The sequence below is a fragment of the Excalfactoria chinensis genome, chromosome Z (assembly GCF_039878825.1).
Source record: "Excalfactoria chinensis isolate bCotChi1 chromosome Z, bCotChi1.hap2, whole genome shotgun sequence".
Lineage (NCBI taxonomy): Eukaryota > Metazoa > Chordata > Aves > Galliformes > Phasianidae > Excalfactoria > Excalfactoria chinensis.
This window is the reverse complement of record NC_092857.1, coordinates 1476039-1548127: the sequence shown is the minus strand read 5'-3', so window position 1 is coordinate 1548127 and position 72089 is coordinate 1476039. Positions and strand designations below refer to the sequence as shown.

At 43.2% G+C, this 72089-nt stretch overlaps 1 protein-coding gene across 3 annotated transcripts; it reads right to left on the bottom strand.

Annotated features, from left to right (window-relative positions):
* Nucleotides 1–30041: 30041 nt before the first annotated feature.
* On the bottom strand, nt 30042–71119 carry SMAD2 (SMAD family member 2). 3 transcript variants are annotated; one of them, XM_072359244.1, is made up of 11 exons: nt 71047–71119; nt 62158–62446; nt 44252–44341; nt 42941–43134; nt 42182–42316; nt 38143–38217; nt 37632–37685; nt 36814–37026; nt 35558–35695; nt 35245–35389; nt 30042–31989 (listed from the first exon to the last, which is right to left on the bottom strand). In XM_072359244.1, the coding sequence occupies exons 2-11, from the start codon at nt 62391–62393 to the stop codon at nt 31866–31868; spliced, it is 1404 nt and encodes a 467-aa protein (XP_072215345.1). In that variant the 5' UTR covers nt 62394–62446; nt 71047–71119; the 3' UTR covers nt 30042–31865. The 3 variants fall into 3 exon arrangements, with proteins under 3 accessions (XP_072215345.1, XP_072215346.1, XP_072215347.1); XM_072359245.1 differs by lacking the exon at nt 44252–44341; XM_072359246.1 differs by lacking the exons at nt 42941–43134; nt 44252–44341; nt 71047–71119.
* Between the last annotated feature and the right edge of the window lie 970 nt (nt 71120–72089).

Here is a 72089-nt window from a genome sequence, read left to right as displayed (position 1 = left end):
GTCTACAGTGCTTCTGTTTTTATTTATTTATTTACATCTTCAAAGCTGTCCTCTGCGAGACCGTCTCCAATGGGACCTCACCTGAAATAAAACCTGGCATTGTGATCATTCCTACCTGGGCAAAACAGCAGTGGGTCAAGGAGCAGAGGGATCCAGGCTCTTCTCAGAGGTGCAGAGAGGCAACAGGCAGAGGTCACAGGAAGGGAAGCTGCAAGTGGACATCAGGAGAGAAAATTCTGCAGCCCAGGCATTACTCAACACTTGACTGCACAAGGATCTGATCCACTGTACCATGCTTTGTATCCAGCCCTTCTTTGAGCAGGGAATTGCACAAGAGACCTCCAGAGGTCCCTTCTAAACAAAATTACTTCATAATTGTAAGGCAGGTTGTAGGAGAGAGACTGAAAGAGCAATTACCAATGCCAAGAATAAGGCAAAGAGTGAAAGACCTCCACAAGCATTCCGAAGCCTTTCTTGTGGTTTGCAATGCTCTCCCTCATTTGGAAACATTTAATTTCATGTCAGTTATCGACCACCAGATTTCTAGTGGGCATCTAACGGGTCTTTGTGAAGAACACCAAGTTCTGCTCCAATAACTTGCTTTTTCCACACACACAAAAAAACACCCCAAACCAAACAGTCATAACAGGTGCATCTTGAAGACCTGTTTCTACAAAGCAGAGTTGTACCCATCCCTTGGTACTTAGCATCAGCTTCTGCTGCTGAGTACAGTCATTCTGGGACCAGCATGGAGGGAGGTCACGTTCAACCCATGTCACTCCCCATACCAAATACACAGAAATACTGAAGATACTGCACACTGTATGCTGGCACTCAACAGAGAGCAATGCGAACTTCTGGAAAATAGAAGAGCCTCAGGGCAGGCTAATAACAGCACTACTTAAGAACGAAAGACAATTATTACCTCCAACTGTGAAGGAGTCTGAGTAATTAAAAAGGCTTCTTTATTTTGATTAAAAAAGATTCCTTTCAGTCTGTCTGAATCTTTAGTAAAAGCCCTGAACGATATTTTTAGATGCCTGAAAAGGAGCTCTGCAATTGATGCAAGATGCATAACAAACTCGTTTGAAACGTTTTCGTATTGTTATTATAATTACGTTGTCCAAAATCAATTAATTTCTCATTCTTTCACCCACATCACTTCCTGGAGACAATGCAAGTCTAACCCAAAGCTTCCGAAACTTCTTTGGATTAACAGAAATCCAAAATTAATTGGGTTTAATTACTATAAATTTCCTTCCTAATAAAATCTCAAGAATTTCCAATCACGCTGATTTATTTGAGTAATTAGAAAGCCATTCACAGATGTCACACTGTTAGGTAGTGGGGATAACACAGGGTTTGCTTAACTGGATCCTGAGACCAGGATGCCTCTGTGAAGAATGGCTGAAAAACACTTCGATACAAAGTGGGAGATGATGGGACACCAAGTGGCACAACCTCAGCACCTTCCCATGGGAAACCTGAACCTGCTCTGTGATGATGGAGAGGGGCTTTGCTGGTGCTGCTCCAAAGTGCCCTCAATTGCTCTTTCCTTTTGAACTGGTAGGTGTTGAGAGGCCATTCAACCATCCCCATCTTGCAGAGGTGGAATCTGAGGATCCTACAGAGGTGGCATCTATCCCATGGTCTCCTCATAGAATGGGGCCAGGGTCTAAATAAAGAAAGAATCACAAATCCCACTGGTGTTGGAACCAATACACTGAAGTTAGCAGAAGTGAAGTGGAATCAAACAGGTCTTGCTTCTCCACTGGGGAGGTGGGACAAACCTTCTGTGTCCACGGGCTCGTTATTTTTTGAAGGCCTGTAGAACAAGTGGGATTTTGTGTTCCCATCAAAGCATTTTGCAAAGCAACAAAAATCTACATGCCTGCTGAGATGGAAGGCATCCTACCGACTTTCAGATAATGGTAGGACCAACCAGTGGAGAAAAACAACTTCATAGGGCTCACTATTCTCACCTCAGGTCTGGGGGTTCCAAGAACTAAAAAATGAGAGGAAAATAATAAACATTTCAGGCACCTCAGAGGCAGATACGGTGCACCCACACACAAATGGAACACACTTGATTGAACCGGAAAGGTCATTTGCTGTTTAGTAAATAAAAATGAAGTATGTTGAGGTCACCAGCCTGTGGAGAAGTCTTTAATTTGACACAGTAAGCATAAATAGCAGTTTATAAGAGGGGAAGAGTGTATTTGTAAAGAGTCAGCCGTGAACTGAATTTAACAGCTAAAATCAAAGCCTTTGCAGTAAACCATCCCTCCTCATCCCCTCAAAAAAAAAAAAAAAAAAAAAAAAGAGGGAAAAAAGAAATTATCTTGGGTTTATACATGCCTGTATTTGACTAATAACATAATATTTAAATACCACAGTAATCTTAGCATCATAATCCCAACACTCACAAGTTATCATAAATAAGGGTCAGCTGAAGAACATGGCATTGTCCAACCCCCTGGGATGGCAGACACCCTCAGCCATAAGAAAATCATCTTTTCTTTTGGCCTGAGCCTTTAATGGCTCTGAAAGCTGCTGCTTTTGTCTAAATACATCCAGCGTGCACAGCGTAGGAAATAGGTGAAGAGGCTTTAATGGAGAGATTAGTGCTAGACGTTTTTGAGGCTGCAACTAGGTCGTACGAGATTTCAGAGGTCAGGAAATTTCACAGGGCTTAAGTGTTTGGTAATGTAGTTGAGTTGCCTCATACATTTGCTCCTGGTCCGGGACATAATGGATGCTTCAAAAGTTGATTGGCATTGATTAAAAATAACCAGACTGCTACTCCGGGCTCAGTCACTTGGCAAACTCCAGTGAGTACTGGCAACAGCCTTTATTTCTGCAATCATTTTAATGAGTTGGGGTCAAGTGGGGCAGGAGAGGCATTTCTGGCCAAATAAAGGCACCAAAGTCAATGAATCGGAAAAATCAGAGTTAACAAAACCAATGGCTTGTTACCCCTCCTGCACAGCTGCAGCCTTCCCAACTTTGATCAGATGGATTAAGAAGCATCTCATTAAGAAATTATAAACTAACCAGTTAAATAAGGCATTGGTGAGGGAAGAAGGGATTTAAGTACAGAATGAGTCTTCCATGCAAAATCAATGCTGTTAAACTCCATTACAACTGCTCATCTCTGTGTCTCAGTGACGGTTTTCCAACAGCAGCCAGGGCCCAAAGACTGCCCCAGCCAGCACCAGTAATAGGTAGAACATGAAGCTGTCTCTCACATGAAGCATTCATTAGGATTATTGAAAGCAGAACAGCCCAAAGACACATGGTCTTTGTGTCCTCCTCTTGTAGAACGTCTGCAACCTTTTTGTACCTTTTACCCACCCACATTCATTCAGTAGAAACCCGAGGGATATCAACAGAGATGCACCAATACAGGTCAGCATGAATTCAGTGAGCAGGGAGAAGCCTCCGTCACACTGCTGATGCTCACAGCTATGTGTATCCACAGTTACATGGCTGAAATAACAGCTGGGTAGGAATTTATTTGGGTGCAAATAACAGACCACCAATACATTTCTGGTGATTGCCTGAGAAAAAGATATATTTTTTTATACTCAAAAAGCCACCTCCATCACCTCTGAGGAATGCTTCATAAACCAATGAATGGCTGATTTTGAAATACTGAGAATATTCCCTCAACAGACAAGGTACAGAAATGGACTGAGATTCCAAAAAAGTGACATGAACAATTTGTGGCTGGAGGAAACTTGTGTCAGAGAGCAGGAACTCCATGCATTTGGCATATCCAAGGAGAGGACACGATTTCCCTCCACCAGAAGAACAAGAAGCTGTGCTTTCCATGTGAAAAGCACAGGGTTCAAGACCAGATCTGCAAATCTGCCATGAAAAGCACAGAAGAAAACCAGAGCTGGAAATGAAAAACCAGGGAAACGATAGCATGGCATTAGAAATAATTGGTAATTCTAAAATTAATTAACCATGCATCAAGTAATAACGATGCACCAAGGGAGACAGTGGATTCCCCATTGATCGATATCTTACAGCCAAAAGCATGGTTCCTTCCCTGGAAGATATACCTGGGGCAGACAGAAGTTCTTGACGCAATCAGAGAGGTCACAGGACCAAGATACAGAGTGAGCCAGGTTTGGCCACACCAGCCCTCATAAATCCCTGAAGTCCTACCACAGAGACTTGCCCTGGGATGCAAAAGATACATAGACCAAGGTCGAAGTGTTGGGTCAGGCACGTACATCTTCACCTGAGTCTTCTCTCAGGGCTGATAATAGCAGGACTAGGGGAAATGGTTTTAAGTTAAAAGAGGGAAGATTTAGGTTGGATGTTAGGGGGAAGTTCTTTACTAGGAGAGTGGTTAGGTCCTGGAACAGGCTGCCCAGGGAGGTTGTGGATGCCCCGTCCTTGGAGGTGTTCAAGACCAGGTTGGACAGGGCTCTGGGCAACCTGATCTAGTAAAGGCGTGTGTTTGGTGGCCCTGCTAGGCAGGGGGGTTGGAACTACATGATCCTTGAGGTCCCTTCCAACCCGGGTCATTCTGTGATTCTGTGATTCTGTGATTCTCTCCCTCCTTTTAGCTGAGCAAAAAAACCCACAAGTTTGGTAAAAACTGCCCTCGGCTCAGTGGTCTCGTCTTCCATTTTTTCTGATTGTGCACTTCCAGCTCCTTCTTTGGAAGGCCGTGTGGTTTCTCAATGTGTGAGGGCAAAAAAAAGATGTGTGGCCCAGCGCACTTTTGACAAAAGCGTACATTCACTGAAGCTTACCATTAATATTTAATCCCAACAAGTCTTCAGTGATGCTGTGCGGATGTAAATAAGTAGAGATAACGTGATATTTACCCCACCATAAAACATTCATGAGAGCTAAGCTATTTACAAAAGCTAAATACGACACTGTATTTACTGTAGGTCACCTCCTAGGGTTAGAGATGAAAAGTTTTTGGTCTAATGGAAAGTAACACAATACACCATAATAACACAACCACTGTCTCGTCTGCAAAGAAATATCTCCTGGCTCCTTCTTTCTATTGCAATTACAGGTGGGTAAAGCCACTACAGGGGAAAAGATAATAATAAAAAAACAAAAGGAAACGGTGCCTTAAGGAGACTCGATACCTTGGGCTTGTTTTACTGTGTGTTCTTCTTGCTCATTGTTGAACTTTGTCATGTTCATATGGGACCTCGGGTCAGGAGACAGAGATGTGAGACGACTTCACTTTAACTGAAGCTACACTGTGCCAGGGTTGCAAATTAAATATCACAGCGTGTTAAATGAATCTTGGGCTTTCCTTCCATTCCATTGTGAGCCATGTTAAAATGGGTCAATGACACTTACTCCAGTTCACCCTTCACTCACCCACATGTTTTCCAGTTGGTGACTTATAGATTCTTCAGCCCTTTGAAATGTCTCCAGGGAATTAAAACTTGGACTGGCTGCAAGTGCTGTTTGTTTACCATGAAATTTACAAGTATGAAAGCAATGGGATAAATTTAAGTTGAGATTGGAAAGGTCTTTCATGTTACAGATGGTTTTGTAAAAGCATTCTTCAAAAATGGGAACTGTGGCAAAGATCTCCCTACTTCTCACCTTCAGGGAACCTTGGAGTGATATGGGATCCACATCACATGTTTGTCCATTCCTTTCCAAACAAATCCTTTCCATGTAGCTTCTCCAAGGCGCACTGAAAGAGAAGTGCATCATGGCCCTAATGTGACACAAGCAAACGTGGCTCTAAGGGGACACACCTTCAAAAACCTGACAATCTGCCATCCACATCAAGTTTCAGAAGTGCTCCTTCAAGGTCTAGGAGCAAGCAGCTTACCCAAGGTGACTCCAACTACTCAGCAGCAAAACCCAAGAGTTCTCTGCTTCTCCAGTCATTATGCTCTGCTCCCCACACAACCGTCTATAGATCAAACTGACACAGGACCCTGTGACAAGTTAATGAATAGAGACAGTGGTCTTTAACTAAGGCCTGAGATCAATCTCCGGGGGCTGCTCTTAGGAGGGAATCTTACTATGGATATGCTCGGTGTGCGTACTTCAGAATAGGTGATATATCAATGCCGTGCAAGCCCTTTGTGATAACTACTGATTGTATTCCCACAAAGACAGAATAAGTTTCAGAGTGATTTATGAAAAGGAACCAGTAAAAATGGTCCAGCCTGTACAGTTTCAGAATTTAAGAAAAGATAGCTCACCCTAATCCCAGTACTTTCCCACCAAGATTGGAAGGTCATCATTCATATTGAGCACCTGTTGCTTCTCAGATCGTAGGCAGATGAAGATGTCCTACTGAGACAAGAGCAGAGCTCCTGCTATGAATCTTCCTCACAGCCCAAGCACAGTACAATTTTGGACACAAGGTTTGGTGACACTTAGGTGATGTAGGAACTGAGAGTAGCCCGAACACTGGACATCTCATCCAACTTACAATGACACAGGCCAGCTGGATGGAGTCTCAGTAGCCCACAGAGCATCATGCTGGCTATGATTTCTCATGTGCCAAGTTTCTTGGGACTATCCAAATATGCTCTAAAGGCATGACAGATTGAAGAGATGGAACAAGTTTTAGAGCAGTGAAATGCCTAATTCCAGTTCTTTTCTGAACATTTCTTATTTTGCTTTAAGACATCTTTTATTCCCATATATTCAATAGTAAATATATTTATATATGTATTTTTCCTCAATTAAACAGTTGTCAGGATGGATTTATCACTAAATTTAATTTTAAACAGGCATCAAAATAATTGATTTTTATCTGAATTTGATAAAATATGAATCTTGAATCCTTTAAATATTCTATAAGATTAAAAAATAATAATAATAAATCTGTTTTTCCAACCTGCTTTAGACACAAAAAAGTAGGTGCGGTAAAGGGAGGGTGGTTGGACTAGATGATCTTACAGGTACTTTCCAAACTCGTGATTCTGTGATTCTATGATTCTATGATTCTATGATTCAAATCAGCCCCCCAGGACTGAGACACTCAAAAGCAATGTCATGAGAAACTCATCCCAAGGTTCTGTTTTTGAATCCGGTACAACATGGTTTATTCTTTTTCACTCAAAAACTGCTCTGAAACACAGTTTCTTTTGCATCATTTTCCTCTACATTTCTGGCTGTGATTCAGGAGGATTCAACCTCAGACAAATGCTGATGCTCTCATCACGTACCCGCTTTACTTTGGAATATTCTATGTGTACTGTTCGCAGAGACAGAGAAATGGCCCCACATAGAATGTAGGACGTCTCTGGCCACTGGTATTTTCAAAGATGCCTTAAACTTCAGGTCCAACCCCATCAGTCTTATCTTCCCATCCTCCTTGGCTTTGTATAAAGGTGAGAAGGGAAGCCATCGCCTTTAAGAGGCTGAGGATTGGAGCTCTGCCATTATGAAATTGATAATGCAAAAAATATTTAAATATCCTCCCCACAGAGCAGTGCTGAGCAAGGCAGGTAATCACTAAGGGGTGCACAACCATTTTATGGGTCATCAAGTGATAAAGATAATATGCTGCTTATACACCCCGGGTGCGAGGGCTCATTTGGTTACGCCAGGCCATTACACAACACTGTAAAAAACACAATTGTTTGATTTGCCTAAATACAGGTGAGACGTAATAAAACCCATGTTTGCCACCCCTTGCTGCGTTATGACAATCTTAATGTGGAGAGTGACCTTTTTATTTGCCTAGGAAGCACTGTTCTTACCAATAGCACTGTGGAAATAAAGCTTAAGTATGTGTGTGCATACGTGTCATCTCTTAGCAGCATGGCAGGTGAATAATAAAAGCTGATTTCCTCGAGTTCACAACAACAACCTGGGGCTTGTGGGCAGTGTGGCCCTTGTTGGTAGAGAACGGATCTGAGCATTCCGAACGTCGGAGCTAAAAGGTCAAAGAGTGAGAAATAAAAGCATTCACCGGTGCGGTGGGGGAGAAAGAGAAAAAAGAGAAGGACCCCGAGAGCGTTACATCTTGATCAAGGAATGACGGATAATATTCCAGCACACCATCTTTCAGGCCCCTCGTTTGATGACAAAGCGCGGCCAGCATCCCACATCCATTATCCTCTTCCCTCCCCGAGGCGAGTGCATCAATAACGCTCCCTCTGCCTCCTGGTGCCGCGTCCCCCGTTGGCTGCTGGGCATTTCCATGGAGCCCGCGCATCATTACAGCCCACCAATCTTTCACCGCTTGCCTTGGATCCCGCTGCTCCATGGGAGCTGTGCTGTTAACCAGTTCCTCTCCTTCGGGGATGCTCCATCCATCCCAGGAGGTTGGTTTTTGTCATAAGAAAGATGGGAAAGCCTTTCAACTACAGGTGGTGAAAACCTTTCAGCATTTCTGCACCAGCACCTTTCCTTTTTTTGTTGGTTTTGTTGTGTTTTATTCCTTCCTCCTCCCCAGAATTAATTAACGAATGCCCTCATCCCATCCAGCTCATCCAAGAGGGCAAGAAAGTCAAATGTGAACATGAGCTTATTCCAGCATCTGTTGCTGCTGTTTGGTGGGACTGATGATCTTCTTTCCTTGACTGTCTGACAGGAGCAGATTGGGTTCCTGATGTGCATGGCCCTGCACCAATTTTGACACTGGGTCAACCTTACCTGTGCTTTGACTTCCTCCTTCCTCCTAAAATGCTGCAGCTATTCCCAACAACTCTTCTGCACTCGGAAGTCAGGGGACGCTCTGAACTCACCAACAAGCTCCAGGTGAAGACAGAATGGTTTGGCTTGGGAGAGAAACAAGGCACACACATCACAAGGAGCATAGTGTGGTCCTGCTTGTAAGTGTTATGGAGTACTGCTTGAGCCTGCAAACACCAGAAATGGGAATGATTTCAAATAATTCACCATGAGCCTTCCCCACAGGGGACAGCTGCAGCTGGGCATCATCTTGTGCCCAGGAGGAGCATCAGTGCAATGGAGATGAGCAAAACATGGACTGAGGAGAGCAAACAGTGAAGATGTCTTGGTCAAGGCTATGACTACCACTAGGCTAAAAACAAATCCTTCAAACAGAGCCTGCTCTCCTCTCAGCTCCTTATCAGTCTTGATGACCACTTTTGCATCCACAGGTGGCATTTATTCAGGCCAAGAAGTGTAGCTCCATTTGTGGAAAAAGCAGCCACAGCACAGAGAAACTTGGCTGGAGCCACAGTCCAAAACCAATCCAAAACCAGTCCAAAACCAGTTTGCTCTACAAAGCAAAGCCAGCAGAGAGCTCCTCTTCCAATTGCTGGTTCCAGTCCCACTAGGAGCAGCAGTGGGTTTGAAACTAAATCAGCTGAGTTTCTGCTGCAGGAGAAGACAATAGTTCAAGTGACATGGCTTCCATCCTGTCACCTACTTCAGGATGGGACAGCAGGGAAAGGTCAGCACTAACAAAGCAGCCAGCAAAGTAAGACAGTTAATAGAAAACCTGTTTCTAATTGCTTGCTGCATTACAGCTGCACCTCCAACCACCTGAGACCACCAGGAACCCATTCAAAGCCTTGCTTCCAAGCTTACACATAAGCCTTTCATGTTTTATTATAACCACGCTGATTTTTTTTTTTGCTTTCATTTGTGTCCTTTCAACTTTTTTCCTGCATATACATCTCCCAGAAACCTCCAGTAGCTTCTCTCTGGATTGCTGCAGCCTGAAGCTCAGTGCACAGCACCCTGGCAAAGGGCATTTTGTCCTTTCCTGCACCACAGTTACGTGGGTGACAAAACCACACAGGTGTTCCTCACATCTTGGTTGTGCTATTTTTACGCATGGATTATTAGTCATCAGTCCTAGTGACTGCAGTGGCTCTGTTGAAGAACCATGGGGATGTGGCACTTGGGAAGCTGGTCAGTGGGCATGATGGGCATCTATTTGTGTTGGATTTGGGGATCTCAGAGGTTTTTTCCCAATCTTTATGATTCTATGACTCCAAGCCATAGGGGAGGCCCTCCAAGATGACCCCTGAGGCCTCTTGCAGCAGCAGCCTCTCATTCATGCCCAAATCCACCTGCTCTCTCATGATGCTGCATGCATCTTCCCATTAAACTCACACCAGGCTCAGCCAGCTCCTCTGTGACCTCAGGCAACCGGTAGGCCAGCGAAGGGCTGGAATACAAAGCCCAGGAAGCAACCAGAGCCAATCCCAGTGTTCCTCTCCCTGCTCAGCCCCAAGGCATTGCAGCTCTTACCGATTGCTCTGTGGCTTTGGGGATCATGGAAGCACCATGAGTGGGCCATGATCCACAACCCCAGTATCCCATCATCTGCAGTGCCAAACACCCCATGCTCCATTAGTGGGATGGCAAATCCTGCTTGGACACTGAGCATCTCTCCCCTGCATACTTTGCATTCCTCTTGACAAACCTCACCTAAATTTATTGGTGTCTACCCAGCACGGCAGGATATTACCTTTTTTTTCTTACATGGCACAGTGTTACGGCCCAGGGTTCCTAATGGTGCCAGCAGGAACATGCCATGTTACAACCAAACCCAGCCACCCTCCATGTGCAACCCTGGATCCACTCAGCCCTCATCTCTGTTTCTTTTCTGGGTGTTTTTGGGATTTTTTGTTGGTGGTTTTTTGTTGTTTTTTTTTTTTTTTTTTCTTTCTCCCTGTTATTTAAATGATTTTGAGCAAGAAAGTAGGCCATGAAAAAGGGGGTAGCATTGTTTTAATAATTAGCAATTATGATCGCTGCAATATTAATTGCATATTTCCATAGCAAACCCTCCCCTGGAGGGGAAAAGTGAGCGGTGGTTAGAGACCGTCGAAGCCTAAAACTGGAATTCCTGGGAACAGGGAGGGGAAAAAAGGGGAAAGAGAGAATAAACTTCTTACATTCAAGTAAATTACTACAGGGATTCCTTAGAAACCTTTAATTAGCCCTGCTCTGCTGTCGCATTGATTGGTCTGAAACTCATCAATTATTCAATGACAGCAGCTCTTTCTCTCTATTTTTTTCCCCCTTCTTTTCATCCTTTAGGTGGAAGAGCCTGCTATGAACCTGCTGGGGCGTTTCGGTTTCCATGCCATCGAGCCACGGGCTGGGAAACTTGGCTCCATTTCCGACCTCCAGCCCAAACCCAGCTGGGATCAGTCTGATTTCCACGTTGTTGGATGGGACTCCAATTCCCTTGCCTGGCTGGCTTGGTGGGGAGAAGTGCCTAAGGTGTGCCAAAGCCACGATGGTTTTTAGGGATCCTGCTCCAGCTCTGGCTGCTTTCCAGCCTCTGAAAGAGGGGTTTTGCAGGGGACGAGGTGCTCCTCACATCCAGCATCCCTGGTGGGATGACTGACATTTTTGCATGAGGAAAGCTATTCGAGGGAAAGCAAATGCAAAATGGAAATGGAAATGCAAATGGAAAATCAGCCATTCCACTCAGTAGAGGCCACTTTCTCCATAAAGCCGTTTCCCCCCTGTGCATTTCCCAAACACGACCTAGCTCTGGTTGTCAGCACTGCCCCATCTCACCCCATGTACCTCCTGCTCAGCCCCACGGCTGAAATGAAACCATCAAAATTCATCCCCGGCCTCTCCGCGCTATTTACACCGTTAGAAGAGCTTTGCTCACCACGTGTGTACATACATCAGGCTGTATATTTGCAATCCCATTTATTCCAAGGAATTTGCTCTAAAGCTGCCTTCTGGAGACCCCTCTGTGCAAGGCAGCTTTGGGCTGCACAGTTCCACATAGAACAAGGTTGGACAGCAGTGCTTACAAAAAGGATGAACTGCTGGGAATTTGGAGCACTGACCTGTGCCAGACGATGGCATTTCAGGCTTTGGTCTAAATCACAAGCCCTTCCTTGAACTTGTAATTAAGGAAAACTTTGTTTGGAGAGCACTGTCTGCCCAGCCGCTGTGCAACCAAATACTTCAGGAGTGCAAGGGAGAAAAAAAGGAAAAAAAAACAGTCTTACTCCAGTTTGATTGCAATTCATTTTGCTTTTTCAGTGCAAGACATTTTATTCTATTTTAAAATGCAGCCAAATGCGCTCACTGGATAACCAGCTTTACACAGAGAGGAACACATAACTTTTGACCATTTACCCCCAAGTTTTTCACCAATCCAAAACAAAACTCCAAAAAATAAAAATAAAAAATAAAAAAAAGTTTTGTTGTAGACACCAAAAACCACCATTCAAATAATGCTCAGTCAAGGCAGAAAACGAGCAGCTAGGTTTTCCACATTCAGAGATGATATTTGTCAATGAAAATCCTTTCTTCCATTAAACCCTAGGCAGCTCCCATGTCCATCTGTTCTGCTCAGGTCTCCGGTTGTTTCATGATCCTAAGGCAGAAACCATTGCATGAATCCCCTCAGAGGATGCTACACCCAGAAAAGACCTCCCCCTTCCCCCTTATTTCCTCTTCCCTGCAAAATTTTGGAGAAAAATATGGTTTATCTAACCCATGCGTGATTTATTCTTTCCCTTAAAACTGAACATATCTGATTTAGATTAAAAGAGTGCTTAATGTGACTCGAAGTCTTCTACATAAATTCATCACATAGGACTCATTCAAATTCGTGGCACTGAGGGTCACTGTGGGTATGTGGGGATGGGCTGGTGTTAAACTGAGTGGTCTCAGTGTTTTATTCCCAACCTTAGTGATTCTTAGATTGGATTATTCGATTCCTGTTCAAGACAGCAATGGGGGAATGTGCTGACTACTTTCAACCTAACTCTGGACAGACCCAATGTACTGCCCTGAAGTGAAAACATCTCACTTGCATTAACTAACAATGATGTCCCAACTCGTCATTCATGGGGTGCCATTTTTAATCAGACTGGATGCCATTTTTTACTGATTTTGTTCACCCCAGTGTCCATCTTTGGACATGAGAACTGTTCGTCTTTCTCCTCCCGCTTTCATTATAGCAATAGTTCCTATTACTCTTGGAAAACAGAGAGGAGCAATTAATAAACCTCAGCAAAAGAAACAAAAACGTGGCACTGATAACATTTATCTACAGATGGGGACTTTGGGTGCCTGGGATGTGCTGGAGACCCTGGATGGCCCCCTTGGGTCCCCCACTGCTTCTCCTACACCCAGAGGTAGCCTCAGAGAAGTCATTGCTGCTTATAGGCAACAAAATAAGAAATAAAATTCCAAACCGAAGAAAACCTGAACCCCTTGCCCCAAGAGGGGGATAAGGAATGATCTATTGACTATGAATTTCATTTATCTTCCCACCTTTCTCGGTCTGAGCAGTTGCAGCAGCGTCGCTCGCGGTGTGCGCGCACATATTCGCCGGTGTATTTCCCATCCTACTTATCCCTGGGAATTTATTCTAAAGCTCGCTTTTGGAAACCCATAAGTATGACATAATTCAGAGGATTTGGTGTTCTGGTCAATGTTTTGTGATGTAGTTATTGTGCAAGCTTTGCTATTGTGGAGGAAGATGTGCTAAAAAACAAAACACGGCAAATTAGAATTGTAGTTTTCCACGAGGGATAATAATTTATATCCCATTCCTGGGGAGATGGTGCATGGGAATTCCTTCATGTCCTGTGGCAAAAGAAAAACACACCACCAACAACCAAATGTGACATTAAAGAGTGCTCAGAACTGCTTTTACTATCAGGAAAACTGGGTCGTTTTCTCCAGCTTTGAGGTTAAGAGGGGGAACACGGAGATGTCCCGTCACCCATCTGCCCTCTGAGAGTGAGGGGAGGGGAGGAAGAACTGGAAACAGCACTAACCTTCCTCTTTGAAAATTTCTTCACCTTTCTGATTACAAGCACAAGTAGGAAGGATTCGCATTTTTGTAGGGAAAAAGAGAAGAGTGGTTGATTTCTATGAAAGGGTGTTCATCAACAAGAGCTGACCACTGAGAACTGATCAAAAAATGAACCAAAAATGCACCTTTTCCACAGCAAAACCAAACAGTGACTGTAAAAACACTCTGAGGTGTGTGAAGGAGTCATATTTTCATGGTAATTCTTACCTAGATTACAACATTTTGGAACACCTTTTCTTCTTATTGTTGGAAGTTATATCTCCTGGCTTCGATACTGAAAATAATACATATATGTACATATTTATATGAACAGATACATGAATTGTAAATACATACATATGAATTTCACGTTTTCTCTCCTTTTACCCTCAACATAAAGTATAATTTTTAGAAACTTATACTTTCAGTATCGACTTCCTTTGCTATTGCTCCATGAACCCTATTCTGGTTGTTCTCAGAGAGAAGCTGGGGAAGAGGAGGACCACAAGGGACTCCAATGAGGTACATCAATGAATGATAGAATCATGAAGGTTGGAAAAGACCTCCAAGATCCATAAACCATCCCACCATGCCCACTGACCATGTCCCCAAGTGCCACATCCCCACAGTTCTTGAATAGCTCCAGGGATAGGGTATTATGTGCCACTGCATCATCGTTCTTTTGGAGAATGAATGTATTTTTCTCTATTATATATATATATATTTTGTCCCCTCCTGAAGGAACAACCAACACTCCCGTGCCTGTGTGTAAGGGCTTACTTTGCCCCTCTCCTCCCCCCCAAATTTCAAGGAGAACGTACGGCTCATGAAAATTTCATGCCATATGTAACAAAGCAAAATGAATATTTAATTGGGGCTTTTATGTGAAACCAGATAACAAAACCAGTTATGCACAGGGAAGAAAAAAAAAATAAAAAAATAATAATAAAAAGAAAAATTAAGCCCTTCTAATGTTTGATAAAAACTGGTGCTGAAGCAGTTAAGCTATTGGCAACAAGCGGCTCCTGATAAACACTCCGCTAATTCTGTAGGAAAAGCACTAATTAGAAAAGCAATAATAATCGGTGTAATTGCTCTAAATTACCCTCCTCACCGAGAAGTGCGTTTGGATGCTGCAACGCAGCTGCTCCTGCTCCATCCGCTCGCAGCCGGGGCTGCTGCGCTTTTCTCTGCTGCCCTCTCCAGGTCCTGCAAGGGGAAGAGCTGCTCTCCACGGCCCATCCGGCACGGTGGGACGGAGCAGCTTTGGTGCTGGTTGAAGTGTCGTGGCCATCCGTGCCTTGAGAGACTGACGGGTGTGATGGGGATGGGCTGGTCTTGGAGGTCTTTCCCAGCCTTCGAATGGGGACGGTGGTGGCAATGAGTTGGTGGTTGGACTTGATGGCCCAAGTGGTCTTTCCATTGCCAGCCTTAATGATCCCATGATTCTATGTTGCAAGATGGCCCTGGGCTCGGAGCAAGATCTGAGCAGCAAGGGGACCTGCAGTCTTGCATAGCAGTTGTGTTGACCAGCAAATTGGGTCAAGTAAACTTGTGTAGTAACAACTAGAACCAAAAGCTTTCATTGACTGGCCATTGAGGCTGCACTGAAGTTGATAACTAGCATTTTTGGAGCAGTACATTCCTCCATTCTTGGAAAGGTGGTTTGCTCTAGATGTCATCTTCCAGCAATTGGAAGAAAAGAAGGTTTTCAGGAGCAGTTAATGTGGATTCACCAAGTTACCTCTGTGTTCTGTAAAAGGGATGAAAGCATGAGATCAGAGTGACTGGAGAAGGCTTTAACACAACTGCACTGGGTTCTCCCAGCTGTAACAATGACTTTTTCCTTCTCCAAATTAAACAAAACCACTTATAGGCAGAGAAGCCCTGCAATTCACTACCAAATCTCCTGGTGGCTTTGCCATTCCCAGTGCCAGGCAGCGACCGTAAGCTCAGAACACCTCTTCCCCATGGAGCTTCCAGGTAGGGTTTGTCCAAACCAGCCCAACCCATGTTGAATCCTCACTGATCCTTTATGGGGGACTCAAAAGGACAACCAACCCCAAAGCACTTGGCAAAACTGGCCCCAAATGTTGTGATCCCCTCATTCACTCCCAGTATCTCCCACAGCCATCAGAGCAACATAAGTCTTTCCAATTTGATTCCACTCATCTTGGTGGAACCATCACAGAGGAAATGATTTCAGGAAGGGGGGAAAAAAAAAGCAAAGTCAAACAGCCTAGGAAAGTCAAACCTCTCCTGAGCTTGGCTTTATCCCATTGCATAGCACAGACACAGAAAGCGGACAGTCACGCTGCTCGTTTCCCTGTGTAATTATGCTGACATCCTTGTTACTTCCATGCGTGCTTCAGCATTATTTATATTGGTTTAATGATCCATTAAACAAATACTGTACTTCGAGAAGTGCTACTTTGCTTAGGGATGATTACAGTTTCTCTGGCATTTAGTGGTGCTAACCACAAGCAGGGCCGCAGTGCACAGCTGGATCGGAGCAGAGCTTGGGGGCTTTGGGAGTGCAGGGGCAGATTTTAGCTGTGATGGTTTAACCTGAGGAAATGCTTTCTGTTTTTTGTTTGTTTGCTTGTTTGTTTTGTGGTTAAAAAAGCATTTTGAGGGCATTCAGAAAATTGTGGGCTTTTTTGTTGTTGTTGTTGCTGTTTTCTTCTTGTTTGTTTGTTTGTTTTCCTATGGGAACCCAGATTAATTGCAACCTGATTATCCTTCTAGGGGACTTCCCAGTTAGTAGAATCTACTGAAATGGAGCCCATTACGTAAATACTTCCAAAGTTCAGCTGCTCTGAATTACACCCCATGAGCCAATCCCACCTTTCCTCATCACAAACACTGTGCATTCAGACATGCTTGTTGGGATGCATCTCACAATGACAGTGAGTACGGCCAAGAAAGGGACAGATGACCCTGTGTTTATGGCAAACAGACCCATTCTAATCTGTACTGGGATGTCCCAAGGTGGGAAGGATCCCAAAATATTCCCCCCAGCAAAACAGGGCTACAACAGGACATTGGGAATGGGGAACAAGAGGCCTACCCAATGGAGAACAAGAGGTCTACCCAGTGGGGAACAAGAGATCCACACAACAGGGAACAAGAGGCCTACCCAAAGAGGTTCTTTATAGACAGAGAGAGCAAGGACAGAAGCTCCAAAAACAGGGAAGAGGTGGGATTTTGCTTTCTACACTTCCAAGGAAGATTTCTGCTAAATCAACAACGGGATGGAATGCACGTGGTGACATCCTGCAAGCCCATCACTTTCAGCCTGATTTAACTCAGTTTTAATTTTATACATTAATTTTAATCAGTTTTCAGTTGCTCAGCTGTATTTCTATTCTTCCAGCTTTCCCACGCATTTTAGGTGAGCTCCCACGCAAAGGAGCCCACAGCAAGGAGGTGGATGGGGGGGACTCAGGAGGATGAGGACATCAGGGGGATCACAGGGTCAGCACGGCTTTGTGTTCCACCTCATTAACTCATCTGGGTCTGCCGGATGCATGCGCTGGGTCTTCCGCGTGCCCATTCACCCTTCACTCCTTTCCAGCGCTGCCTCTTGTGTCTTAAGACCTGTCTTATTGTGTGCTCGCTCTGGCAGAGTGGAAAATTTAATTTTCAACTAATTAGTTTCTAAGTTGCTGAATATCCTCAAATTACCGGGCATCACCTTTCCTGAAGGGGGAGAAGGACACAACTCACCTGTATCCAACACTTGACACTGCTGGAGTCAAGAGCATGGAAACAAAGGAACCTCAACTGCTTATTGTCTTGGCTCAAAGGTCAAGAGTCATTTATGGCAAAGCTCTAATTAATAGTTTATGACCTGTAACTGACCGGTTTCTTTTGTTGGCATTTAGTATTATTAGCTAAATGTTTGCTTTGAATGCAGGATGAGGTTATCATTGAAATCCACTTGTTCTCCTTCCCTTGGTCTTCAAAAAACGCTGCCCTCTGGCTCGTGCTGCATTCCCTGAGTGCAGACCTATTTCTGGCAACAGCTTTCCATCTGAAACCGAGTTACTGATGAGCTCTTGTTCTGATTACTTGGTCACCAGAAGGTCACATTGGTATACACACTATTTTCCAATTATTCTTGACAAACGATCTGGTAATCACACAAAGTCCAGCCAGCTATTAAAGCAAACAGCAAAAGAGGTGAGCATCCAAATTCGGTTTTCCCAGTTCATATAACACCTGGTTTATTCTTACCTGCGTGCTGAAGTTTCTTTACCTGGACCTAAAGGAGCCTCAGATCTGAAGGAATCACAGCTCCAGACTCATCTGAGGGATACAACTCCAACAGTGCTGTGGTCTCACCCACCCTGCATCACCTTTGAGATCTCCACAGTTTTTCTACACCAAACCACATCTAGACTTGCCCCATCATTCCCCACCGTCAGGATGCTGGGCTTCCTCTCTGCTCTCCCCACCACTCTTGTTCCTTTTTCCCCAGCACTTGGCTCCAAAGCAGAGAGTTTGGGTGCAGATCCATGGACAGCAGGTCCATCACTCTGCAGGCTTTTGGTTCCAGCTGTGCCATAGGACTGCATGGCTTTGGGGTTATTGGTGATGTCCTGTAAAGTCAGATCCAACCATGGCCCCACTACCAGCAAGGTGAAAACTGGAGAAAACTGCCACATCCCTATGGTTCATGGAGGTACCCATTTAAATCCCCCCTTTCACCCATCCACAGCCCATTCCCACCGTCCTCCCAGCACCTCCAGTATTGCTGCCCACAGCTGGAGGGACCACAGCTTCATGCAGCACCACTGGTGGGGTCAACTGCAGCCACCCACCCTGCTCCTGTGCCCCTCATTGCCTGCTTCTGGGTGATGCTGCAACTTGGAAACCACCTTTCACGTGTGCTGGGCACTTCATGCTGCTCGTGTCTCAACAACCGCCCCAAACCCTACACGGCCTTTTCTCTCCAGAAGGAGATCCAGCTGCTGTCCTTGAGGACAGAAGAATCGGGCTTGGTGCTAGAGATACACCGCCAGTCTCCATCCGTATCAGCCGGGTTTCCCCATTCCCCATCCTCTGCTGCCATCAAGTGGAAGTTTGCTTTCCTACAGCTCAGGGCTTTAAAACACGCAGCATCTCTCTGGTTTTAATCGGTGTGAAGTGAATTTCAAAGCCTTTGGCCGCGCAGGGAAAGCCACTGCAGTTCAGAGAAGTAGAAATGCCCCGCTGGTGCTCCCCATGACAGCACGGAGCTGATGTGGGGCACGAAAGAGGGCTGGGAGCACCCAGCAGGGCTGCAAAATGCCTCTACACAATGATCTGGATTCAACAAGTGCCACATCTCCATGGTTCTTAAACAGCTCCAGGGACAGGGACTCCATCATCTCCCTGGGCAGCAGTGTTTGTTTATCACCACTCTTTATGAGATGTTTTTCCCAATATTCAGCCTGAATCCCGTGCACGCAAAGAAAAGCTTAGAGAGTCCATAGAGAGAGTCAACCAACCTGACACTGTTCAGACCCAGGGCACTGCTAAGAGGTTTGATGCTGACGCAGTATGATGCAATGCACCTTCTGGTTCAATATTAAGACAAGTTTGTTCTCCAGATGAGTGGTTATTTATCGGCACAGGGAACATGTGGAGTCCTGGAGGCATTCCAGAACCATGGAGATGTGGCATATGGGGACACGGCCAGTGGGCATGGTGGGATGGGTTGGGATTGGGCCTTCTCCAACCTCACTGACTCTGTGATTCTATATGCTGAGCCAACACAAAGTTTTGTACAGCACTTAAAGAGCAAACAGAAGAGAAGCAGGATAGCGGTATGGGTCTTTCTTCTATTTGAAAGATGCCACAAATCTGAGCATCCTCTGTTAACTGCAACCCAAACAGGTGAGGAGACCCGAGGGGCTGCAAGAGGAAAGAGGCACAGGATGGTGTGGGCACACTTGTGTGCTTGCAAAAGGGGGCAACTGCAAAAATGTCATATCCAGAAGGCAGCAGACGAGCTGCCCAGTGCCCAAATGCAGTCCCTGTGCTCCTCCTCTGAACCAAGGGTGAATTGGACGCTCAGGTGTTGACAAAAAATCTACCAGCACAAAGCAAGGTTAAAAAAGCAATAACTCAGCCAGCTAACTGCCAGCTTTGTTCCTCCCTATCTCCGTGCTCTTGATAAACAAATTCATAACAAGATGTTACTGCGCCGTTCCCCGGAGCGGTCCATTACTCTGTCGCTCAACACGCACTCCCAGTTGAAGCCAAGCTCCCACAATACAATATCCTTGATATGATCTCCTTTGCATTCGCTATGATGTAATTATGCTAATTACCCAGCCTGCTTTGATATCCTCGCATTCCCCAGTTTTATGATCAAAGCTGTTCCTTTCATTTACTCTCGCTGCCATCGGAGCTGGGGTGGCTTTATGTGCTGTGCCACACGCACACCTCTGCGGGCTGCTTTGGTTTCTCAAGGCCACGGGGCACTTTGGGCATCACTTTGTCCTCAGCAACAAGAATTGTAAATACCACTTCTCCTAATGAGCACCGAGCCACATCAGATTGTTCCCATCATGGTTTTATGACTTTTGGTTACTGGTATTCCACACCATAACATCACGTAGTGCATAGGGAGTTTAAGTGCTAATGCTCCAGTTCTGGGTACCTGTCCAGAAGAGAAGAACTACATTCCCCAGGGGAATTTCTTGTTGCTGTTTTAATTTTGCTTAATACCAACAAAAGACTGTCTAAGCTTTCCAACCTCTGGTACAGACTGGAGAGCACTCGCTGCCAAATGCTTAACTTGCTGTAACCCCTCAGCAGCAATTAACACCTGTAGAGCTGGGGTGGAGAAATGTCCCTTCCCCATCAAGGCATTCACATCTAGAGCCCAAAGTGGAAACCTCTGAGGCTGCAATGAGCTTTTTGTTGCCCGACTCTGTGTCAACCCCCTGCATTTCGATCCCCTGCATTTCGATTCCCACATGGTGTCATGCAGGACACTATGGGACAAAGCCTCCCACCGCTGTTCTTGTCCCAAGGCCATAATAACAAGGAAAGCCCTCAGCATATCCATGCCCTTCAGCTTTCCTGGTCTCCCACCATCCCACCACCTCTACTGGATACGTCCCACAATTTTACTGTGACATTTTTTGGTTCCAGGGGAATTCTGTTCCCCATGGTATACAATAGTTTACCTCTGTCCAGCGAAGGGCAATTGGCTGCGGATGGTAACACTTCTGTCTTGTGCTTCCTTCAGCAAGATCGGGACTCATCCAGCCTGTTTCTCCATAGGGCTTCTTTCAGCCTATCTTTTTGCCAGAGCTTCTTTCACTCTCTGCCTGTGAAATTCCTCTGCCCCACTGGTCACAGAGCTGGGCCAAACCAGCCCCAAAAACCATTGACATTCCTGGTGGAGAATGTGGGCAAAAGCTGCTTTTTGGCTTTCTAGAACAAATCCCTCTCTCTCTGCTCCCAAGAGAGCTTCGTTGGGAGTTTATCTCTTTCGCAGGTGCTCACTGAAGACTTCACCTTGAAAGTCCAGCTGGACTGCCAATATTCTGGGGTCTCTGTAGACTTTAAGCACTGCTATCTCACTTATGTAGAGAGAAAATGTACATATAATTCCACTTTCTCTGTTACAGCTGTTTGCAGAGGGAGCTGCTAATTTTACAGAACTCGGGACTTTTAAGCAGGCTTCCAGTCTCTCCTTTGAATCCTTTATGCATTTCTTGAATGCTCACCTGATCGTGTTCTTAATCTCCCTGAATGCACTGCTCGTCTTCTCACTCAGTATTTGGATTCATCTTTTTTTGAGGAAGCTTTCCCCAAAACCAAGAGAACACTGAGTGGCAGAGAGTGTGGAAAGGCTTGGGAAAGACTTTAGAGAGATGGACATCTGAAAGACCCCAAGATCCTAAACAGATATTTGAGATAGGGGTGCCATGGCGGATCTTGTTAGCCATGAAAGAAAGACAGAATCGAAAGCAAACAAGAAGATATAATAGATGAACTGTTTAACGTGTGTTATGCTGATGGATCCATAGTGGTACCAAATACCTGATCTGATAGGAACCAGGATTCCCAAGACTGCTGAACTGTGGAAAGACATTTACCTTTCCTCCTTGTCAGATTAACATTCCTTTGTGCAAAAAAAAACAACCCAAAAAAAACCCCAAACACTCAAAAATACCCAACGCCAAAATGTAGGATTTTTGGAGACTGAATCCTCACAGCTCATATAAAACCTATGCAACGCAGCTGGCCTTGAGGTATCTGGAAGGAATGGCTTTAAGTAATACATCTGAAAGAATACCACTTGACATAAAAATCTCATTACTTTCCTGACAGCTTGAAATGCGCACAGTTCAAATCACACCAAAGTGTGATAGAAAGCCTTTCCCCTTCAACGAGTATTAGCTTACTTTGGAATATTTCCTTTCCTGTTTATGAAGTTTCAGTGCAAAATGTTCTGCAGAATATGTGGGTCTCGTGAGCTTTCTCATCTCAAGTTTTGCCATGTGCTTTCTCTTTCAAAATAATAATAATAACAATTCTGCATTTTCATGGCTCGGGGCTATCATGAAACTTTCTCCCCAGTAAATGTGATTTAAATACAAAAGAGCTGTTAGCCACGATCCTCATAAAATAACCAACCATGACCCAGATCCCTTTTATAGAGGGCTTTTTTTGCTTTTGGTGTGCATCATTTCCATCAATTCCTTGTGTGCTCCGTGGCCTTCAGTGCTGCACATTTTGAATGTGTTTCCATGAGCTATTTCCTGTTTTTTTCTTTCCCCTGTTAGCACTGGGTGGAATTGCCTCGTGTTGCTAAGTGAGTAAATGTGCTTTGCAATGTGTTATAGATCTGCACACTGTGCTCTGCTGGAGCATTTCCTGCATGGCTCAGAATCGTGTTGTGAGCTCTGCATATCCTTTGCAAGAGGCACAGTGGAGATACAAGAAAGGCTCAGTGCAGGCATAAGAAATAGAGACTTCTGCAGCCCCTGGGCCAGCACTGAGTCTGCCCACATACCCTCAGCTCAGAGCACAGATGGATGAAGGCAGCACCCAAAGCTTCCATTTTCCTCTCCTGTACAGAAATGTGACTCCAGCACCTGACTCCCACACTGGGTGCAGGTTTGGGCACAATGCTATCAGAGAGTGTCCAATGGATGGCTATGGGGATGGGGAAGGGACTGAGGGCAAGGTGTGCGAGTAGTGGCTGAGGTCCCATAGTATATTAGCCCACAGGAGAGGAAGCTGAAGGGAGACTTCCTGGCCCTACAGCCACTCATGGCTCTACAGCTCCTCATGACCCTACGGTTCTCTCATGGCAGCCTACAGTTTCTTCTTGGTGTCAGGGGAGCATCAAGTGGGTGTTAGGAAAAGGTTCTGCAACAGACGATGGTGAGCACAGCATAGGCTCCCCAGGACAGTGAGCACAGCCCCTGCTGCTGGGGCTCAAGGGACATTTGGACACCTTAAGGACACCCTTTTCCACTACCTCTGAGAGTACATTTTAGTACATTGGGAGAGGAGTTAGTGGGCAAGGAGACCTCCCCAGACAACCCAACTATGATCAGCAGCAAGGTGAATCCTTTGGTCTGTCTAGGGAGCTCAAGGAATAACCCAGAGGGATTCGTGGGACTTTAGTAGCGTGATGTGAATAACACCTTCAACTTGCTTCAGTTGGAATCATCAGAGTCCCATCACCGCAGTCTTCTTTAGTGCTTTGCAGAGAAATAGCAGCACCCCCAGATGGCAGCTCCAAGAGTTGAGCCATGCAGACTGAAAAACCTGAGCAGGACCTTGCCTACACACCTACAAACAAGCTGAAGCATCAGTATTTCTTTTGATGACTTAGGGTTGGACATGATGTTCCTAAGAGGTCCTTTCCAACCTTAATGGTTCTATGATTCCATGATTCTTGATCGTGGAAATAGAAACAGACTAGGTTAATTCCTACACCTCCTACCTAGAGGGGAAAAAGTAAAACTGCACTCAATGCGTCTCCTGGAGCATCCAAGGATGAGCAGAAGGAGAGATGCTTAGGCAGGCAAATCCTGCTGCCTTCCCACCAAACCCATGGGGCGATCGGGGCTGTCTGACAGAGCGAAAGGTGATGTTTTTGATATAGCAACAGTGGCTGACAGGCCAGAACGTTTTGCATGAATGCCTTTAAAAAAGCAGCCCTGTGCTTTAGGGCATGAATGTGAAAACTCTTCATCTACCAAGGCTACAGCAAGACTAGCGACGTTGTCTACATGAGCTGCTCCAACCTGAAGAGACGGTGTTTTCTCCTTCCCAACCGCTGAACAAGTCTTGCTACAGCACATACGGTGACCAAGCTGCTGTGGGAAAGTCTGACAAGAGAGTAAAGAGCGCAGCTCCATGTGGGAACACCTGAAGCAAAGCTTTCATATAAAGCTTCTGTGAAGAACAAAGACTGTGTGCCCAAGAGGGATAGACACCGTTTGACCATGGTGTTGTCTGGGACATCAACTGCAGAATCAAGTTCAGCACAGCATACAGTTTTGCCCATAAGAAGTCAAGGTCACCTGGTCGGGAGTCACAAGATGCTCCAACAAACTCTGTGCTCACAACAGCACATAATTCAAGCTTGAAACCTACCTTGGACCACAAAGTCTTACCTGCACCCAGTGCTGGATGTCTTTGAGATTTGTTCTTCAGGACTATTTCCAGTTTCTGGCTGTTTTGTACTTTGTTAGATGCAGGGTTTTATTCATAACATCTCGGGAATGTGATAGCAGGGGAGGTGACCCCTCCCAATGCCCTACATCAAGAGGTTGCCTCCCCACGTTGCAAGATAACGAGGCTGGAGTTAAGTGGTGGCATAACACAGACAATAGTTGGAAGACGAGGCAATCCTGTTGCTGGGTGATAGAGAAAGGACTTAAAACCACAGAGGTTTCTGAAGTGCCCTGAATTCATACAACAGCTTCAGGAAACCAAAACACATCCATGCAACTTACTGCGCTGTCTATGGCAACAGCAGGAGTAACGTGGGAACTCAACGCCTACCCTATGTGGAGGGATTCAGGCCATTCCCGTGTTTTGTGCAAACCAGCTGTATCCCCTTAAAGACGAGGAAGAGCTCATCCTAATGTCACATCTGCTAATTCCACAGCCAGTAACAGCAAGAAAAATAGTCTGTCAGCTGATCCACTGCTACTGCCATAAATATCAACCCCTGTTTCTCGTTACTTTGCACCTTGGAAGAGGATACCTCCTGCTCACAGCTGGTCAGAAAGCCAAGTCCAGTGGCAACCCGGTCACGTACCTCCACCACCCTCTCATTGATTAATAATGAGTGAGCTACCCCGATGGGTTTCAAGTGGGCTGAAGTCAAATCAATTCCACGGGCTGAAGGATGACGCACCAAAACGTATCTGTTGGCATCAGGGTTCAGAGTGTTTGTGACTCAGAGCTATGGGCTGCCGGTGATACCCCAACAAAAACCTTGTGGCTGGCAGGCAGGAAGGTGTGGGTTTTCATCCTGTCTCTGCTGCAGCACCACTGGTTAATTGGGACCACGGATCTCCACATGAGTTTATGCTTATCTGAATAGGGTTGACAAACACGAGATGCAGCTGAGGACTCCAGCAGTAGAACACTACCTGCAGTGCTCTGAGTTCCATCTGCTGGTCACACTCCGGCTCTGACTCCATGGCCATCCTCCACACAGGGGTTAGCAGATCCTTTTCCCCTCACTCCTCCATAGCTGTGGATTTCTGACACCCACACGGAGGACCAGCTGCCCCTCTGGGCACAGCCATCCACACGAGCAAGTCAGGGTGAGAAAAGATGAGAAAAGAGCTCTTCTATTTTTTACTATTTTTGTATTTTTCACTTGAGAAACGATGGTCCTGTTACTACAATCGTAACGAGCATCAGAATTTCACCCCTTTTGAATCTCCACGCTTGTTTATTCTGTGGAAAAACAGCCTCAGTGCAACTTGGCTTAATGACAGAGGAGATGATGTTGCTTTGACCACATAGATAAGAACACAGAGATGACCTCAGGCTGCTCAGGGAAAAGCTAGACCTCATCAACATCAGCCAGAGCACATGGCATTTCAGGGTATTAAAGGAGGAGGGAGCGCTCCTGTGCCTCAAAAGGTACTGCTGAAAGGTGTAGGAATTAGCACAGTAACTGCTGGCAAGCAGTCATGCAGCCAGAGCCCTGTGGCTGCAACTGTGTCATTAACACCCAACTCAAGAGCTGTGGTTTGAAGTGAAACTGCCACTTAAGCATCATGGAGGGAAATCCACCTGTTCCTCCCCGCTGCCTGGGTGTTTTAATCCAGCTCTGCCCTCTCAAAATGCGCTTTGCAATGACTGAGACAACTAATAAGGAAATACAAATGCATTTCAATACCGAGATAATTCGCTAAGATGACTTCTGTCAAGATCCTGGAAAAATTTACCCTACCATCAGCCTATGGTATGCTTCAAGTCAGCATCTGAGTCACAATCAAGCCACCATCTGCATTTATCTCCAGTTAGCCACAGAGCTGGGCCTAACAGTCCCAACATTAGCAATTAGTGAGGCCAGGGCAACCTTCTACATAGTTCATTAACAGAGCACTAACTCTTCCTTGTAGGCACAGACCTTCCAAAGGCACCAAACAAGTAGGGTAGGTCTGGAGGAAGCACCTTCACTTACCCTACGTCAGACAGCCACGTTACTGAAGTCCTGTTCACCTTCAGCAATGTCACAGCACCATCCCTCTTGCTCATCTCAGCTGAGTACATCCAGAGGCACCAGATGCAAACACTTTCCTGTAACTTTACATCTGCTCTTTGCTTTCACAGCAAAGAGGGCTTGGACTCCACGTAGGGTGTTCTGTATAGGCTGGCCACAGCTCTGCTGGGCAGCAGGTAGAGCTCTGGGACAATGCAAATTATGGTCCTGAAAGCTGTAGAAGAAGAGATCGTATACTGGCCCAGAAGGGGATGACTGCACTGAAATTAGCATTATCATTTCCAAGGCTCAACAAAGAGAGGAGATTGTTTATGTTGGCATAGGGATGTACACGTAATTCCAAAGTCTCTTCTGGATAGTAAACATTCAACCCTTGGGTGGGCTCCATTTGAGCCCCTTTCCATCTATGCTGGCAGCCAGCTCTTTTGCTAACACTCCAACCAGACATATAAGGAAGTACAGCACAAAGAACAATTAAAGCTGCTGGTACACTTCTTGGCTTGGGTCCACATGAGATTTTACTAGGACTTGTACCTATCGATCAACTCTAGGAGAACACGCAACACATAGAGAAGGCAGGACTTCTGAAGTGGCTCCAAATTCATTATGCATTAGTTTTATTTCAAATAATCCATCAATCTGGGCGACTCAAGCTTACCTACGCACCACACTCCCTGTCAAACTGCTTTGTATCTCTGAGGACTTCGGAGCAGCTGAAATACAACCCCACGAAGTCTGGAATGAAGTAACTGATGGACAGCATCCACCTTTGTATACAAAGATAAACCACAACTGCTAAACCAACTTCTAACCATCTTCTGTGCTTGGAGCTGCAGTGGTTGCTCTTGGAATTTTACTTCAAAATGAAGGTGCAAACAAGCAATGCTTTAAAGCAAAGATCAGTTTTAAAAGAAAATGGAATTTGCAGCCTCAGGTACACACTGCCCATAAGCTCAATTAATTCATGAGGGCATACATAGCATGCGTATTTTTACAGCCTTATATTACAGCTTCAGAGAAGCAAATAGCTGGATATAGTTAGTAGAGAGAAAAACATTGTCAACATTGTCATTGTCCCACTTCTCAGAGCTGCAAATTACAAGATAGAAATAAAAAGCAGCAGTGCAGGGATTTCTGTGTTCATTGCCACTCTGGGTCCCACAAGCAACTGGACTTTCCTGTAAACCATCCCTCACACATCTTCTGCATGAGGGAAAAGGATCAAGAGCACCGAGGGCTGAGATCTTTACATACCCATCATTTGCCATCCACTTTTCCTCTGCCAGCTGCCTAGATTTAATCCTGACTGCAGTTAATGAAACAGCTAACGTTACATCAAAGACTGTTCCCAGCTTTGAAGACTTGATTCCAGTTTTTGTAGCCATGACAATGTGCTACTAGAAACTTACTCTTCAAGCAGAGCTTTCCCAAGAGAAGAAACATTATTTGAAGATAAATATATATATATTTAAATGCAAAAGAGACATGGAAAAGAGAACTAACATGACCAAAGGCTATTTTTAAATGACCTTCTTTAACATGGTACCCCGTCCTTGGAAACATTCAAAGTCAGCCTGGACAGGATGGAGCAGTTGGGCTGTCCCTTGCATTGCATGGAGTTGAACTGGATGGCATTTTAGCATCCTTTCCAACTCGAACAATTCTATCACCTGTGTTTCTATGAATATAAAGAGTCTGTGATAGTTGCTTCCCAGACAGGCTGGGAAAACAGTCAGGAAAACACACATTTCCAAGTCAGGAAAGCTCACATTTCAACCGTATTTTCTTAGTCTTAATAAACTTTGAGACTTGCTGCAATGCAGTTCCCTAAGGTCCGCCAGAAGCACTTCCTAGCATGGCACATTGCTTGGGAAATGTGTATTTCTTCTATCAGAGACTGTACTTCACTCAGAGCTGGTGCCGAGCTTAAGCATCCCCAAAAACGAGGTTACAACCAGTCTTGTTTTGATAAGAGGATCACTGCATCACACTCAAGTAAGACGCTGTGTGGGTGGAGTAGAGTGAAATCCTGTATTTCACAATATTTTAACACAAAACCCAGCTGCAGGAAAATTTCAGTTTGCAGTGCTAAAAAAAGCCGTAACCACAAAGTAGCATGACGAGCTGGAAGGTTCAAACAAAACACTTTCAGTTCAGCGTGCCAACAGTTTGGAGGAAGATGATTATCAAAGCCCCGAACATCACACCTCCCACTGCAACACGAGAAGTCAAGTCATGCACATGAAAATAAGCCCAGTGAAGTACAGTAGCTGCAATCACGGAACCACAGCATTTGGAAGGGGACCTCCTGAGATCAGAAGAGAGTCCATTTCTGACTGTTAAACATTTCAGAGCCCCATTTATTGCATACAGAGATGCAATTTAAACTATTGACAGTTTGCCTACACAGTCCCAACATAGGCAAGCACCAATTAAGCACAGCGCCCTGAGTAAGAACAAGACACCACAGCTCTCACCATGTTGTAGGATTGAACTATAGCACCTGGAAGGGAAAAGGAGGTGGGAGGACTCTGCACAAGATGCTAAAATAACAGCAGAGAAATCTTGAGGCAGAGAGCCCACCACCTCTTTAGGCATCATGCACAAATGCAACAGCAAAACACGCGGCTGACATTCAATCACAAGCTCTCAGCTCTCAAGAGCTTAAAGGTGCAAGCCTTCAGGTATTCGGCATTGTTCTCAAGTCCTTGGCAATGAAACTGCATTACTCTCCACTTGGTATTTTATTTAACAAAAGCCTCAGTGGACAATAACAAACAAACAAAAAACAAAACCAGCACACAACTCCTTTCATTTGTACTTCTGAAGTAATTACTTTGCCCAGCAGAAGAGAAAGAGAGCTGCAATCATGTTCCTTACACACCATATGCATTCTGCAGTGAGATGCTTGAGCGGCACTGGTCAAGCTCTGAGGAAGAGCAGAACAGTGGTGGGATTAAGCCAGAAAGGCCAAAGGCATTTAAACAAACTATGGGCAAACAAACATTTCAGATGAAGACTAGATCCCCTGTTCCACAGCAGGAGGGAGTACTTCAGTGATGCTGATGGGAGAAAAAACAATTGATTTCTACAGAGTGAGACGGCCTTGTCTGCAAGCAGCACCATGCATCCTTGTACACAAGCTGGAAATGCACATCAGAGAAGTCAAAGCTATTGCTATGCCCACAGCAAAACAAGGGATATTGCCACAGCTGTTTGAGAGAACGCAGGAAGGAGACTACAGAATTAGCGCATCCAGTTGGTTCAAGTCTCAACCTGCTCATACATGCGATAATGTCTTTCACCCAGACAATCCAGCCTTATCTCTTTTTACAGGTGAAAGTAAAACACCTGCGCCAGGAGGATGGAATTTGACTGTGGTAGGAAAAAAGCAACTGCTTTAATGAACTTGATCTGAAGTAGAAGTCTGCTGTTAAAAAAAAACAGGTTCGGAACCCTCATGAGAGCTGTCCAAGAAGTGATTTTACAATCCAAACTATACCTTTCTAGCAGGAAACTCACGGCATTTCTTTGGGTTGGTTAGAATCGCTCCCAACCTTCAAAAGGAAACATATACAGTAATTAATGAAAAAGCAGTCAGTGTGAGAATTAAAACTTTTATTAGTGTATTCACATATTAGGCAAATGCAACACTCATGAAGCTTATTTCTTAGGTTCACAAGTTCTACCAATACATTAGCCTACTGGTAAAACTAGCACAAACTGGTAACTGCTTTGCCAATTTTTAAAAGGTGGCTGGCCCTCTTTTTCAAGGCTCGATTTTTTGGTATTGCTTCTACGCCCTAGTCATTATGGCATAAAAATATCCACGACTACCCTCGATTCATTCAACTGATCAGAAGCTGTAACACTGGCCACGTTTTTGTTCTCCAAGTTATCACTAGCTGTACTCACAAAGCACAGTGCTAGTGTAATGTGTGAAACAACGGGAAAGAACAGACAAAGGCAATCCTGCTACTGCCACAATAACAGAAGAATGACAGACAGCTAGATCACAAGATTGTTAGTAAGATGTATATTTTTCAAGTCAGAATAACCCTTCTATACAGTTTCCCAACCCTTCCCCAACCCAGACTTATCTGTAGAATATATTTCAGAATATTTTTAATATGGTGCAGCTGTAGTGTCCAAGGGTTCACAATAACATGCACGGTTGTGAAGAACCTAGAAGTCCTCCTTCGCTGGTCATACCTCAGCAACCACTATCCTAAAGGTTTTGCAGAAGCAACTACTTTTAATAACAAGGCCCGTTATGACATAATGAATGAGTATGATCTGGTACGTCAGTAAGCTGTACAAAGCCACTCAGATCAGAGAGTTAACTTCTGTTACTGAAACATGTTAAGAAGCTGCATCTATTTAAAACCTATAAGAAAGAGTCTAGTTTACCCTGGGAAAGGATTTTTCAAGGTGTTTGGCTCCAAAAAAACGAACAAACAAACAAAAAAATCCCCAATATTTTTAGTAACATCTGTTTATTGAAAGCATACAGATGTAAGGGGTAATTCAATACCCTTCTGTATTTAATCCAGTATCTAATGCTACGGTCAGTTCTCACTCTATGAGAAAAGCAATGATTTCAGCGATCCAAGGTACAAAAAAATCCCCAACTAACACAGTGCCAGCAATACCGCTGGCAACAGATGCCTCAGCTCAGAGGGCTAGGGAAAAGTAGACTCCTAGTGTGATGAATACTCAGAATTTAGAGTACAGAGATTCATTTTAGGCCCCATTAAGAATATACAAATAGTCTTGAGATTTCAGATAAATCTCAGACGCTTCTTCCCCTTCCAAGGGAGGGGTTTTCTTTAAGAAGGCAGCAAAAAAGTTAAGCTTTTCTACAAGGAAAGTCTGCTTTTTATTTTTAGGACAACTCGAAAACCTGCTTAGTTAAAAAAATTATAAAAGAATAAAGGAGTCAAGTCTTGGAATTTTGTGAGGTTTGCCCCAATCTAAAAACAAACCAAACATCTAATTATGGGAACTAAAATGCAGAACAGCACAATACTGCAATATCTGAGATCATGATACATTACCTGTACATATACTTAGCTATTCATGTTATTGATAAACCATTAGGACACTCAATTATATACCCAATAAAAACACCATTAAGAGTCTTTAGAACTGTTCCTTCTTCTCTCTGAAGAAGGCATTTCTATACACTAAGTTTTCATCTAGTATCAGAGTATAGGAAACAGAATCCACAAGGTGCTTTAATTGATGAGACCTCAAGTGCTGTTTTTCTTTTTTCTTTAAAAAAAAAAAAAAAAAAAAAAAGACTTTTTTTGGATAGTAAACAGTTCATGGGGACCACACACAAATACTACGACAGACGAGCTGTTCTATGAAGTCTGTTGATGGGCCTTGGTATTTAGCCCATTGGTAGCAGAGGAAGGAGTTTTATGACATGCTGGAGCAGCGTACTGAAGGGGAGCCCATCTGAGTCAATACTTTGTCCAGCCATTGTAGAGGTCCATTCAGATGAAGTTCAATCCAGCAAGGAGTGCTTGTGACTGTCTGCCGCCTGAAAAATTAGGTGGAAGAGGAAAGTCAGTATTTTTTCCTACCGTGAGGTTCTCCACCACACAATCCCTCATATTCCTGCTATGCAAAGATAAAGATTTTGCAGCCATTATGATAAGTATACTAACAGTTATCAGTCTTTAGAAAAAACAGCCAGCCCACATCCATAAGAAACAACAACGATAACACCATCAAGTGGTATTTAAACAGGCTGCCCAGGGAAGTGGTGGAGTCACAACGCCTGTTGTGTTCAAGAGCCATGGAGATGTGGCACTTGGGGACATTAGAGGGCATGGTGGGGATGGGATGCAGCTGGTCTTCATGATCTTAGCCATCTATCTATTCCCATCTCAATGACTCTATGATTCTTTAAGTGGCCATGGTGGTGATGGGTTGCCAGCTGACTATTTTAGTGGTCTTTTCCAACTTTAATGATTCTGTAATACTCCGCTCTGAAGAATAAAATAAGAACTGAAGCAAAAGTTACAAGCACCACACCAAATGCCTTATTCTTCACAAGAAAGTCAAACTGAAAACCAGAGTGCACCCATTCTGGTGTTGATGTCACAGACAGCTGCCTACAGCCAATATCTCCACCTTCAAAGAGTCTGCATGCATAATTATAACTTATTATTATACAATAATAATATAACTATTTATATTACTAGAATAATTGTAACTATGTTTGAATTTAAATGACGGCTAAAAGAAATAAGAAGCAGAAGCACTTGGCTCTGCACAGGTGGGATGGTCTAGCAGCAGAATGCTATGGTAATCATAAGATCTACATTTTTTAGAGCAATTGTCAAGAGAGATGTACAAGGAAACCATGGTAGATGTTGTCAGAAACACTTCGTCGTAACACAGTGTGTGGTTATACTGAGCTAACTGATGTTATCTCAAAAGGAACATTCAACTTTATCTCTGATTTCCTGTCGTCTTATTTCTACCTCTGCATGCATTTTGTACATCCTCACGCAAACAGCTCAGAAAAAAAAATGTGTTTCTCTTGTCTCTTATATCAACTTGCCTTATTTTCCCACAACAGAAGCTGTTAATTAAACACTATTTAGAACGCTTCGGTGAAGTTGAAAGCTTGGCAAGCCATAGAAGTTCCATTCACTTTCCCATCCATCCTTGTTTCAGAGACCTGTTATTCAAACATCTTCCTTCTCATTTCCAAAGTAAAGAAGAAATCAGTACTGGAACTACTCTGCCTGAGAACTCCTGCTATTTCCCTGCACCCACTTGAGGCATAGGAGTTTTCTCAAACAAGAATGGCAAGACTACTGTTGTTAAGCCAGTTTTTACCCAGTAATTCTAGTTATTCCCAAAACAAAGTGAGGAACTATTAAGATTCAAAGACGGCAGATTAGTCAGACAGAATTCCAGCCCCTTCATTTTCACAGTCGGCACTGGAACTCTTTGCTTGAAGGTAATATGTTTATATAAACAGAGGAACTGAAAAGGCAGAAAAATCAAGCCGGTGAGAAGAAGGATTTCAAAAGCTTTCTGTGGTTTTCCATTTTCTAGGAGAAAGCAGCTGGGGTCTGTGCTCTCTGAACACTCTAAGAAGCACTGTTATCTCAGTCCTGAGTGCCCAAGCCAAAACAAAGTGATCCAATAAAAGAACAATCCAAACCACAGGAAATGTAATTCCATTTCATCTCAAATCCTCTCCCAGAGAAGGAAGTTCATTATTCCACCGCTGTCAACTCCCCTACAATGTGTCCCACAACACACTTCCTTAATATGTTATAACTGGGTCTGTTCAACAGCTCTGGCAAAAGATCAAATAGTGACAGTCACTCTGCAGCCATCTCTGAGCTCAATCACCATTTCTTCTACCCATGGATTTCCCACCTGAGTATCACTAAATCCTTGCAGTAGTTACCTCTAGCTAATGTTCTTTAGAAGAACAGCACCATCTTTAACAGAGAAGCACATAAATTCATTCAGGATTCCTTCAGCAATCAGATTCTGTGCTGTTCTGGGCAGTTTCCTCTGGAGTTTCTTCAGCCCTATGACCCCTGAAGGGTTGGTGGACTACAAACAATCAACACTCTCCTTCCTCAGTAAAAACTTCACCCAAAGCTTCCTCACTGCTTTAACCCAAGATGTAACTCCATTCACTGCAATCTGACTGAGCCTTTCTTCTACTCTGATTTGAATGTTGTATTTATGTGTGAATGTATGCATTCTAAATCCTACTGTTCTTTAAACTGGAGCCAGATTTTTTCCTTGCATACCTTTTGCTAACAAAGAGGTACCAATTTATTCCATTACACAAATTTTTCATTCCATCTTATTAGGCTTTTACAAAATTGGCTTCATTTAGCCACAAATCCTCCCCCACATGCTGACGGCTCACATTTACACGGATATGTTACCAGAACAGAATAAAAACCCCAGGATCTGTAGCTCAACCTGGCATTGTTTAACTTCAGAAATTATGAGGGGTTTCTTTTATGTCCTGCATTGCAGTATTGATATGTCAGACTTCTTTCAGTAAACAAATTTTTAGGGATGTTTAAAGGATTTTTCATTGTTGTTGTTTAAAATTACATCTGTAGCTGTCCAAAGTAATGAAATATTTCAAGCTGCTCAGTTAGAAGTTGCTAGGCCCTCTTTCCAAATTCCCATCCTATGTCATAAAGAGGCACCGTCCGAAATGGCAGATTTTAGTTTGTCCTAATAGATAATATAATTAGACTGTATTCAATAACAGACAAAAGACCTTTTTTTTTTCCCCACTCAACTGTTTTTAGCAATTTTACTACAAAAATGCACAGCTTACTCCTTCAAAGTTTTTTCTACTACACTTGCCATCCCCTAAAACCATGTTCTCCAGCTGTTGCAGTCTGAGTCACTCCAACACTTCCTTTAGGATCTCATCAACTGCATCCCACACAACAACCTAACAAACTCATTTTAATCCACACCAAACTGCACAGAGATGATAAGTCTAACAGTAGTTGGACATCAAGATCTGAAACTTCAAGATGCTGCCAATGGTTTCACCACAGTAAGCCAGGATGAAGGGAACTCTGATGAAATTCCTTGCTCAATGAAACTTGAGTGAAATACGAAAATCAGTTTACTGGTCTTAATGTCTGAGTAGTCCTACAGCTGACGGAGAGAGAAGGAAAACATGGGTTTTAACTTACAGACAGCACAGCTGCAGTAGTGTATGTACAGATTTCAATTCAGATGCAAAAAAGTGTGTGAGAGGAAGAAAAAACTTTTTTTTTCTTACCTGTACTCAGCTCCCCATCCTTTAACAAAACTCATCCTGATGGTACACATTCTGGTAAGCTGATAGACTGCTTCAAAACCCTGATTCACAGATTGAGCCAGAAGAGCAGCAAATTCTTGGTTATTAAAGATTTTTAGATTGCATCCTACAAAGATAAGGTCAAAAAGGTACGCTTAACAAATAGTTGTGTTAGCTACACCAAAGACCAAAACCACGAAGAAACCCTTTCTAAGTATCAAAAGGAAAGCAAACGACACCCCGTGAATCCATTCACTAGACTTTTTTTGTGGGAGGCCTTTGGTAGGTGACTGACCTGGTGGGATTTTGCAGACAGTTGCAGGATGCCAGCCATATCTTTGATTACAGTTGGGGCTCTGAACAAAAATTGCACTATCACTGAGACACTCGGCAAAAACTTCTCCACCAATGTAATAGAGACGCACTCCCCTTCCTGGAACAGAATTCAAAGGAACTCTCATTGTGATATGACCCAGGCACGTTAACAAACAAGGGAATATTTTGTTTCAGTTTTTTTCTTTACAACAAAAACAGAAATCAGTTATCTGGTTAAGCACGCTGCTGGGCTGACAGTTGTAGCAGAACACCACTAACTTGCTTTTATATATCACACAATATTTGAAGTAAAAGTGGAATAATTTTTAGTATGGCACGATCGGAGTTTTTTCACCAGGTAATGCCCTATAACCAAACACAAGAACTCCTTCACTTGCAGAAATACCACAACTGAAGTAAAAAGTTTAGATTCAGTGTAAATAAAACATGTGCCAGTAAGAAGTGCTGTATGTGAAGTGTCTCATGCTGTTAAAGATGATGGGAAAAACTAACAGAGCAAGTCTACCACTTGCATAGAATTTCCTCTTGCATGCACCCACACCCTTTACCAACCCACTGCATACCCCTTTTGCTGTACTGCTTTGACAAAAACAATGGGGCTTCATTTAGACCTATTGCTGTGAAGAAATCAACATGAAATCCTATTGTTCATTTTTGAATTGTGATCTTGTTCTGTCTCAGTGTGAAAAAAATCTGCATGGGTTACTTCTGGCACATTTAAGAAAGAATGTACAATTGATTTTCCCCCCAAAAGCTATTTAAAATTAACAGGTACTTTAAAGGCCATAATGATTACTCCCCTGCTTTCTTTAAAACCATTTTTCCAACAAAACATCAGCTACTCTCAAAAAAAAAAGGGAGAATCCCTGACATGTTTGTTTTTCCTCACAAGTGACCACTGTGATCACTCATTATAGACACATCCTGGGCTTCTCCAAACCTAAAATTTTATTACCCAAGCATTTTAACTCAGTGTGGAGGAAATCAGGTACTACTCAAGATGTAGCAGTAAAAAAAATAAATTAGAAAATAGTGACTACTACTGAGTAAGATAATTTAAACATATATATATACAAAATTTCTGGAAGAAGATGCTGTAATGTGGAAAATAGTATTCCTTAACTATTAAAGAGAAAATATGTGTTGTAATTGAGCCTTGAGAGAGAGAAAATCTGATACTGGAGCATCAAAAGAGGGAAAAGAACAGATCTTTACCTATGTGTCTCCTTGTCATCTCCACTGTTGCGTTTCTGTTGACGTTGGAAAGCAGACCTAGACAAAACCGTTCTGAATTGGATGGATCTGTGAAGCCATCTACAGTCAGGGAAGGTTGTGATGCATGGAAGGTTTCTCCCACTCTTTGATTCAATTCGTAATATGCTATTGAACACCAGAATGCAGGCTCCGAATAAGTGACTGGCTGCAAGTCTAAAAAATTAAGCAAGAAATAAAAGTAGCACAGAATCTGAGCCTGAAAAGAAATCTACCTGCCCTGCTGTTCGTCTTCTCTTCCAGAAATGACAGTCTCCTCAAGCTACACAAATTACAATTCTGCTTGCTGTCATTTTTAGCTACCCCAATAAAAAGAATGGAATTCAGTATTTCACACAAAGGAAGAGAGGGGGTGAGTGGGAAGAGGAGAAGGGATGATTTAAAAAGAGCACAGCTCACATCCTTCAGCACCTGCACTTCGCTTAGCACAGTGATTAGGCCACTGTTACTGTGAATTCAGGCACTGAGAGACATTTCTGTTGCCCTTCTGTGATTTGAAAGCACTATGGTAATGTTAAAGAAGAAATTAAACTGAACCACTAAGAGGTTTTACTCTCTTTGCTAGTCATTCAGTTGCAGAAATAGGGTAGTTATTAATTAGCTATTAACCAGATACATGATGGTTATCATTTGGAAACCAACCCAACAGCTTCCTAGCAAAACTCACTTTCCTAAATTATATCTTTATTTTTAGTGTACTTGTATACATGAAAGAGGAGTCATCACATACACTAACACATTTGAAAGTGTTTCCAGCTTACCCAGACTATGGTTAACTGGAGAGAGAGTACTGGGAGACAGTTCTGCTGGAGATCCTGTTGGAACAACACAGATTGGTTCATGGCAAAAGATTCTTGTTATTTCAGACAGATAGGTATGACTGTTACTTAGTGACTCGCTTTCTTCTAGAGTCCTTAGGACTTAAAACCCTCAGAAAACCTGTAACCAGTTTTCCAGCACATCCCATCTTTATTCAGAATTCAGATTACATTTAATTTTCCAGACTCCTGGGAACCTACCCCTCCTCATAAAGAGCCTATTAACATCTCAGTGGGGAGCTTGGCAGAGCTCTCTTCATGCACAGTCTGTGAACATTTATTTATTTATGCATTTCTCCAGTAAGAAGGTCTTGCAATACGGCCTTCCTAACAAGAATTAATTTGAAACACAACAGGTTGTACAGAAGGTTGCCGCTGAAGACACCCCATTACATGTAAATGGATCACTACAAGCAATCCCAAGTCTTCAAAGTGGTGAAAAATGAAACGTTACCTGTATCCATGCTTTGGTTCAACTGCTGGTCGCTCGTTTCCCCATCTTCACTGATATATCCTGGAGGTGGTGTTTCTGTCAAAAATAAAAAATAAAAAAAAAAAACATTTATAGTTCAAATGGATGAGAAACTTGCAAGATGTACTATTTGGGGATTAGTCCTCAACTCCTTGCACACTTTGTGTAATACCTGAACATCAAACTGCAATTTCATTCTGCTGGATTTCCTTCCTTCCAGTAGGAACTCAAACCTGTTACCTGCCCAACTGTCTACGTAAAATGCATCATCCCTGTGTGCCCATCAGTTGCTCCAACATGTTACATAATTAATGGATAACCCTTGTTTTTTCCAGGCACTACAACATACTTCCACTACAATGAGTAATAATTTTGCAATTGTGATTAACAGCTTTCACATTTAGTAGAATTACAAATGAAAAAAACCATCTGGTGACTTCTACAAAAAAAATAGGAGCTGTCTTCCTGCAGTATAACCATCAGATCAGACACCCTCCTACGCCTTACAAGTTTTTAGATTTAAAGGTTACTTTCCAGCTTGGTCCCCATATCCATTTTTCTTCAGCACCTAGAAGTTGCTTTCACACATTAACAATGAGCATATTATCTAATCAGTTATGATGCACAAGTTCTATTTATTATGATAAATCCCTCGTTCTATTGGAAAAAAAGAAAGCATCTACTCTCATCACTAGCTTTTGTTAAAGATGAAAGCATCACAAACCAAAGTAAACTCGGTAACAAGCATAAGACATTTTGACACTAGAAAATGTCAGATTTCACAGAAATATCTTTAAAACTCAGGAGAATGTGGTTACTCCTTCCCTCCATTCAAAATTACTTTGTAATCCAGACAATGTGCTAACCAACCGCCTTTCAGGAAATAATTTTCTTTGAACTGGGCATGAGTCTTTTCCTATTTACTGAAGATAAAATGTCAGTTCCTCCAGTGGAAGTGGTAAACGCTAACTGATCTCTACAATCACCTCAGAATTGTCTCTGAAACATCTAAGAGATTAAACATTTAATTACGTATTACCTAACAGCAGGAACAAAGATAAAGTGTTCTGCTTCAGAACTGAAATCAAATTCTATCTACTATCCTGTCCAAGACTTATAGAAGAAGAGTAATAACAGAAGAAAGTCAGCAAGAGGAAACTTGATTAAATCACCAGATTAAATAAAAGTGAACCAAAAGAACCACGTTTTCAGTTCACTCTGTAAATCTAGCACACTAAATACAGATATGATAAAAAAAAAAGGGGGGGGGGGGGGGAAACCAAGGTAAAACTTTACTAGCAAAAACAATGATGACAAAAATCACACTTGTTGTATATGTTTTTATAGAATTCATTGTGATAAACCAGACTTCACTCATCTTTTTGCTTTTTGTTAACAGCTAAGCTCACAGATGTGGTAAAGGTCAATAATAATTTCCAATTCAACCCACACTTCCAATTTCCAGTTGCTAATCTGGGCTTTGTGGCACAGGTTATGTTCTATATCCACTCAATCTAAACACCAACTCCCTCCATCTATTAACACAATTTTGGGGTCAGAAGTGAGAAACAGCACAGCTGGAAATGAAATAATAATTCCCAGCCAGAAGCCTGGATGCTGCAGCTCAAACTGGAAAGGCCCTGAAGGCTATCCTACACCTCCACAGTCATTACCTGCCCAGAAAAAGCACATGAAGTACACACAGGTGACATCAATCTCTTTGCAGACCAATAGTATCACAGTTGTAGTCTGGCCTTCTGCTACAGAAAACCAGGCTCTCCAAACCAGGCTGTCAGACACGGGAGGCTTATCAGAACCTAGCTAAGAAGTAAAGATTAGCTATCAACATCAAACAAAGTGAGATTCAGATATGATTCTTGAATACAAGAGCAGCTTGTCAGTGACAAAAGAGAAGGAGGCAAGGTGTGGCAAGCTGCATAAAGAAGTGAATATCATGTGAGTACCTGCAATCACCTTGGACAGGCTTCTTACAAACAGCTACCTAGAGTTCCCTGAGCTCCTTTCCTGGATTTCCAAATGGTGCCTTTGCAGTAAGCTGTCCACAAACACCATCGAAAGCCCTCAGACTAAGTCAAAAGAGCATACATAAATAAAGAAAGCAACATCGAGTTCCTGCATCTTGAACAGCTCTTTAAAAAACTTGTCACATAACCTTAGAATGGCTTAGGTTAGAAGGGATCTTAAAGATCACCCAATTCCAACCTCTTTATGTGGCAACAAATTCGGCATTGATTTAACAAAGGAGATCAAATTCGTTGATATTTTCTTGGTTCTATTTCAGCTTTCAGATAGATTTACAGGAAACACGTGTAGCATCCTGCATTAGACATGCAGATAAAATGTGCACATCACATGTTTGAGTTTAAAGGCAGTCATTCCTCTTGAGTCAGGATTGGAATTATCAGCTTACTTTGGTATTGGGGTGCTGAAACATAATTGCCTTAAATGCTTATGAATAAATGGCAGCTTGGCTCAGTTTTATCTTTCTGGAAACTTCCTGAAGTAGCAGGAAACTGGGGGAACTACAGGCTAGCCAGCCTCACTTCTGTGCCTGGGAAGATCATGGAGCAGATCCTCCTGGAAGACACGTGAGGGATGAACAGGTGATCTAAGACAGCCAGCACAGCTTCACCAACAATAAATCATGCCTGACCCATTTGGTGGTCTTCTATGATGGAATAACAGCACTGGTGGACAAACAGAAGAAAACTGATGTTATCTACCTGGACTTGTGCAAGGCCTTTGACATAGTCCTACATCACATCCTTATCTCTTAACTGGAGAGATACGGTTTTGAAGGCTGGACTATTCAGTGGGTTAGGAATTGGTTTGATGGTTGCAGCCAGAGGGTCATGGTCAGTGATTCTGTGTCCAGGTGGAAGTGGTGATGAGTGGTGTTCTCTAGGGGTCTGTCTTAGGACTGGCACTCTTTTATCAGTGGCACAGATAGTGGGATCCAGTGCACCCTTAGCAAGTTAGCAGACAACACCAAGCTGAGCAGCGCAGCTGACACAGCAAACGAGACACGAGACTGAGGGACCTTGGCGAACTTGAAAGGAGGGCACATGTAAACTCAATGAGGTTCTACAAAGCCAAGCACAAGATGTTTCACTTGGGTTGGGGCAATCCCAGGTACGTACACAGACTGGGAGAAGGACTCCTTGAGAGTAGGTAGCCCTGCTGAGGACAACTTAGGGGCGCTGGTGGATGAAAAACTTAACATGAGCCATCATGATGCATCTGCAGCTCAGAATGCCAACAGATCCTGAGCTGTATGAGAAGATGGAAGGCAGAAGAGTGAGGGAGGTGACTGTCCTTCTCTGCCTTTGTGAGGCCTCATCTGGTGTACTGTGTTCAGGTCTATGGGCTTCAACTCAGGAAAGACATGGAGCTGTTGGACAGGGTCCAGAAGAGGGCTGCAAGGATCAGAAGGCTGGAACAACCCTGCACAAAGACAGGCTGAGGTGGTGGGGCTTTTTCAGTCTAGAAGGCCCCAGGGTGACTCATGGCTTTCCACTACTTAAAGGGAGATTATGATCAGGAGGGAAATCAACTTTTTATATAGGTGGACAGTGATAGGACAAGGGGCAATGGTTTTAAATTGAAAGAGGGCACATATAGGTTAGGTGTTGAGGAAGTTTTTCACAGAGAGGGTGGTGAGGCACTGACACAGACTGCCCAAAGAAGTTGTGGATGCCAACTTCTTTGGAGGAGGAAGAATTCTTAATTCAATACTGAATACTAACAGCAAAACTGTATGTACACAGTAGTAACAAATACACAAACCAGACCTCAATCAATTGTGAGATACAGATCAAACGATTTTAAGTCACTGTTTCATCTTCAGGTGTTCCATTGGAACTAATAAAGGAAATCAGAAAGATTTAATTTACTGCTACATCTTTCAACTCATTTGATCACTTAGGAGGATGAAGTTACCATCTTTACTCCACTGCTGCAATGTTAAGCGTACTGTTCACACTGGGAGGTAAGAAAATACCTGGTATGTAATTGCTTTGTGGTTCAATTCCAGCTGGGAAATTAGTGTTCTCAGGAATGGAATGGGTGTAGTCATCAAGAGGAGGAAGCTCTGTTAGGATCTCAGTGTGCCGTGGCACTAGTACAGGAGGCAAGACTGGAAAAGAAAAAGCCAAAATATTAATAGGACCCTCCAAATTCACACTTCTATGAAGTGAAATGAAAAACAAATCTAAGCCTTCTAACAATTTCTTCAGGTGTGCCTGCTAATTACTAGAACAAGCAGATTCTTCTTGAACATGACTAGTTCACATTAGGGAACCATTCTCATTTTCTATTCTCATTTTCATGTTGGACCATCCTTTGCCAGCTGGAAATTGCTAGCACTACTGGAAGCATTTATCAGGGCATTCAACACATTGATAAAGATTTTTCCGTTTCTTTCCTATTAAAAACTTTCAGCAGATGGTATTCTCCAAACCTGTATCCTTAACCATCTTGCAGTTCTGGCATAAGAATGCCCCATCCTTCTCTAGTTTTCATTTGAAACAATATGCTGAACAAGCATGCAAAATCACGGAATCATTAAGGTTGGAAAAGACCACTAAAATCATCCAGTTCAACCATCAACCCATCACCAAAATGCCCACTCACAGAATCATGAAGGCTGGAAAAGCCCTCCAAGATCAGCAAGTCCAACCCCAGCTCACCCATATACTCAACCACGTCCCCCTTGTAATACACAAGGACAATGCTATGAAGCCAGAAGCAGTCTTCCTACCTGGCGTCTCCACTCTCTGGTAGTGGTATGGGTTTACACATACTTCATCCTTTTTAAGATTAAAAGCATATTCACAGTTTTCAATTGCTTTAAGTTCATGGTGGCTGTGAAGATCCGGCCAGCGCCACAGACGACAGTAGATGACGTGTGGTAATCCTTTGCGATGTGATACCTGCAGTCGGCCATCAAGAGATCTACATGGGAAAGATGTTGAGAGGTATTTACAGGCTGCCCGCTGTCTCAACATCACTCAGTCAACAGCGTACACACACAGGAAGGGCAGTTTTGCTCACTTTCAGAATTCAGAGGATTGACACTGCTAGTGACATGTGTACTCTTGTTAAAATGCTTCAAATGGGAGAAAAATTATGGCATCAAACAGCGTTAACTCATTTCTGAGCTGCTCAAATTATTGCCAGTGAATTTAGGGGTCATTAAAAGCCACTTTACCTCCAGCCAAGTATTTGGGATCATCATTTCATATACATTTTTTAAATGCAGAAGACAGTTGTTGAAAGAAAATCACACACTTAACAGTCCCTTCAAGTTTCTAAACCTCAAGGCTTTGCCATGGCATGGATGCTTTATGGCTTTAAGCTTAACAGTTCCCTGGGGACTGCAAATCAGCCTCTAAACAGTCAGCTGCCCAAGGGATCCACATGGCGGTGTGACTGTAATGCAACAAGTGTGAACACACATCTCACAGGGGCTGTACATTTTATCTTCTTGCCTTCCTCTGCCTTGCTACCAGCTGAAAACGTTTTGCTAGTTTTAAGACAGACTGCATATGCTTACACAAATGCAGATGTTTATGATTGTTATGGGATGGGAGACAAACCTCAGTACACAAATCAAGCAATGTAGTATGAAAAAATAAAGACCCTGCTCAGAATTTGCCCGCTGTTAACTACAGAAGAATTTACAAGCAGTTCTTTAGCAGCTCGTATCAGAGCCAATTAGTGAGATTTAACTGAAAGCTCATGGCATACAAAGCAGTTTAAACACTTTGTAAGATTAGGTCTAAAGAATTAAGTAGCCCAACGTTGTTAATAGAAATACCAAATCTCATCAGAGCTTGCATTAACAAGTCTTCCCATTCTTTCAACTGGCGTGAAAAATGAGTATTCCGCAATTAGGATTTCATTGGTCAAAACATCAGCTGAGAATACTTGGATTGCTACACTGGCAAGCAAACGTCTTGAGGCCTAAGAAGCATTCAGTCTATTTTACAGCTATAGCATCCCATGACAGACCCTCCAAAGCCAATCCCTCCCACAAGGTTCTATGATGGAGAGAGGGCAGAATATTCACCTGGTTTGTTCAGAGAAGCTGTAAAGGCCTGTTGTGTCCCACTGATCTATCGTGTTTGGTGTACTCAGTCCCCAAATTTCAGAGCAAGTGCTGTGCATAAATTGAAAACAAAAACAAAAAATTGGTATGAATATGGAACGTGGTTATTCAAAACACCATGATGTCAAACATGGAGAAATGTACAGAGTACTTCCTTCCACATAGAAGATAGAGCACTGGTAGGCTTGCACTTGGATGGACGTCGCATGCTATATTTTCTATATGAAGGAGGCTATCAAAATGGAACGCGTGACTCAAGGTAAATGATCATGTTTCTAAGGGGTGAACAAATTCTGACTTTAAGTAGTTGATACAGCTGCAATGCTCCTTAAAACAGGCAAAACATCCTCAGCCTAGCTCCTACCAAAATTCTCTTTTCAAGGGTCATTTCTGGGTTGGTTTCTTTTTTGGTTTTGTTTGTTTTTCAATATAAGCTGCCCTACAATTACAATCTGTGAATTGTTATTGAAATTACAATGCCATGTGCATCTGGAACTGAACCATCACAGCCTGACTCCAAGGTGCCACCATTCAGCCACCTCATTCTCATGTACACTCTTATTTACTGCTTTTCTCAATACAGGAAAGCTTGGGCTCTGAAGAAAAGTATATTGCAGTGATGCTTCTCACTAACTTCTCTGCTCTGCTTGATTAAATCACCAGTGTTATTTTTGTTATTTTCTACTGCATACAAGATGTACGTTTTACACAGATTTACAGTGCATATCCAGCTACAGAACAACAAAACTGTAATTGTGAAATCCAGCAGGAGGAAATGAGAGAGAACCTTTGGAAACCGGTTCAGTGACAAGCACAAAGGTTCAAAAAAAAGGAACCTCCAGTAACACAAGCACAAATCAAAAGAGCAGCAGATCGAGGCAAAGCAAAGAACAGCACGAGTGCATAAATAAATGGGCAGCGTGTTCTCAGAAGAATGGGCCCATCTCAGGTCCACCACAGACGTGCTCTGTGACCACTGAGAAAGGACAATTTATTTTACGTGAGTAACACACAATGAGACTCAGAAATGGAGAAAACTTGGGTGTCGAGCCACTTACAAAGCCAGAAATGTGGCCGCTATTTCAGCTCTGAAGTTAACAACCTCTGATAAGTACCAGAAAGGACAAAAAGTTCACCCAAGCCCTGATTTTGAAAAGAGATTTACATTTAAGTTACCAACCCCAGCTGACACACTACTCTTAACAGCATTTCTAGCACAGACAACCACAGTTCCATGGACACTTCATTAAAACTTAAGTGTGAGAAAGGGAAGGAATGGGTCCAGTCCCCTTCCTGCCTGTCTCACACACCTCAATTAAATACCATCCCAGGGAAGGTGAGATGCCCTAAGACAATTCACTGCTCTCTAGAACCCCAGGGGGAAGAAGGATAGTGAACATCACTGCTTCAGCAGTGCCTGCCACCCCTACTACTCCTAAGGTGCAGCCATGCAAAGACTGGACATGCAAAGACTGGAATTGTTGCCCTGAAGACACAGGCAGCCTGTGGGACACCAGGGAACATCCCCGTGTCCTTAAATCTGCACCACTACTGCCTGCAAGACAATCACCACACACATTCTATTACAAGAACAGTAAGTACACACAGTGCTCTGCATCTAACTGACACAGGTATCTCTAGCAGCTAACTCCCTGGAGCAACAGATTCTTTAAACAAAACTATGCTCAACAGCTGATGTTGTCACAGGGATTCCACCTTCCCAAAACTGTGGGGTGTGAGCACCACTTGCCACACGGCTACTTCACAACACATACTTCACAACACATACAGAAGTGCTACAGCCTTAGAGTGTGCCGAACAGGAACGGTACTTTATATCATTAACCTCTTCTCTGTAAGTATTTGAACTATCAAAGTTGATTCCACAGTTCAAAACCTAACAGTACTCTGAAGTATGACGGAGGTGTAAATTAGGACCCAGGACACCACAGAGAAGGAAGGTGGTGAAGAAGCACATGGGAGTGATGGAAAAGGAGGTGCAGAAAAACTGATAAGCTAGAGAGCAAAACTGCTTCATTTCCTTGCATTTTACAGTGCCATCTCAGCATTTTACAATGCTGTCTTCTGGGACATGTGTCTGCCCAGGGCAGATACTGATGGCTTACTGGCTCATTTACACCAGGTCCAAAACAGGTGCCCCCTCCTAAAAGTTACCTTTCTAATGTGTCTTCAACCCCTTAGGTTTGCTTTAGTCCATACCGATTTTGGAAGAATAAAGAACTAATATATGTACTTCTAAGGTAAATCATGCCTGGAAACACACCCAACTCTTGGACAAAGATTCTGTATTCTAGGAAGCAGATAGGATGTTCCCCAGCATGATGCCAGTTATGACCTCCTACACCATCACCAGCTTGGTCAGCTGCCACCCCCTGGGACCACACGCACTGGGAACTCTGTTTCAGCCACCCTCTCCTGCAAGCAAGAGTTCAAAAGCACAGACACACTGGATGCAGACAGCCCTGAAGACAGCTGGCCACAAAGCTGAAGACATTCCAAGGCATGATATATATGAAGAGGGAGGGAGCCAGCATGTATCAGCATTTCACCTTTAGGAAGCGGGCAGCCCTCAGAATGAGGCCTTAAGCACACTTGAGGCTTCACACCTTGCCAGACTGGGGTTTTTGGTTTATCACAGCACTGGTAAACCATCACTGTTTCCAAAATATAATCCTCCTCCAGCAGCCAAGCAGGACTGCCTGTACAGGAAAGATTTCACTGTACTCCAAAAAAAGAGAAAGTTAGTGTCCCACAAGAGTGGACGCTTTCATTAAAATGAAGTTTACACTGCTGCTCAGAATGACTTAACTGTTGACATAAACAACATCTACTATTCAAATGCTAGAGAGTTTATTATTATTATTATTCAATTAGTGTTTTCAGCACTGATTCAGATTAGCAAACCAGAACATTCTGTGGCCTCCAACACTCAAGGCATGTCAGGACTGCTGCTCTGCAGACCCTATAAAATGACTGCATTTATTTTTAAGGGATTTCAAGAATCAATGTGGCCTCATTCTCCATGTGTTCTGAAGTTCTAGGAGCAGGAAGACTGTTTTCTAAAAGGGGGAGAAACACTCAGTGTACTCACAATTACTGACTGCTAACTCTTGAGACTTCCAGGGGAAAGTCAACATTCTAGCATACACCTGATTCAGGCACAATTCAGCCCTGCAATCCCAGTTTTCGGACTGATCACAAAAGAAAGGGTCAGACTCACTGCCATGGGTGGAACCAGCCCTAATTCTGCCTGAAGCTTTCCCTAAAAGGGAGGGAGTTGGTGTTTCAATCCTTTTTATCTGCCTATAAGGAGCAGCATCTCAAATGATATTCAGCATTTCTGGCACGAAGAATCGTTTAATGTGGCTATCACTATGCAGCAGCACAGAGCATGCCTTCAGCTCTTCCATTTCATCATTTCCTCTAACAGGAAAATCCAAGCTCCAAAAAACCCAACTCTGAGCAAGAAATGACCTAAACAGCAGAAAGCTGCTGCAATATTTGACAATTCTGAGACCCAGTGCCAAAACAGCTTCTCTTTATAAGACACCAAGTGCTGACACAAAGCAAAAAAAGTGGGGGCAGGAAGAACCTAAATATCAAAGACAGGCAAAAATGTGTTTGCACTGCCTATGTGTACATATCACAGATAATGCTTCCAATCAGCACAAACCATCTAGTTGGAACATCTATAAGCCTACTAAAAACTGGACATTTCTCCAAATAGAAATGAATTTTAAACCCACACTTAAAGAATAAACGTGGGACAGAAGTGGTTTGAACCAGACTGCTTAAAGAAAAGAGTAATCAATGCTTACTTAACGCATCATGCTCTAATCAGAGGACTCGGAATCTATATCAAAATTCATAATAATCAGATACAAGCCATGAAAGATCCAACAGTCTAAAGCAACACACATTTAAGGGCACAAGTTACAGACAGATCATCCCTGAGCTGGAACAAACTGGCTGAAGTTAGATCCTTGTGTTTGCAGTACAGTTAGTGGCAAAGGATGTGGACCCATCCCTCCATGATGGTCTTGTACTTGCCCCAAGCACATTTGTAAAACAGCTGATACAAGTCAGGATAAAGGTGGCAGGACATGTAGGTCTTCTCAATAATAGGACCAAAATAACCATCTTACCACTAAAACTGTTCACAGCACTGGCAACTTCCAGCTGCTTTCTTTGTACGCAATGAAGTTCCAGCAGCAAGCACACCAGATTGCAAGCAAGCCAGAACCACTTCAAAGGTGTTTACTTATCAAGTAGCAGAAGTGCTATATAGGGAAGTTGCTAAATATTGTCACAGCTCAAACATAACTGCAATTCCACTTTCTTCTCTGCAGCCTTGCAAAGCAACAGGGCAGCTGTTCAGGCATGCAGACTTGGGGAACTAAAGCAGCAGCTTTAGAAAAAGGGGCAAAAAAATCTGAATTTTCATCAAGCTATTCAAAGCTGAAGTTACTAAGGAGTCATTACAGAATGATCTTGGACATTTATCTTCCATATTTCTAAAGTGCTAACATTGAATCCTTTACATTTCTCTTAAATCAGTGACATCATTCAGAGTCTACACCCAATAATAATTTTGGGAGTTCATGTTCAAGGCCACCTTGACCATCTTCCTCCTGTACCTTATACTCACAAGTTTGCGTTTTACAAGATCTCAGATCTAAGATAAACAACACACAGAGCTGGAAAACAAGGACAGTTCCATTGAAGGCTTATTGAGGCTTCTATTCAGCACTGGTGTAGCTGGATTGAAGTTATACTCCTGTAAAGACACCATTCATTACTTCACTGACAGCACAAAAAGGATCAACTGGTGAATTAAAGCAAATCTTCCCTTTTATTGCAGTATTTTCTTCAGGATGACATTGGGATTCATGAACCCATAAAGCTCAGAGGGAGGTATATAAAGCATACGGCAAACCTTGAGAATGGGGGTCTTGAAAATAAGAGTAACCAGAAGACAGACCTGAAAGGCTGAGATGTAACAGAAACCAATCAAAATCATCAATTAATGAGTTTTATGGCTTGTGCACAGTAACACATTCAGCACAGAAGACTCAATGAAATCTGCCTGATTGTGGTTTCCCCAAATCCACGTTTCAATTGAAAGTATGCAGAGCTGCTTCTGTATTCTCACCTGACATTCCTTTCAGCACGCTGGCAGCTAGCACAGAAGTTCTGATTTTTCTTACCTCAAAGTGTAAAGATTTGGGAATCTAGTACGAAATAATGACTTTTATTCTAAGGGTCTGTTAGACAGATGAGCTGATCTCTTGGCTGAATAAAAAGCGTAACTCTGAATCCTTCTTGAAAAATCACTTCTACAAATCTGCAGTGCCACTCATTATTAAGAAAAGTTGGACAAGGCACTTTCACAGAGGTCCACTCTGTGACAGATAATGGAATAGAGAAGGAAGAAAAAAGGTGGTAAATTGTGTTGCAGGACAGTGTTAACAACCACAGCAAGCAGAAGTACAGAAGGGCAGACAGCAAACAGATACTCCCATGTTAACTGTAGAAACTCCCATCGCTGGAGGCATCCAAGGCCAGGCCAGATGTGGCTCTGGGCAGCCTGGTCTGGTGACTGGATACCCTGCACATAGCAGAAAGGTTGAAACTGGATGGTCATTGTGGTCCTTTTCAACCCAGGCCATTCTATGATTCATTACATACCTGAGAAGGATAATAAGTAGTGCCTAAGAAGACCTGGGCTCCAAAAGAGAAAGCTCACACCAAAGCACAAGTTTCTCCCAGAACAGACGCAACCCAACAGTGGTAACACTGGAAACTGGGTGCTCTATTTCCATAACTGTGAGTTTCTGCCCTTTGCTTCCAAACTCGTTACACAACTCTCAATCAGAACTCAAGAAAAGTCTTATAAAATTGGATGTAAAAACAATTCCATCGAATACAAAATACAGCATTTGAACTGAAGAAAACAACTGAAGTTACCTTCCTTATAAAGGGATCCATGTTAAAATATTAACACATCAAAATAACCAGAAAAGCAGGAGATGCAGGTTAAGATTCACTTCTCTTAACGCTATGGGAAAAAGAAAAAGCCATTGAACATCCACAGGGGATGCAAAGTGAAAGGGTAACTACTAAATACCCTCTGTTATAGCTCAGCATGGAACTGCACATCACTCTGCTCAGGGCCAGAAAGTTGCTTCTTCAGTTCTGCAAAGTGCCAGCATTCAGGACTGAGAAATAAAGGGCACAAGCTGCAGTGCAGCCTCACTTATAGCCAACAGGGAGCTGGCCATGGGTTTTACACTGGTGAGGCTGAAAACAGAGCACGAACAAGCAGCCTGCAGAAACCATGAGCTAACAGCTTTGCTGGGAGACCTGCCATGCAGTTCCCTGCTCCGAGATAACATGACTGCACCAAGCAGCTGCAATTTATATCCCATTATCTCTGCAGCAGGATTACTGGTGATAAGATGAAGCACAATGATGATTTCTCCCTCCCAGTGAAACATTTCAAAAGCCACCAAAAAGTGACCACTGCAAGTTCCGTAGACTAACCAGGTACTAACAAACAAACCAGGATACTTATCCATAAGCTCTAGGGATGCAGGTCTGTGTGTTAAGATGACACTCCTGAAATGCAACCTTGAAACTCCTGCAATGCTTTCATTAGTAATGCTGTTATATCCAATAAAAGCTTTCTGACTGCTACATTATTTTGCTTCTTACAATACTATCCTCAGAAATGAAAACACAGTACTCAACTGGAACAGGAGAATGTAATTCTGAAATGCTGGAAGCACTGTGTTCATTATGTGCCTGACTGAACTGGTATTAACAAAACTGTATTTCATCTGAAAACAAAACACTGAAAACCCTTTGTCAGAAAGTCCAGACACATTGAAGACATCACATCCTAGAAGAAAGAAAGGATCCAAACTATCACTGGAGTAAAGAAAGGCCATCCAGGCACACATGTTCTGAGAATGTCCATTAGGAAAAGAAATGTTCAGAGCTCTGTGCAGCCAGTGAGGCGTTGCACCAGCTCAAGCATGCAGCTATGAAGCAAGTATGCTCAGCAACTTAGTTCAGCTGAGAAATGCCTATCTGTTCTCTAGTCTTACTATACCACACCTACTGAAAGAGGTGATTGAGCAATTCCTTTCTAATACTTACACTGTTGCTGAATTTCTCCAACTACAAATGACTAGCTCAGGACACGAGCTACATCAAACTAGTAAATATATCTTTCCTTCACAAGCTATGTAAAGAATGGACAACCTGGTAGTTTCATCTCAGTTACATTTCACACCAAATGTCCTTACCTTTTCATTTCTCTGGATAGTATTAAGACCAACATCACACAGCGAGTTAAGATGACACCTACTGCAACCTCACAGATAACTCCCTGTATCAACCTGAATAGGGATTAACATGGAGACAGACCTAAACGGAATCAAAACAGTGGCAAAGGACAAACCATCTTTACAGGAAGCCATATCCATCGTAACACTGACTAATCTCTCCACAACAAATTGTCCTGTTACCAGCTGATAGTATTCTCATAGCTCAGACTTTCAAAAGACATACGCAGAGCTCAGCAAGAACATTCCAAGACTGGCCTCAGAAAGTAGTGAATAACATTCATCTGAAATTCTCCAACCACTATTGTCACTGCGGGAAGAAAAGTGAACACAGGATGCGTATTAGTTATAAAGCACTCAATGCACAGAAGCCACTACGCCTTGCTAGAATGACTCCCATTCCATCTGCACCACTTGTGTGGGTACACCTAGAAGAAAATCAGGGTGAGAATTTATTCATCTTAATCCAGACATGAGTATCTTTAGGAATGAGGAGTATAAAAAAATCAAAGAAAGACAAGTATTAGATAACTAAGGTCCACAGGACATGCAGAATTCCTAAGTTACAGGATTCGAATGAAGATAAGACTTGAGCCATAAAGCAAGTTTCCCCACGCAACATACTGGGACAAAGAACCAAATGATACCTGCATCATGACTGCTACAGCAATTTTTGATATAGAACTAAACATAAAAATTAACTAAGTCAGACAATGGCACTGTCTTCACTCCCAGCAATGCCTGTATTACTATATTACTACTAATAAAGAAAATTAATAACTATCAAGGAAAACCCATAAAAAGGCTTGAAGAAGTATCGATGTTCAGGTACAGGAAAGCATGTTTTGTTTCTTTTAAATGGATTTTGTTTGCTGAGATACTACATTGCCTGAAAGGTGAATAAAGGAAAAATCAAGAATGCAGCTTGACAGCCAAGGTGCCTAACTACTCCAGGGGCCAGAACATGGGACTCCACACTAGATTCTCATAACAGAAATCACAGAATCATTATGGCTAGAAAAAGCCTCTAAGGTCCTTAAGTCCAACCACTGGGCCATCACCACCACACTCACTGAATTATGGCCCTAAAATGTGAGTACGCGTGGGACAGATCCTGTAGAAGGGCTATCAAAGCCTATTTCTTGAGCTTCACTGCCTAAAGATAGACAAAAAGGAAGTGTTACAGTTACAGACAAATCCTGAAGTCTTTAGCATCTGGTTCACAATCCACACCCAGAACATGCAACTGAAGCTGATGCATTCAAGCACTCTTGCCTCACATGCAATTGCTTAACAGCTGAAGTTCTTTCCCAGGCTGTCCAATAAACTGCTCTTCCTCCTTCCACTTGTCGAGAGGCAACCCTTATTTACCACCATCCACCCTGCACTGAGGTGGCAGCTCTCTCCCCATACTAACGCAGCTGAAGATCAGAGTTTAAAAGGCTTGAGAAAATTAGCATGCAAGTAAAAACAGTTATGTGGCTTCCTGGTGCACGGAGAGCTGGTTAAATCCTTCTTGGAAAGTGTGGGAGGTTGCTGGACAAAACACAAATTAGTTCCCACATGGTAAGTAAAAAAATCCAGCAGGATATTACAGCATTTTTAAAGAGTTGCCATCAATGCAATTTGCCACGGGGCTAATCCTACTGGCAGGTATTATCTCTTCCAGCCACATTCATTTAATTGAAAGATAGAGGAGACAGCAAAACATGGCTCTCTAGATACTAATGGTGCTTTGACAAGGCAGTCTGCAAGACAGGTATACGAGACATAAGCAAAACATCAGACTCTTCATGTTTAGATGAAAAAGATATTTTTATTCTCAGCTTTGTGGAATTCATTACAAGGGACGCAGCTGAAATCTTTCCTTTATATGCGCCTTGAGATTATACTCAAGTCCCCCTCACTGCCACAGAAGGGGACATCCTTATTACAGAAGGACAGTAAAGAATAAGCTTTGGCAAGCAGATGCTGTGCTGCTGTAGACTTACAAGCACATGAATGTGCAGAAGGTGCTCAGGGAAAATGCAGCTGGGGTCCTCGATAATAACACCTCTATGACCTATTTAAGAGAAAAGACTTCTCCAACCAAGAACCAGAGAGTCAAGCGCTGTTTCAACACAAGTTTCCATGGTAAAGCTGAAAATCTCCCCATCAGTTGCTAATACGCTTGCTTCATGTTCAAGATTTCAGCACTACATTAAATTACTTTAAATATCAAGAGAGGAACTCGACTTGAAGCCTCCCACAAAACTAAGAGGAAGTGAAGACCAGTTCTAGGATGGAACTCATCAATTTAACCAAGCAGTAACTTTAAACATGCATTTAAGGACAGTGAGCAACAGCTTCTTTTGCTCTCGGCTTTACCTACCCAGTAGGCAAGACAAGACAACCCAAGTGGATGGAGAACCGGTCAGTTTCCTACAGGTTACAGGCAAAGGCTTCAAGCAAAGGCCTTCCATTCTGACCTGCTGAAATGCACTTACACATTTCAGAATAGAAAGCCACCATTTGGGGAATCTTTTTCTAAACAAATGCTGAAGTCAGATCACCCGTCCAAGGGGATTTCCCCAAGCTCATTGTTCCTCTGCCAACTCTGAAGCACATGCAATGAGATGTGAACCTGCTCCAGCTTCTGATTGTTCTCCTGTATCCTGCTGGTCTGCTGCAAACAATGCAGCATGACAGAAGCCAACAAGAGCCATTCGTGATGAGAACACAGAACTATATACGGTTACCCTCACAAGTTTTCCACTATTCCAGTGAATATTCTGGCACTGACTTGGGCTGACCACAGCCCCAATTCCTTTATTGGAGAAAAAATAAATAATATTTATGGGGTAATTCAGAGCTCAATACTGACAATAAAGCACAGTCAACTTGTTCTGAAGTCACCAACACATCTTCTTAACGGTAAGGCACGGTGCCAGACACAGGTATTATTATTTCTGGTTGCAGCTTCATTCTGGGATCCACTAAGCAGGACGATGGCTGAAGCAATCACAGATAGGTACTTGTAATAAAGTGCCCTCTGAACGTTATGGGTTCTTGAACCCCAGCATCAGCTTTTAATCTGGCAGAGACACTTACTGGAATATAAATTCAATTTCAACATGTAATTTTTGATTCTGCCTCTTAACTATTTCTTCCAGTTTCTTACTACCAAAGCTACCTTCATGAAGACCAACACGAAGCAAAGGAACTTTCAGAGATGCCAGCAAGTTCTCACTTCCGAATTTGCTTTCCACATTAGTAATGCTGCATTAGGAACAACATCTTAAACGTAGTCTTTAATCAAACAACTCACTTTACGTCAGTGAAGAGGTGGCACTAACACAAGCATAGCAAAAAAAACTCTTTTCTTACTTAGACTGAAAAGTGACAGTAGATTAAAAGTTCACAAGGTTACACTGGGAAAAGCAGCAGTGCTAAGATTAGAACCAACACCTCAAGCGTCAGTTAACAATAACAAGGTCCTCAAAATTCAGCAGATTTTCCTCCTGACTAAAGCGCCTTTAACTACAGTGCATTTTGCTAATGGCTGAGCTTCTCACACATCTGAATTCCCACAAGCTGATCCGACTCCAGTGACATGCCAATACTTTCTGCTTGGCACACCAGCTCAGCAACAAATTATGTGGGTAAGCCATGTGACTTCCTGAGCTGCACGAGCTCGAAATTGGCAGCCCCGAGTTTCTTTGTTCGGTGCTCTAAGATTTGCTTTTTCAGGATGACATAAATATTGTGAGACGCTGCAATCTGAGCTATGGCTAAAGCACAATTTAATACCAGCCAACAGAAATTCAGCCCTCAACATTGCCACAGGTGGGCAAAATTCAGAAGTAATATTAGAGTATATTTAATAAATCCTTACTCAACTACACACGAACACAGTCATTACCCTTAATTTCAATTGAGGCTGCCCTAGAAGGACAGTAAACGTGAATATTCAAATTCATCTTTTAAAGAAATGACTTGCCTATGCTAGAACACCATGTAGAAAGGAGTTGGGAAATGGCAGTGACATCACTCAGCTCCTTGCCTTCCTCAGCTTTGAGCATTCACTGCTCTCTGCTACCCTCCATCCACCATCCACCCCAACCCACAATGGCTCCGCACAGAAACAAAAAGAGGACTGCAAAACAGTACTGACCAGTTCAGAAAAGATTTTCAGTAAGAAATGCTCCAAGTGCCAAGAGCTCATTGCAAAGAGGCTTCAAAGAGGTATTCCCATCAAGCTGCTTTCTGAAGATAAGAACACGTGTTGTGTAGTTACTCCACTCCCTTGAGTATGCATTTATAAATATACAGTCATGAGTATCAAGGCCAGACAAACTGGCACTTCCACGTGGCTGGATGCTTTCACAGGTGATCTGAAGTTGATCTGAACTGATAAATTCAGTTGATCTGAAGTTATTTTCCTTCATCAGTTGAAAGAAAATGAGAAAATTAGGAATAACCACCATCAGGTCTTCAATTATCTTGCCTTTTAAGTTTAGTTTCAGGGAATGACCCCAAGAAAGCTGTCAAGGAAACACGTAACAATAGTTTTCATGCAACAGTTGCAAGTACTGTCACCAATACTGCCTTACTATTTGTTTACTTCAGGTTTAGAAATCAAGTTTCATTGAGACTGTAAGTCATGCTTGGCATGAATTGTTTCCCACTATATGCAGCATGCAAGGGTTCTGCAATCTCGTACTTCTGCACATCATTTCATCTATATGTAACTACAGACAGTTTTCTTCTGCCAACAGATGCAGATGAACCATCCTGGGTCTCTGGAAACCAAGGAGGACTGGGTGCATTTATCTTCAGGCATGAGATGGCCTGGAAAAACCAGGCTCCAGCTACTATCACCCAGTTCTGAAAGGGCTCCAAGGAAAGCAGCTCAGCATCAGAGCAGTGCTGTTTTCTCTTGGTGCCCAAATCCAGGCTACACAACACAGCACTACAGAACAGAAGCAGCTGAAAGCTGTCACCATAAAATGAGAAAAAAGAGTTGTTTTAACAGCAAACAATTTACAAGCATGCCCTCTCTGTAATCTCAGCAATAAAGTGCTGCTTCTGTGTATTTTGATGTATTGTCTTAAATGTCTATACATGTTCCTAGAAACTTAAGATGCTCAACTACATTCTTCAAACATTTATGAAACTGGTTTATGTCTAAGTGAATGCATACGGACCGAAATGCAGGATATGGTTTGGGCACATTCTTTATCCAGAGCAGTACTCACTTTGTGAGCTATGATTAAAGATTAATTTCTGTCCCCAACTCGAGCAGTGAATTATTGCAGCCACAAACCAGCAACGCTGCCAAGCTGCGTTGCTGAGAAAACACACTTCACCTCTGTCTGGATAGCAATGTTATTCTAGGATTTGCTGTGCCAACCCAACTGCCTGCTGTTGTCTTCACAGCAGAGGTTGGAATTCTAAAAGCATTTCCGGAGGGACCTTTTTCCACCTCCAAGGGTGACTGCTGAAATCACTCCTATTCTATAGTTTTAGTCAGAGAAGGAACAATGGAATTTATTTCTCTGTGGTTGTATATTTGGGGGGAAAATATTGAAAGTTCAAGAACAATCTGTTCTAGAAGACAGGTTAGCTCAACAGCTCCTCTCCACTGATAATCAAAGGCATCCTGAAAACTAAGTGACTGCATGCAGCCGTGTGAGCACTTTCCCAACAAACATTCCCATAGAATTAAAAAAATAAAAAAATAAAGTAACTGGTAGCACAGGTTATGTTAAATAAAAACATCGAGCTTTATACCTAAATTACCATTTACTTTTTATTAAATTTATTTGAAGAAAAAGGCAACCAAATCTCACCATTTTAAAATCTGTTTGCTCGCAAGCATCTGACTTGGTCTCATCATTACAAATGCTTTTATTTGCCTAGTTTACTTACTTCTGCTGCTAACTCTTTTGTAAATACTTCATTAGCATTATTTAGTTACATGTGCAGAGGCTAACATTAAGTAACACAAGAGCCAACTTTCAGAAAAGAGTTTTAACACAGCCATATGCTGTGCCTAAGCTACCTACCTATCTTAGCCATACTGCTAACTCACTGCCAAAGATGGAGAGAGCGCTGCAGGGCAAGCAAGCAATAGAACACCAGCATGCGTGAGAAATTCCTCATTGCTTTCACCTGGTTATGCAGCTTTAAGTATCTCAGTCCTTGTAGAATATATTGAGAATACAACAGAATTATGGAATTGGTCAGTAGGCAGCTTGTAATGTCAACTCAAAGCAAATAATCCACCTGAAGTTATCTGCTTCGTGTTTTACCCAACACTTCCTTGAAATATTCCATACTTCCAAAAGAATGGAGTTCACTGTTGGGTTTCTTTTCAGGCTCTGAATGATAAAAGCATGGAATTCATGTCTGAAGCAGAAGTCAGGTGCTTCACAAGTCTAATTACTGACTACAAATTCCACAGTTCAGCTGTAGTCTTAATAAATAAATAATAAAATAAAAACAAACCAACAAGCCAAACTGAACCAGCAGGATTTGAGCCTCTCTTATTTTTCCATTTAAGAGGCTGCTGAAAAACAAGCAACAATAAGTGTCTGAAAGTCAGGAAACAGCATAGAGATGCTATCCCTCATGTGAAGCAAGAAGGGCAGAGGGCACAGATAAGACCACATTTTCCACATACATACTGAACTGGAGTAAGAACAGCCATTTCCCTGAGAGCACCTTCACTAACTCTAATGGCACAGCAGGCAGGAAGATGAGGGCTTGCAAGAGCGTCAGCCTCTTCTCTGAACAGGGAGCAGCTGCTCATTTCACTCTGGACTCTAAAGCACCGCAGCAAAAAGTCCCTAAACTGGGACTTAAGGAAGCTGGTCTTAAAACCTTCCATCAGCCAGCATTCTGCCAGATCACTTGTCAACACATTCAATATTTTTCTTTTGAGCCATAGATTACTATAAAGCAGTGATAAAATTTACCTCCTCTGTGAAGACTCAACTTCCCCATCACAATGAAAATTCAATGCTAATTAATGTTCCAAGCATAGTAACAAAAGCAAACATATATAGTAGTTCTAATATAATCACTACCATTAAGACCAACAAAAATTGTGTTTGAGAAAGTCTTCAGCTGTTTGAAACCTTCCTAAAGTAATGACACGAGGACACAGCATCTGGAAAAGGAAACAGAGGTATACTGCATCAGACACCTTTTAGCTACTCCTTCCTCCCATTTAGCAGTCACCTTGTCAGGGCACGCACAGAAGCTCTATTCATTATGCAAAGCTGAAATGAATGAAGGCTGCAGATGCTGAGACTGATGGGAGGCACCCAGCCCTTCTTTATCCTCCCACGTGTACTGGAACAAAAAGAGCGCCTACACTCTGTGACACCATGTACTTCAGTTCAACACTGCCTCATGCAGATTGTGCCAGCAGTGGGACTGCCAGCACAACACAGAATGGAATTTGTTTGCAGAAACATCGCTCTAGAGAATGTAAGACATCACAAAACATCGTAAATGTTTTTTCAAAGCAGAAATACTTCTTCCCAAGTTTTTCTGTTTTCTTTGTTTGTTTTGTTTTCTTCTCCTAAATAACTATAGGAGCTACAAACTCCCATCAAATTCCACTCCAGCTAATCTCTGCTGATACTATTTCTGCATTACTTGGTGTTTCATAAAAGCATCTTGATTTTAAGAGACTACAAAAAAAAAGGAGGGAAAAAAAAAAAAAAGGCACAAGGAGCACGTCTATATATTTCAAGACAGGAGAATCACACAGCTGATACGGCCAACAATACTGAAACCAGGAATTTGAGTTTCCCTACCTTGAGCACAAATGTTCTGTTACCACTGAAACTACTTTTTAAACCATGAACACAGACTAAGAACACGCTAGCTAGCTCTGCACTGCATGTTGTTGTTTGGTTTGTTAAGGACATGGATTTTAGTTCATGCCATTTACAAACTACTCATTTCAATCCACGCTAGTGAGGAAGAAGCTACTCCAATAGGAGACTTGCATAAAATGTTTCTTCACTGACATGTTTCTTGAACTCCATTTGTATCAGAACCGCAGGGGAGAGCATAAAAACATGATCCTAAATGTATCTGAATTCATTACATATTCTAGAAAAGTGAACTCAAGTGTCTACATTTAGTTAAAGGATACCCAAGGATTATGAGATTAAAATCCCACTGGCTTTCCGGGAGGATTCAGCAAGATAACTCCAAATTACTCCAAGGGCTGGTGTGAAACGGACCTCTGCACTTATTTAGCCTCTGCTCTAGATTACTGACCCACTTCTGAGGAGCTCAGCATCCCTGCTGCGTGATGCCAACACCCACTCCATCTGTTTGCTTCTGCTTTCTCAGAACCTCGATTAGTCTGCATAAGAAGTTGTGGTAATTCACACGAGCAGCTTGGGTAGCTCACACAGCATCAGCCCCACTTTCTGTGTGGTCACCTTGACAAACAGCCAGAAACAGAACAACGCAACGGGATTATCAAAAGCTGCGTGTACGCAGATTTCTGAAGGGGCAGCTTTATTCAGTTCCATCCAACCCCCTCTCAGTTTGGGGATGAAAAGAAGTATACTAGAATTAACTATTTTATCAAGCTATGGAAATTTTCAATGGGACCAGAAACTTCTGAAACCACAAGTGAAACTTCCAGTGATTGCGTGAAGCAACAGCTCCACAAAGGGGCATCTTCACAGCACTCACCAATACACTGAGTTAAGCAGTTATCACAGATTCAGTCTACAACTGATCAAACACCAGAAACAAAAAAAGAAACAACAAACCTCCATTCATGACAGAAGTGCACTTCAGCAACTGAGCACCTCAAATCTCTTGCCCACAGTGAAGGAACAAAAATGTTTTCTAGTCAACCCTTTGATGTTTACCCCCTGCTGAACTGCAGATCTTTAAGAAATTCGCTGGAATGAGTCTCAAGCAGCAGTTTTAATTTGCTTACTAAATCCATAAGCAAAAAACTCCAAAAGTCATTACAGTACTGAACTGACATTTGGTCTTTCCTGGGAACCCAGACTACTTGCTGTCAAAGTGAAATAACAGCAACGGTCCAAAAGCCAGCTATGAAGATGAAGTCTGTATACCGATATCATCTCGCCTGTTAGCATCAAAGCCATTTGTAAGTTTAAAACTAAACCTTATGCCAACACCCTCAAAGAGCTCCAGCTACCAGTTTACTCATGCAGTAGTCAAGAGAAGTAAAATGTATATGAGCTCTCCTTCAGCTAACCCAAGGACAGGTGACAGTCCATCACAATCCAGCAAGAACTGCCCATCACAACAAGGCGACTACACAAAACAGACAAGAAACCCAGAAAATCTGGGGACAGTCTGGAAAGAACATGCAAGTGGGAAGTGACATTAGAAACAAAAGGTGAACAGAAAACAGAGGACAGAATGAAAGGAGCCATGAGTATGGATTACAGAAAAAGCTATGTCAAACCTAAAGCCATGATCAGATTAACAGCCATCACACATCTGATAGCAGCAACCACTACTGACATCAGTTGAATGTAGATGGAACTATGACTAGAACAAAGCTTAAAAGTAGCTGGGGTCAGTGTGCTAATAAGACAGAAGTTGCAGTCATGAAATCTGCAGTTTCTCTCCCTTAGAAACTATTTAATTGCCAGGGGGCTAAATGCCCAAAATATTTTTGTCACCAGACTTCCTTGCGTTTTTATAGAAACACACTATAGAGTGATTTGAGATTCATGTTGCACCCCTGACAAGCTTACACACACACCTTCAGTGGGATTTCTGTACAACATGATCCTACAGGTACACTTAACAAACAACCCTCGCCTCTCGCACAGCAGTTGCAATGAATGAAGTTGAGAAAGTCAAAGGGGTAGAATGCGAGCTGTTCACCTAAATATGCATATAGGGAGCAAAAGAGAAGATCTAAAAGTACTCTTAAGTTATTAAATGAAAAGCACTTTCATTAACCAATAAAAAAAATAGTAGTCTTCAGACAAACTACTTCCACTAATGTTTCCCTTGAAATGGGAAAATGGATGCAGTTTGTAAAACTTCAACAAAACTTCCATATACAACTGAAAATAACAATTAAGAGGACTGAAGTGTTGACCAAGGAAAAACTAGTCTTTTCTTTTGTTTGTTTTAATGTGGAAGTGCATGTTCAAGTAAGCCCCTCCAAAAACAGAGAGTTATAAAGTAGAAGCATATGGCAGTGTTATGAGCAAAGAGCTGCACTAGGCACCGCCAGAACATACACAAACTGGAATCCAGGTAGTAATAAATACTGAATTGTAAACGTATTAGAAATTGTGAATGTACAAAGCATGTGATTCAGTTCAAAGAATTGAAGCAAGCAGTACATAAAACTAAAAAAGGTTTTAAGGAACTTTCAAAGAATCAAAGGCATGCAACTGATTCTGTTATTAATTTGTTCACACAAATTAACATCCATTTAGTCATTCAAGTGGTTGTAAGGAATGTCGAACGCAACAGGACTTACCTTGGTATTGTCACACACTTGGTATTGCAGTTCTGAGTGGTAATGGCCTTCTCGAGCTCATCCAGCTGTCCCGTCTTCTTGAGCTTCTTGACCAAGCTTTTCACCGCTTTCTCACACCACTTCTCCTCCTGCCCATTCTGCTCACCACCACCAGCCCCTCCAGAGCCACCAGCGGATTTTTTCCACCCAAGAAGTCTCTTCACAACTGGTGGAGTGAATGGCAATATGGATGACATGACTTCCACCAGACTGAAGGCTCAGCACACAATTAGAGATTCTCGTCTGATCCCTAAAAATACAAACCAAAATAGACACATTAGCATTGAGGTTTTACTTGAGAACGCTCCTTGTTTGGGATCTGCCATTACCAAATACTATAGGACATGCCACCTCCAAACAATTCAGGTAATCGTTCAGAACATGGATCTGAAATCCACTTCAGAGTTTGATGATGAGTTTATTCCATGGCTCTACCTACAACTCAACAGCCTACCAACAATCAGCCTCCCTAAACATCACTAACTGAAATCATCATGTCTTTCAAAATCCATTAAAGGATATTTAAAATCTCATTTTGTAGGTACCAGAGTTCTATTTGTTTTGAATTCTGACACTTGATCCCTTCAGTATCAACTGTACAATCAGGACATTTCCTTTACACAAAATATCAGGGGAGATGCTGAAGCTTGAGCTATGTCTGGCATTCGTCCCCATTTATACTTCAAACCAATCCAAAGAAAAGATAGCCGGTAATATACATATACACACATATATACACTTCCTAGTTTTATAGTTTCTATCAGGATACTTTCAGTTATTAAAATATAAGCCTCAAATCATCTGTATCATTTCAAGCAGACAGCTGTTGGAGCTTGTTTGAGGACAACATTATCTACAGACAGAAGCACTGCATTAAACTCAGAACTAGTCAGTCTCATTTGCAGGCAGTAACTGGATGCCTCAATTGCTGTCAAACTTCAGCACTCTTAGCTCTAACAGTTAGTGGCTCGCTGCAGTCAAGCACTAAACACTACCTTCAGGCTACTCAATCAGAGCTTTCTAGGCAGATTATGTGTACACCACAGGCACACTCCTCGCTTATATCCAAAATATACCTCACCTAGTAAGATTTCTCATGTGCAAAACAGCAATGGTTCACTTGGGACACTTCAGGTTACGGTATTCCTGGTTGATTTCTGCTTCATCACACCTTCACAATTTCAATGAGAATCAACACATCAACAAAAGCTGGGTTACATTCCACAGGCAGCTTTAAATAATAACTCATCTAACCTAAATGAAAGGCTCCGCTTTCATCTAAGGCTATAACATGAGAAGAACTGTTCTTTCAATGGTGTTAAATTATTACAGAACTTTGGCCAATACATCCGGCTGCAGGTCAAATTTTGCAGACTGCAGAAGCGTTACACTGGAGCCAATGCTACAGTAAACTACAGAAACAACTTCAACAGCCAACATTTTCAATCCAACACAGAGCAGGACACTCGAGCTGTGTTTTCCCTAGGAGCCAATGCTGACAGACGTACACAACCAAATGCCACTCACAACTGCTCATCCACACACCCGCTCTTCTCAAGTTTATGGAGCTCACTAACACATAACACAGGCATTCCCAATTCTTTTGCTTCTGATTTGTCACCTTTCAACTGCTCTGACTGTCAGCATTATAAAGTACACACTTCAGTAGCTTCATTTACCACTGTGTTAACTCACCGACTCTTCCAAACCTTCTCTCTGTGTTTTCATCTATTTTCAGCTTTGCAGTACTCCTTGAGATGATGTATCCAAGCTTGCTGTATTCCCTCCCTTGAGATAGCACTGGTATCTATACACCATTGTCTGTATGCTCTGGTGTTTGTTTTGTATTGTGTGTTTTTGTTTTTTTTTAAATACAGACCACAATTTGTGTTTCTGCCTCAAACGCACGTCGACTGATTTAAGTCTTGAAACAGGCTACATGCAGAAATCCCATGCATCTCAGACTTGCTTTACATTTGAACTCTCACATTTTTCAGACAGTCTGAGGCAAAAATCCTCTTTTCTCCATTTCCAAAAGACTGACAGTTCAGCCCCAACTAAGCAGAATTTTCCAGATTTTTATTTGATTTCAACCACTTTCCTTAAGCACATTTACTAGTTCTTATAGATGCTATCAGAAGGCACGGTTTATCTGCTAGTCTCGTGGTCATATTTACACTAAAGCAATTTATTTTTAAATAGGAGGACACAACACATTCTTTGTTACACTGATTCTCACATCTTACACTTCAAGGAAATAATAAATATGCCATGGCTGCAGAGTAAGTATGATTTTGGGAGGCTCTGACTTCTCTTCTAGCCATGGTTATGCCATGTCAGGGATTTGCCAGCAGTATCAGTAAGCATTTCAACAACCTATTCCAGCAGCAATCTCGTTTCTTCCAAAGGGTGAGCAAAGAGAACATGACACAAGTAGGACAGGATTTTGTTCACCTTAACATTGCAGCCAACTGTGATGAATACACACAGGACAATCTTTCAGCCAGCTTAAAGCATGCAGAAGTTACGTGCTACTCCACGTCCACAGGAAGCACAGAGAAGTACAAGGCACAGCTAGGCTGAGGGTTGAATAAACCTCAATTAACCAAGGAAAAAGCAGCAATAAAGTAATTAAGAAAAACCCTAATGTGACAGTGCATCTAGCATAGTGCCCCATCCCAACAGCAGCAAATCCTTTTTCCTGCCTGTGTACTATTTTCACTGCCATCCAGAGAATGATGGTCAATGGAGATATATCCAACTAGCAACTAGTCATGAGTGGTGCTCCCCATGGCTCCGTACTGGGGCCACCCTGCTTAACACCTTTATTGATTAGCCTAAGGAGGGAACTGAGTGCACCCTCAGGAAGTTTGCAGATTACACCAAGCTGGGAGGGAGCACTGATCTGCCTGGGGCTAGGAAGGCCCTATGGAATGATCTGGACAGGCTGGGTCAATGGGCTGTGACCAACAGGAGGAGCTTCACCAAGACCAAGTGCCACATACTGCACTTTGGCCACAACAACCTCACACATCACTACAGGCTGGTGGCAGAGCAGCTGGAAGGCTGTGAGGAAGAAAATGAGCTGGGACGTTGGTCAATGCTCAGCTGAATATGAGCCAGCAGTGTGCCCAGGCAGCCCAGAAGACCAACGGCACCCTGGCTTGTATCATAAATAGCACAGCTAGCAGGAGCAGCGAGGTGGCCATACCTCTGTACTCAGCACTGGTGAGGCCACAACTCAGCACTGCATTCAGTGCTGAGCCTCTCATCACAAGAAAGGCACCAAGGCCCTGGAGAATGTCCAGAGAAGGGCAACAGAGCTGTGAGGGGTCTGGAGCACAGCCCTCTGAGCAGAGGGTGAAGGAAGTAGGATTGTTTGGCCTGGAGGAGGCTCTGGGGAGACCTTATAGCTCCATCCAGCTCCCTCAAAGGAGACTGTAGAGAGGTGAAGATCAGCCACAACTCCCAGTTAACAGTGACAGAAAGGTGACGGCCTGAAGTTGTGCTGGGTAAAGTTCAGGTTGGGTATTAAGAACAGTTTCACCTCTGCAGTCAGGCATTGTAACTGGAGGCATTCAAGAAACATATGTCACTACTGGCATTCAAGACCTTTCCAAGTTTTGTGGTTGCTGAACTGTTAGTATCAAGGCAGAAGTGTGACACAAAGCAGAAAGCTGTCACTACTTCAACTGTTACCAAATTTGCCAGATCATGCCTTAAAACTGCAGCTCTGAGTGCTCAAGGGTCTGAAAGAGAGCTACCAGTGTCAGACTGCTGGCACACAGGGAACATGTGCTGTTACATCCAGCAGATTGTAACTGGAAAACTTGCAGATTGCCTAATGGTGGTGGTATGCTTCATCTCTACCCCCACAGTATATTCCGCTTCCTTGTGCACAAGTTTCTATAGTTGGTCAAACTGTGATCGCTGGCAACTCCTAAAGTCGCAGTTTGAATCATGTCTGCTATTATTCAATTCTGCTGCGGTTCTCTGGAACAGGGATTAAATATTAAGCCTGTGATCCCAGCAATAACTAAGCATAAAATATGAAGGAACTTCAGGGCAGCATGCAGGCAGCCTGAAATCTTCAAGGGAAGTTTTCCTTTCCTGAGTGCCTGGTACATACTATAAACACAGTGGTGCTATCAAAAATATCAAGTGATTTCTCGATAACTTATTATAAAGCCTTACGCAATGTATTTCATCCCAGTCTGCTCATTCATCTTAAATCTGAAATAAAGAAATCTGATCTCCTGGTTTTGTCCTACGTAATCTGGCTGAGGATCATTTCATTTTCAAGCGCTCTTCTGCAGTAGAGGACAGAAGCTAAAAGAGAATTGAGGGGAAAAAAAAATGTGGGATTTAAGAGCAGCTAAAAGTTTATTTCTTCCTGGTTTTAGTCCCATTTTGTGATATTATTAAAAGTTGTGGTTTTGTTGTTGTTGTTTGTTTGTTTTATTAACCCTGGAATTTGGACAAGATTCTATGAGGAAGAGAGAATACCCACCTTTCTCATCCACATGCCTCCCTGTGCCAATTCCTTCAAAATAAAGATATTAATTACAGCATCTTCTGCTTAATGCAGTAGCAAGACCTTCCATTACGCCAAACAGCACTGACAGATAAAACTTTAAAATCTATAGCATATGTAGTATTCTGTGTCACCTATATCAACACAAAGTCATTAAAACTGAGTAATTTAAGAAAAGACACAGCTTTTCATCTCGTACTGAGCTGAAGCATAACAAAATTTATGGCCTGCTTCTGGAGTCTTTAAGCTGTGTTATTTCAAATAACAAGACAGCTGAATTTGAAACAAATTTCCCCAGTGCTATCTATTTCACCTTGCAGGAAACCTGAATTCTGTGTAGTGTAACTAAAAGCTCTTTCTCCTTGCAGAGGGAATGCATTCTATTTACAGAACTTAGAGGAACAGACAAGAGAAGACATTTCATTTATGCTCCTGCACACCTTCAAAACATGCCTTGAGTCCCAGTGGGGGCTGCTTCTTATCCTCCCAAGGTGTGTTAGATACCTCTTTCACCATCCTGAAGAAGCTCAAGCCTGCTGTGCATACACATGCTTCTGAAGAACAACCACACCTGGAACTCAGGTGATGCACCTCCTTCTCTCCTTACACTGAGGCTGGAATAGGACAGCTTCAAGTGTTTCCTTCCTGTGTTTGGGGTGTTGGAGTTTGCTGCTGAGGGGTCAATGGTGGCAGAGCTGGGGGGCAGAAGAATCCAGCCCTGAGCCATTGTCCACCCCTAGCTGAGCCCTGCAGCCAATTACCCAGCAGTGGGGAGGGCTCAGAAACACTGCTTCCTGAGGGACTCCATCTGGCCACGGCTTCATCTGCAACGCCAAGCTCCAGGCTGAGCTCCTGCATGAGCTGCTGAAGTTCAAGGCAGGCTGCCTGTGATCCAGGCGGTCAGCAGCAAAGAGAATGCCATCCCTGGGATAACCTTAGGATGAGGATTTTGCAACGTTCCATTATACAGACTCGATTTGCACACAGATTTTGAAGTTCACTATGCTCAAGCATTGCAGTGGATCTCAAAACTTTGCCTAACAACATTTTCCTCTGTACAGCTCATTGAGGAGAGAATCATCTACCTACTTTGAACACAGACATTTTTCCTCTCACTCATTTCATGAAGTCTGATCACTAATCAAACGAGAAAACTCACATTTCTTATATGCAGAACTAAAATAAGCACAAACATGATGGTCAGCTTCAGAAGTTTAGTTTTTCTCCACTTACTAAGTAGTACTGAAAACTGCAGACAAAGTAATATTGTTATAAGAAAATTAACAGATTGGAAGCAACACATTCACCCAGTGACAGTAAACTACATGCAACCAGAAATATGAGAAAGAAGCGAAGACGTTAATTTTACTGACCTCTGATTGAAATAATTATAAGATTAATATATCTTCGCTATTGTCTTGGAAGCCAGAAAAAGGTACCATGGCTGCAGGCAGCCAATTCACCTGTCGGCATTTCCCACATACTTAGTATTTATGAACTCAAGAGCATTGCTCCTTAATACTGAAAGACCTCAGCAGAGCCACAAAAGCACCAAATGAGCATTCCAAACCACAGCAGTTTAAGCTCTTCTCACCTAATTTGTTTTGATTAAAACTTTCCATGTGTAACAGGCAAAAGTCAGTTCCATTAGGTTAGAAAGGAAATGCTCCTGGGTAAATCTGAAAGGAGCAGTCCCAGAACTGATTAGCAGGTACTTGGGTGCCTGTTTCAGCTTCTATCTGCATGACTTTAGAGTTTCCCAACTTCGTTAAACTCTCCTTCCTCCACCACAAGCAAAGCTTGAAGAGCGTCTTCCATTAAGCTCATCTTCCTCCGGCTTAATTAAATCAAGCTCAAGCCCCAGACTACACCGATAGCAAACCAGGAGCTGCTCTCTCACAGTCTCTTCTTGGTCTCCCTTCACACTCTGGCTGTCAGACACACTTAATCACAATAAAAAGTCATCTGGAACGAAGTCTTCCTTTCTGTAATCCAGCAGCACTGCAGGAAGTTGAAAGCGACGCTTAGCAAGATTTTCTGCGGTCGCCAATTTCTTCTAGCCCAGAGAGTACTGAGCACAGCGCTGCCCGCACTCTCCATTCCATTACAAAAAACTAATCCCATCGCATGACCTGCAGCAATTCAGTTTAACAAATCCACAATTACAAATATTTTGGCAAAGTAAGCTTAGGTATTGTTTGCCTCTCGGCACAGCTCATAACCAGTTTGTGGCTTTATGATAAAAGTCATTAAATCCAATCTGAAAAGCAGAATTTACAGCTCACTTAGCAAGTCGGGCCCATAAATGGCTGCTTTCAATTACAGGGCATTTACATGCACAATCGTTAAGGCAGAGTTGAGTACATTTGAAAAATCTAGAATACTTTTATAATAATTAAAACTCTGTGTGCTGCTCTTACAGAAGGAAAATTCGGGAGTTTTCTTCGGTCTCAACCAGGATTCATGTTCTTTGTCAGCCAAAACGCACTACCAAGCCTGTTCTGCCAGAACGTTTGTGGGAAATAGATTAGACAGATGGAGACAAGTTTTTGTCTTTTAAATCTGCGCTCAGCAGCGGAGATTTCTGAGCTCCAATAAACTCAATTACATCAACCGGTGCTCAACGCTTCTAAAAGATCAAGTGGAGCAGGAAGGTGGGGAAGCACGCAGCAGGGCCTTTCATTTAGAGATACACTGTGATCCAAGTGATACACTGTCATTTTGCTCACGCCCCTCGTTTCTAAGCGGGGAAAAGAGATCAGTCAAGGGACCAATTTTTTAAACTCACGTTTTTCAGTTGTGTTCTTGGGTTTTTTGTTTGTTTGTTTTTAATTATTATTACTATGATCAAACAGAACCTCTGCAGTGTTGCCAGGCTTTCTCCAAGACTGTATTATACGTGACCAGATTCTCCCATAAAGAAAACTAAACCTCCACACCTGCGTATTTTGATAACTGCCATACCCTGAACCACGCAATTTCAGATCAGTTATTAAACACCCCAAGGTTACTGCTAAAAGTGATCAGAAGTTCGAGCCACTTTTACTGCAGTCCTCCCCCACTCCCCTTTTAGAGGCACTGATAACCAGTGCTATCTTTCACCAAGACAGTGCTAAGCAAATGGAGCGAGGCAGGGAGAAGGAACTGTAAACTTCAGACCTTTATTTATATTTTCATTCCCCTGTAATTCACTGGAGCTTGTGAACGCTGCAGTTTTAAAGCCACCCCTCGGAACAAACAATAAAGCTAATCATGTACCACGCAACCATGGCTCCAACACTGTGATAAAACACTTCCTAAAGCCTAAACAGCAACTGTGTTCCGTTAGAAAAGCAATCTGACTTAACAACAGGAGGTTCTTCCAGTCTGGAGAACAGATAAAAGACTAATCAGCCTGACTGCAGACTCCAGTCCCACAGAAGTAATGCCGTGAATCAATCTGAAAGTGCAGCTCTCCAGGATAAGAGTGGAACACTTACAGACAGACAAACCCGCTGTTAGGAGTGGGCTCCTCATAAGGTGTCGTTACTGACTTCTGGATGCAGATGGAAGTTACTCATCTGTGACCACGTTTTCATCAGTTTTTCAGTTAGATGCAGCAAGCAGAACTTTTCCCTAAAACTATCCAATTAAACATAAAGGGATCCGAAGGGAGCACAACACACACAGCTTCTTTAGCCTAAGATTACGACGTCCTATCAACAAGACACAAAACTGAGCCGCAGCCTATTGAACCCAGCGGCTCTCCAGGGCCGTCGGATCTCACGAGAGCTTTTCACCCACCTTTTGTTTCCTTACTTCCCCAGGGCGAAGGGTTAAAGACTGCGCTGAGGCACTCCCCTTCCCCTCTATTAACAACAAAAAACAACACACAAAAACAACACCAACGCAGAGAGAACCGCTACGCCGTTCTTACACCAGCCGCCGCATCGCATCGCAGTTTCTCCCCTGCATTAACTTACGGGGTGGGTAAGGGGGGGGTGTGACGGATGGCTCGGCCCCGAGCAGCCGGAGCTCCAGGTGCTTGAGGCAGCGCTCTCACACACACGGTGCGGGTCCGCGTGGAGCTGCGTGGCCCCGCTGTCGGATCCGACCCCCCTCCGCCTCCCCCCTCCCGCCGCCCCGAGCGCGGCCGCGTCCCCACCACAACAAAGGGGGAGGAGGCGCCGCGCGGCCCCCGATGGGCCCAGGCCTATCCAGCCGGTACCGGGCCCGCCCCCACCTCCCGGAACATCCCCCGGCTCTCTTGCCGCTCCCCGCCACTCCCGCTGACCCTCGGTGCCGTCCCCAGCCCGTCCGGACCGTCCCACACCGACCTCTCCTCTCGGAGCTTCGCGGCCGCCTCCTCCCTCAGCGCTGTGCTCTGCGCGCCCGCCCTCCCCCTTGCCCGTTGGTCACCGCCAAGGTCCGCCCACGGAGGTGGGAGGGGAGACTTTCTATTGGCCGATCCGCGTGTCACTTAAAAAAAAAGGAGAGATGACATTGGCTTCGCCCGTCCCACGCAGCCGATTGGCGGATTGCGCAGCCAATGGAGTGACGGCTAGGGGAAAAAAAAAAAAAGAAAAAGAAAAAGGAGAGGAGAGTTGGAGCCGGGTGGGCGGGCTCACGGCGGCGCTGAAGAGCAGCGCTTCTCATTGGCTGTTCCAGCTGTCACTCTCCGACAGACGCGAAGGCTGGGGGCGGTTGAGCTGAGAAGGGGCAGAGTTTGGGTGTCGCGTAGTGCGCAGGCGCACTGAGGGGCGCAGCGGTAGCTGTGGCGTTACGGCGTGGGGGCCTCCAGTTGGCTGAGGGGGGGGGGAGGTGAGGTGTCGTCCCTTCAGAGCCCCTCCAGAACCCCATTAGACTCCAGCCGAAGCTCCCCCCGAGACCCCTCAGTACCCCCCAGCCCCAGAGTCTCCTCAGAGCCTTCTCCATGCTTGTTTTCCTCCTGCAGCCACTTTGCAGACGCCTTCTCCTCAGAGCCTCTGCATCTCTGTTCAGTTGGGTTAGAACAGGTAAAATAAGCCTCATTTCTTTAGGAGGGGAAAAAGCAAAAGAAGCAGACAGCATCAAGGCCCTGAAGCTGCCCGAGAAGCATGGCTGCTATGAACCTGCAGTGGAAGAGCATCAGCATCTCAAGGAAGGGCTCTAGGGGTTCTCCCAGGGATCAGCGCCTTCCAGAATGACGTTCTCATGGTTATTTCCCAGCCGCTGTTTGGCTGGGAAGAACAAAAGGAGTAATCTGTGATCTAAAGACAACATGATGAAATGGCGATTGGCTGCACTGCGTCTTGACTTCCCGAAGGCTGTGAGCAAATCCCCTAAGAGATAAAAGAAAGAAAAAGCGATATCAGATTAAGTTGAAAGACACCTGGGATTT

Bases quoted from the DNA above. Each gene is read 5' to 3' on its own strand.
- SMAD2 (XM_072359244.1), bottom strand. From the start codon at position 62,393: ATGTCATCCATATTGCCATTCACTCCACCAGTTGTGAAGAGACTTCTT. The intron at 43,135-44,251 runs GTGAATATTCTG...TTTCCCATGTAG, and splicing joins AGCTTCTCTGAACAAACCAG to ATCTCTTGATGGCCGACTGC. The intron at 31,990-35,244 runs GTAAGAAAAAAA...CTAATTTTTCAG, and splicing joins GGATGGGGAGCTGAGTACAG to GCGGCAGACAGTCACAAGCA.